The sequence below is a fragment of the Carya illinoinensis genome, chromosome 14 (assembly GCF_018687715.1).
Source record: "Carya illinoinensis cultivar Pawnee chromosome 14, C.illinoinensisPawnee_v1, whole genome shotgun sequence".
In the NCBI taxonomy this organism is placed as follows: domain Eukaryota; kingdom Viridiplantae; phylum Streptophyta; class Magnoliopsida; order Fagales; family Juglandaceae; genus Carya; species Carya illinoinensis.
Window position 1 is genome coordinate 19,687,822 of NC_056765.1, and position 72,089 is coordinate 19,759,910.

The 72,089-nt window shown below is 35.1% G+C and overlaps 3 protein-coding genes across 4 annotated transcripts; 1 reads left to right on the forward strand and 2 right to left on the reverse strand.

The window, feature by feature from the left end:
• Nucleotides 1–14,447: 14,447 nt before the first annotated feature.
• LOC122295205 (L-ascorbate oxidase-like) lies at nt 14,448–19,401 on the reverse strand. 2 transcript variants are annotated; one of them, XM_043104322.1, is made up of 5 exons: nt 18,965–19,401; nt 18,738–18,830; nt 18,461–18,634; nt 17,786–17,980; nt 14,448–15,680 (listed from the first exon to the last, which is right to left on the reverse strand). In XM_043104322.1, the coding sequence occupies exons 1-5, from the start codon at nt 19,268–19,270 to the stop codon at nt 14,724–14,726; spliced, it is 1,725 nt and encodes a 574-aa protein (XP_042960256.1). In that variant the 5' UTR covers nt 19,271–19,401; the 3' UTR covers nt 14,448–14,723. The 2 variants fall into 2 exon arrangements, with proteins under 2 accessions (XP_042960256.1, XP_042960255.1); XM_043104321.1 differs by having other exon boundaries at nt 18,461–18,673.
• Nucleotides 19,402–28,163: 8,762 nt separating this feature from the next.
• Nucleotides 28,164–29,123, reverse strand: LOC122293677. Its single transcript, XM_043102191.1, has one exon. It carries the CDS (start codon nt 29,121–29,123, stop codon nt 28,164–28,166), a length of 960 nt encoding a protein of 319 aa, XP_042958125.1.
• Nucleotides 29,124–31,201: 2,078 nt separating this feature from the next.
• On the forward strand, nt 31,202–31,699 carry LOC122295206 (60S ribosomal protein L14-1-like). Its single transcript, XM_043104323.1, has 2 exons — nt 31,202–31,447; nt 31,502–31,699. Exons 1-2 carry the CDS (start codon nt 31,217–31,219, stop codon nt 31,598–31,600), a joined length of 330 nt encoding a protein of 109 aa, XP_042960257.1. The 5' UTR covers nt 31,202–31,216; the 3' UTR covers nt 31,601–31,699.
• The last annotated feature ends 40,390 nt before the right edge of the window (nt 31,700–72,089 follow it).

Consider the following 72,089-nt stretch of genomic DNA (forward strand, 5'->3'; position numbering starts at 1 on the left):
TTGGCGGAGAGGCTAGTGGCGGTGCTTCCTCTTCTTCTACCAATGCCCAGGCTGAAGCCATCGCCAAGATGGCTAGCCGTCTAAAGAACTGGCTTCCTAAGGTACCGTCATCATGTGACTTGCTTTCCTTCTTTGTGTGCTTACTTGAAGCTCTAACTTGAGTGTTGTTTTTTTTTTATTTGTTTTAGGGCATTAATGACCTAGGGGAGTGGATTATGGTGGATCAGGCCAGCCTAGAAGAGGAGGTTCGAGAATGGCAAAGGCTGTGCTATATTGCCAAGCTTGCCTTCGAGAAATATCGGGTAGATAGGACGGAGCTGGAAGTCTTGGTTGAGAAGAAGGAGTTGGAGATACTATTGGAGCAGTCAAAGGGCTACTCCCACTCCTAACATGGCGACTTGGAGATTCTTAAGAATGAAGTCTTTGAGCTTCGCGATGTTGCATGCTGTGCCCAAGAGGTGAAGACCAGGGATGACTTTGCCTTAAGGCTTCTTCAATTAGAGAGGGATTATGTGAAGTCCCAGCTTTCTGATGCTCGGAAGGACATTGAGTCCAAAACATCCATTCTCAATGCTGAGCTTCTCGCCTGTTTTAAGGAGTTAGACTCGACCCACGAAAAGCTAACTTGTTCACAGGAATGAATCAGGGGCTGGCATAAGAGTTGATGGTCACTGTGAAGAAGACTTCCCTTACAACCCTCGACCTTTCTGAGGCACAGGGGGCTTTGTTAGAACTCTAGAAGCTCCACCAATAGTACAAGGACAGCCACAAAAACTCAAATGAGGAGCTCAGGAAGTTAAATGTGGCCTTCCTCGCCAAGGACCAACAGTTGACCAAAAAAAGGAATGAGCTAGCTATTACTCAGGTGGAGATTGTATGCATGCGCAGCCAGTTAGCCCTTGCCCCTGCCACTAGGGATTGTGCCTTTGCTTACGGTTATGGTGCTGGCATCTTAAGGCTTAGGTCCCGCCTTTTGACTAATCCCTTGTACTAACCTCATGACTCTGGATTGGGGTTTATTTTTTCTTGAGGCAGCTACCTGCTGTTGAGTTGACACATTTGGGTAGGATGAGATGCCTGATGCTTTTGCAAGCGTCCTTCCGCTATGGCCTCCTGCCGGACATGACGCCCCCTAACTTCTTAATTCCTCACTTTTGTACCTTTTGTACTTTTGCTTATAGAAGCCTTGTATCTTTTGCACCTTTTGTACTTTTTCTTATAGAATCCTTGTATCTCTTTCTTTTTACATGATGCTTCTTGTAATAATAACATTCGGTTTACTTTAAAGCTTGTGATGACAAATGTTTGTTGGCTTTCTACTGCTTGTCTTTGGCCTTTGGCCTTTTGTTTTACTTGCGCCCCTTTTAGCTGCTAAGGGTTGTCATAGGTGTTCAAGGGTCTCATGGTCTAACAACCTTCACACCGCTTTTCATGGCACTGTAAGCTGCTAAGGCTTGTCATAAGTGTTTGAGGGTGGCGTGGTCTAATGACCCCCGCGTCCCTTTTTATGGTACCGCAAGTTGCTAACGCTTGTCATAGATGTTTAAGGGTGGCGTGAACTAATGACCTCTGCGCCCATTTTCGTAGCAATGTAAGCTGCTAAGGCTTGCCATAGGTGTTTAAGGGTGGCGTGGTCTAATGACCTCTGTGCCCCTTTTTATGGCACTGTAAGCTGCTAAGGCTTGTCATATGTGTTTAAGAGTGGTGTGGTTTAATGCTCAGTGCCTCTTTTCATGGCACCGCAAGTTGCTAAGACTTGTCATGGGTGTTTAAGGGTGGCGTGGTCTAATGACCTCTGTGCCCCTTTTTATTCTGTCCTCGCTAGGTTTTGTACAAATGCCCATCTTGGGTGTACTTATTTTTACTAGGAAATAACTAACGAAATAGAGTGACCGGATTTAAGTAGTAATAAACGGATGCAAATGTTACCATAAACATGAATGTAAATGTAATGATGTCAACATGAAATAAATGTAAATGCTACTGATAAAATTTCCTTAAGTACTCTACATTCCATGGGTGTGACAGTTCCTTGCCCTAGCTGTCTTTCAAGCGGTATAACCTAGGTTAGTTGTTTGCTACCACCAAGTAGGGCCCTTCCCATTGGGGCCCCATTTTCCCTTCATCTTGGGTAGTCACCCAACTTTTCTTCAAGACCAGATCTCCTACCTTAATAGTCTTGGGCCTTACTCTTTTGTTGAAGTACTGCTTGGCCTTTGCTTTTTCTTGCAACATTCTGGCTTCCTTTATTTTTCTTTCTTCCTCTAATAAACGAGGTAATCCTCCATCTTCTTGTCATTTTGGGTGGCCAAGAATTAGCTCGTTCGGTAACCTGGGATCCCTACTTCAATTGGGGGAACCGCCTCACATCCATATGCCAATGTAAATTGGGATTCCCTTGTTGGAGTCTTTACTGATGTTCTATACACCCAAAGTACTCCTAGTAGCTCGTCTGCCCACTCTGCCTTTTTCTCTAGGACCCTCTTCTCCAGGATTGAGAGTAATGCCTTATTTGTTGCTTCTGCTTCCCTGTTCGCTTGTGGGTGGCCTGGTGAGGAGTACTTCACCTTGATTTTTAACTCCGCACACCATTCTCTATAATGGTTGGAGTCAAACTAGTGTCCATTGTCTGTCACTATTCTTTGTGAGATTTCAAATCTCCAAATAATGTTTTTCCATAAAAACCTTGTCACGGTCTCCAATGGCTCTACCTTTGCCCACTTCATGAAGTAATCTACGATGACAATTATGAACTTTACACCACCTCTCCCTGGCGGGAAAGGTCCAACCCGATCCAAGTCCCATGGTGCTGTTACGGATGTTAACTCCTCTAGGGGAGCGTGTGGTATTGGTGCATATGTCTAGCACTTGATGCATTTTCTAGTGAATTCTTAAGCATCTCTTAATGCGTTGGGCCAACTGTATCTTGCCCTTACTGCTTTCTTGGCTAAGATCCTTTCACCGAAATGGTTTTCGCATATTTTCTCGTGTATTTCTGCTAAGATATACCGTGCCTCTTGTGGGGAAATACATCGCAATAACAGGGTTGAAAAACCCCTTTTATAAAGGACTCCATCGATAAGCATGAATCTTGCCACTTTTCTCCTTATCCTCCCACCTCCTTCTTTCTCTTGGGTAAATTTCCCTTATCTAGATACTCGATCACACTGTTCACCCATTCTAGGATACTGGAGCCTAGGAAGCCCACTTCTTTCCCAATGGCTGGGACCTCGATGATTCTTCTTTCAACTTGCCATAAGAGAGGCGTCTCCTCCATTCCTGATGCTGTACGTGCCAACTTGTCCGCTACTTCTTTATTTGCCCTTGGTATCTGAGATATATTGAAATAAGAGAAAAGATCACGTGCCTCCCAGACTCATGCTAAGTATTTCTTCAACTTTTTCCCCTTTGTAGCGTATAGGCCAAACACTTGATTTACCACTACCTGTGAATCCAATTTTGCCTCTATCTTAGTTGCCCCTATCTCGATGGCTATAGAAAGCCTTGCCACGAGTGCTTCATATTTGGCTTCATTGTTGGTTACTTTGAATGTTCACATTTCCATATAGTGTCGTTCTTTACAATCGGGGCTCGGCAAATGTATTCCCAAGCCCTCACCCGCCTGGCAAGATGAGCTATCTATGAAGAGTACCTATGGCTTTCCCATTTGGACTACTATGTCTTCTTGGGGAAAACTTGAGGACTCTGCCACAAAATCTGTCAGTGCCTGTCCCTTTACTCTCTTCCTTGGCATGTATTCTATATCGAGCTCACTTAGCTCGATCGACTACTCTACCAACCTTCCTGTGCTATCAAGTTTTCTTAAGGTTTTTGCTAATAGGCTTTCTATGAGCACCTTTACTATGTGGGCCTGAAAGTATGGGCAGAGTTTTTTGGCCGTAGTTACCGAAGTGAAGGCTAACATCTCGATTCGGGGGTACCTCACTTCTGCTCCTCTTAGAGCCTAACTTATATAATACACATGAATCTAGGTGGTCCCCTCCTCCTTTACTAGGACAGCAGACACCATGTGTGGGGAAACTGCTAAGAATGTCGCCTTTCTCTGGTTGCTTTAGGAGTGGCGGGCTAGCCAGGTATTGCTTCAACTTTTTGAAAGCTTCATCACACTCTTCATTCCAGGGGTGCATTTTGCACAGTACTCGGAGGAAAGGGAGGCATTTGTCTGTTGACCTAGCTATGAATCTACTCAAAGTTGCTGTGACGCTCCTAACTCCCATGCACGGACATGTGGAGATCGAGACGTCCGGATAATAACAATACGGGTTGCATCCCATCGACACGTGCCAAGTGTGTGTACATGCAAAATGTGTACAACAAAAACCAATGCAGTGGAATAAGTTAAGTTGATCAACTAAGTACCAGAGTTGTTTATATACAATTTCGCTTAAACAAAAGCGTATAAAAAATAATATTACAATTTTCCAACAAAACATAATATAAACCAAATATATAATTCAAAAGTGGGATAACAATTCCCATTATACAAGCAAATGCCACCAATCACTCCTCCAGCGGAGCCGCCTCCTCAGGCTCAGCATCTTTATCATCTGTATCAAAATCTATGGTACCACGGAATGGTACCGCATGTAAGTAATAATCCAAACAACTTACGAGATAAAATATATAGTTGCAACCAACAAACATGTATGCATATGATGGATTATGCATTAGACCCAAAAATCATCATTTCCCAAAAATGAATATTTCCATCACACACTAAAAACCAGTCCAATAAAACATGGCCCAACATAAAAATCCACCATTTTCCCAGAAAATTTTCCACTTAATTCCTTTAATCAAATTTCTCCATTTTCCCAGAAAATGACCCACATAGAAAATCTACAATTTTTTCAGAAAATGGTCTACATAAATCCAATTTATCAAAACCTATCATTTCCTAGAAAATGGCCCAAATATCCAATTTTACAATACGCACCATGATCTCTCATAGAGATCATCTGCACATTCTAGCTCTCATCATCACATCGTAGGTAATGACCACACATGTGACTTAATAACGAGCGATATCCAGCTCTACGCCCAGCACGTACCTTGACCAGGCATCCTTTAGCCCCCGCCAGTAGAGGGTCATGGAATCGGCACGACAACATTACCGTATCGTCCAAGCTTGTTGTCGCCCAGCAACAACTCAGTGGCATCACTCAGTATATTCTACTCCCGAGTGACCAGAGGAGTTCCACTGAGATAATACCCCATCTCGGCTTAGGGTTGTGATACACACACACACTAGAAAATTCTTTTTCACATGAAAACCCAGTTTTCAAATATCCACATGAACATGCGTACACTTATGATGCAATGTATGAAATGAAACAATTATCCAACAGCTAACAAATTCCAACATCAACCAATCATACAAACAACTCTGTTCTCCAATCCAACTAATCCCCAACTTCTTTGACTCAGTCCAGTACAACCAACCAATTCACAGTAAATAAGAGTTAGCACAAAAATATAATTAAATCTCAAAAGTTCTTTGAAAAAATACTTACAGCACTATAATATAATTTTCGGAGGATCACGGAGGTGCAAGAGGTGGCGGCAAAGTAACGTCACAGTGCAAAATGCACTATGACTGTGGGTCTTATAATACCAAAATTTTAACAGATATAAATGAAGACTAGGGAAGGCTAGGGTAGGGCTTAGGGGTGTTGGTGAAGCCAAATGTAGCAGTGGTTGGCCGTGAGTGGCAGCGTAGAGGGCGGTTGAAAGTCAAAGAGGCCAAATCGGAAAGTGAAATAGCTAGGCTTCATTGGTGGAGGATCGGGGCTGGGAAAGGGTGATTTGGGTTGTTGGAGGGCCGGTGATAAAGTCGTGAAAGAATGGCGGCCAATGGTGGAGTGACGGCGGTGCTGGAGCACAAAGAAGCCGTGCGTGGGGGCTAATGGCAGCACAGTTGGGGCTGAGAACAGAGGGGGAAGGTCGTCGGCCTGGGGGGAAGCTAATGGGAGGGGTGGTGCTGGTCATGGGCGGCACAGGGTGGAGGAGAAGAAAACGGAGGGAGAGAGAGAGAGGGCTGGGTCGCACGCAGGAGGAAAGAGGAGCAGAAATAAGAGGAAAAGAGAAAAGAAAAGGAAAGGAAAAAGGAAAGAGAGAAAAAGGAAAAAGTGAGGGAAAGAAATGAGTTCCAATTCTCACAACTTGGGTCACAAAACTGATTCAACAAAAATAATTTTAAAATAGTAAATTGAATAAATTAATTTAAATGCAGTAACTAGCTAAGATAAAATAATTAATAAAAACCAACAACACAATAATTTAAAATCCAAAAATAAACTGATTTGAATTAAAGAGCAATTTAAACACCAAAAAATAATTAATATTAAGAAAACACATCAAAATAAATTTCACAACTTAAAAGTCATAAAATAAATCAAACTAAAATCTAATAAATTTAAAATAAGAGAACCAATTTTTAAATCAATTAAAATACTCATTCAATAAAAATACACTAAAATATGGGGTGTCACAGCAGCTACTCTACCCGACAGTCGTTGAGTATCGTTAAGGTTTTTTGGCGGCTTCATGTTGAGTATGGTCTCTATCTTTTCTAGAGAGGATTCAATTTCCTCTCTCAGATACAATAAATCCCAAGAACATTCTTGACTCTACCCTGAAGCACATTTTGCAGGATTCAACCTCATTTTTTAATGGCGTAAAATCTTAAATGCCACTCGTAGGTCGTCAAGATGTTTGGTAGGTTCCTTACTATTTACTAGTAGGTCATCTACATATACCTCTATGGACTTCCTAATTTGTTCCTTAAACATGCAGTTAACCAACCTTTGGTAGGTTGCTTCCGCATTCTTCAATCTGAATGACATAACCTGGTGGCAATAGAATCCACGATTTGTTATGAACGATGTCTTCTCTTCATCTGCTGTGTGCATTCATATATGATTGTAGCCTGAATAGGTGTCTATGAAGCTTAGCATACGGTGTCCTACCGTTGTATTCATAATAACGTCTATGTGTGGTAAAGGGAAACTAAAGCCAAAATCAAGTCTATAGATTGAGAATCTAGATTCGTTGAGAACTCGTTTCAAGAACCTAGATTATATTAAAATCTAGACTCATTGAAGAACCTGGATTACAAGGAGGAACGCCACAAAAGTTGTGATTTGCCTTTGATAAGTTCAAAAGTTCAATCAAGAATAAGAGGAGTAAACTCAACTCACCAATAAAAATTCAATATTCTCTAACCTCCTCAAATGAGGCTACAAGTGGTTTAAATAAACAATCACTAAAAACTCTAGTGAATAGTGTCACGGGTACTGTAACGTGAACAATATCGTGCTACAGTAACTTCTAAAACCCTAGATCAAATAAAATAACAACTTTTCAAATATGCCCTTGGCCAAAATACAAGACCTTCCCAAAATCCTAGTTTATAAGAAATAAGACATGTGGGCTAAGTATCATTGAGCCCACTTATTTTAAACTAATAATAAAAAATCCTTTAAACAAATTGAAAGCCTTAACAATTGAAAAACACAGAGAAGTGAGTTTTTATGCTAGGGCGGGTTTTAATACTAACGAACTTAATGAATCTTTGCCTAGTGTTGTTATCTCTTTGTTGCAGGGATATAAGATCGTGTTGCCTAACGATGTTCTTTGTGGATTGTCACTTATTAGAGGAATAAATCATCAAATTGATTGTGTGACAGCATTGGAGAATTGACAATATTACCTTTGGCCAAAAGAATTTATCCTACATACCAAACATAAGTCCTTGATACACTTGAAAGGACAATGTAAGCTTAATAGAATGCATGCCTAGTGAGACGAATGTAATGAGACTTTTCCTCATGTTATCAAATACACACATGGTAATGAAAATTTTGTGGTTGTTGCAATATCAAGAAGGTATGTCCTTGTTTTCATTTTGGCTGTAAAGTTATTGAGATTTGAATATGATAAGAAATTGCATGCAAGTGATGATGGAGTATGTGAGAAAGCATCATTTGGTAAGTTCTATAGACTAGATTGGTACTTATTTAGAGAGAATAGACTTTTTGTGCCCAATAGTTCTATGCGTGAGTGCTTGTGCTTGGAGTACATAGAGGTGTTTTGATTGGACATTTTGGTGTAAAGAGGACCTTAAAAGTGTTGCATGAACATTGGTGGGAGTATTTTTTTCCCATTCATTAAGTTTGCATATAGTTGGAGTGGTCACTTTGGAGTAAAGAAGATTTTAGGCGTATTGCATGAACACTTTTGGAAGTACGGTTTGCCATTCATTAAGGTCGTATATAATTAGAGTGGTCATTTTGGTGTAAGAAATATTTTAGATGTGTTTCAAGGATGCTTGTTGGAGTATTATCTTTCTTTCATTGACTTGTTGCATGAACGTTTGCGGGAATATCGTTTGCCATTGTTAGAGTTTGCATGTAATAGGATCATGCATACTACCATTTTTTTACTCTCATCTTGAAATTGTATATTGTTTTAATCCAATTACTCCTTCATCATTGATATTTTGTCTTGTTGATGACATGATTGGCTTGGATAGACCTTTTCACATTCTTGAGAAAATTAATAATAATTCATATCAAGTGGATCTTCTAGGTAAGTATCATATTTCTGTTACTTTTAATGTTTATGATATTTTTTCCTTTGATCCAGGTGGAGATTTTAGGTCGAATCCTTTTGAGGAGAGGGGGAATGATGGGCCCCAAGGCAGACCAAGTCTCAAGGATCAATTATAAGATCAAGAGTCAAGAAGATCAAGGAAGCAATACAAGGATTGATGTAATCCACTTAGGATGAATCTAGGAAGAGCCCAACACTCAAGATTGGCTTGAAGAAAGGATAACCATTTTTGATCCACTTGATATAAGCTGTGAAAGACTACTGAATTTTCATTATGAGTTGAGTTTACTCCTCTTGTTTTTGGTTGAATTTTTAAACTTATCAAAGGTAAATCACAACATTTGTGGTGTTCCTTCTTGTAATCCAGGTTCTTAAGAGGGGTTCTTCAACGGGTCTAGATTTTAATATAATCTAGGTCTTGAAACGGGCTCTCATCGTGTCTAGATACTTCATCAATTGACTTGATTTTGGCTTTCTTGAGTTTGTTTTTTCCAATATTGTTGTTTGATCTCAAAGCGAGTCGATTGGAGTTGACATCATTTGGTATTTAGAGTAAGGTTTCTAATCAGGTCTGATTCTATCTTTTAATTTTTGCATTACTTATCAGAAAAAAAAGGGGTTGCCAAAATTCTTAGGGTTTTTGTGTGGCTGCCAAAATTCTATATTTTTCTTTCTAGAGCTGGCTGAATTACTCATAATCCTAGTTTTATTTTTATTTTTATTTTTATTTTTATTTTTGTGTTGGCTGAAATTTCATCTTGTTAAGGCTGCCGAAAATTTCATCATCTAGGGTTTGATTGATTCTCTTCTATTTTCTTGTCAATTTTTATGTGTTTGAATTCAATTGTTTGATTGTTATAATTAAATATTTCTGTTTGTGATTGAATTGGTAAGAAAAGAAGAGAAAAGAAAAGAAAGGAAAAGAAAAGGACAGGAAAGAAAGGAAAAGAAAAGAAAGGAAAAGAAAATTTAAAAAAAAAATCGAAAAAAAAGAAAAAAATTGATTGTGCCTTATCATCAAAGGGGCTGAATATATATATCATTATAGTTGGTATCTTGTCTTGTGATTACTCTTTCCCTCGTATATTTTTGAGTCTCGTGTCATTTTATTCCTTCATTGTTTCTTGAACCTAGTTACTAGCTAGAATAAAATAAGGTTGTATTGCCTTGATTGAGTTCAATTTAGTTTTTAGAAAACTTGAGTGGGAAAATTCATGAGGTAAAAGGTAAGAAAGTGTAAGATCATTATCAGGAAAAAGTCAATTAAGAGTGAAATACAAATGGAGTGCCATTATTCGAGTGTAAACATGTAAGGGAGCGTGTGATGTCTTTTTTTCACTAACATTGTTATTTGTGCAGAGCATACGATATTTCATAAAAATGACTCATCACCAAAGGAGATAGTAGATAACTCATTTTTTGTGTTGCAGTTCATGTAACAAATATTTGAACGGTTGAATTTGGCTTTGGGAGAAGTGAGGGATATGATGGATCAACGAGGTGCATCTATTAAAAATATGCAACCTGGAAGAGATAGGAGACGTGAGCCGTATTGAACATGAGTATAAGAATGAGGAGTATGGTGAGTCTCTTGTTGTTAGGCGTGCTCTCAATACACAAATTAAAATAGACGTTATGGAGCAGCAGGAGAAAGAATATTTTTCATATTAGATGCCACATCAACAACATGGTATGTAGTATGATCATTGATGGAGGTAAAACATTATTGAATTTTAATTGTGAGTTGAGTTTACTCCTCTTGTTTTTTATTGAACATTTGAACTTATCAAATGTAAATCACAACTTTTGTGGCGTTCCTCATTTGTAATTTGGGTTCTTAAGACAAGTTCCTCCTTTATAATTTGGATTCTTCAACGAGTCTAGATTTTACTATAATCTAGGTTCTTGTAACGAGTTCTCAACGGGTCTAGATTCTGCATCTATAGACTTGAGTTTGACTTTGAGACCCAACAACAATATTGGAAAAACTTACCTAATAAAGCCAAAATCAAGTCAACGGATGGAAGAATCAAGACCCATTGAGCCAGCCCTTTACAAAAATACCCTAAGTGAACAGTTTGGTGCTACATTACCATGAATAGTGCGTTATCCTTGAAACCCTAGTTCAAGATTTCCCAACATACCCTTATGTCATTCTCATAATAAACCCAATTATTCTAAACTAATAAAATAAGTCTTTTAAATGAATTAACTAAGTTGAAAAAGCCTTCAAGTCAAGTTGCTCTATTTCTCTCTTCCTTAACTTGTATCAAATTGATCAAAATTGGTTCTTCTTCTGTCAAGCCCATCTTAAGTGTTGGACTCTTGCTAGCTTCAACCCAACTGGATTACACCAATCCTTGCATTGCTTCCTTGATCTTCTTGACTCTTAATCTTGTAATTGATCCTTAAGACTTGGTCCGCCTTAGGGCCTATCACTGTTGTTTGGGAAAGCTTTATTCAAGTTGGTGAAGTCCACGCACATTCTTCATTTTCCATTTGCCTTTTCCACTAAAACAACGTTAGATAGCCATTTTGGATAATTTCTTGATGAATCCAGTAGCAAGTAGTTGCTTTTCTTCTTCATTAATGGCATCATACTTTTCCACGTTGAATGACCTTCTTTTCTGGTGCACTGTCTTATGCGCAGGATCCATGCATAAGCGATGTTCTATGATATATATTGTTATCTATGCCTTGCATCTCCTTATGAATCCATGCAAACACATCCCTATGCTCTATTAATAGCTTTTTTAGGGCTTCTCTGTTATTTGGGAGGACTTGGGTCCCAACAAGTGTGGTAGTACTGGGGCGGTCTGAGTATAGTGTCACAAGTTCTAGTGGTTCGTTGGCTTTGGCTTGTTGTAGATTTTGCTCATCCCTGACCTCCACGCCTTTTTCTAAGGTCACCGCCAAGGGATGTGACAGGGGTGGTACTGGTGCTTCACTTCTTTTGGTAATGACACAAACTTTGCTTTGGTTGCTCTTCAACTCTTGTACATAACATTCTCGTGCTAGAGCTTGTTTGCCTCTTGACTCCCCCACCCTGCCATCTGTCAGGAACTTCATCTTGAGGTGGTTTGTGGACGTTACTGCCTTGAGATGGTTGAGTGTTGGTCTTTCCAATATAGCATTATAGGAGAATGGAGCTTTTACCACCAAGAAGTCAGTCATGGTGGTGGCTATTCATGTACCAATCCTAGCGGTTACTGGGAGGGTGATAGCCCCGATGGGCTGTATTGTATCTCCAGAGAAACCCTTTAGTGGCATTGGGGAGAGTCTTAGTTTATTGACATTGATTCCCATTCTAATGAAAGCCTCCCAGAATAGTATATTTTTCGAGCTTCTGTTGTCAATTAGTATCTGCCTGGTCATATAGTTAGCTATTACATGGGTAATCACCAAAGCATCGTCGTGCAGATACAACACTCCTTCCCAATCCTCCTACTCGAATGATATTAACATCTGGTAATTAAGTTTTTGGTGCCCTATCTGTCACATATATCTCCTCATATCTCTCTCTTCGTGCATGCACCTTTCGGCTAGATGTGGACACGCCTCCTCTAGCTAAGCCCTAGGCTATTGTTTAGATTTCTCCTATGGGCGTCCTATTTCTATCACCTTTTGGGGGTGCCCTGTCACTATTGTCTTGGCAGCTATCAGCTTGGTGTTGACGTCGTCGCTTAGGACTACTGCTCCTTTTGGTACTATGCCCGGATTCTTAGCGTCTTCTGGGTCTTGAGTGTTTTGCAACCATTCATCCCAACTCTCCAATTCCCGCTAGTTCGGTTACTCTCTTCTTTATGGTTGTGCATTCTTCAGTCCAATGCGATCCTGTCTAGTGGTACTTGCAGTAGCGACTGCCTGTCTTAAGTTGATGTTGTTCCTTACTGTCTTTCTCTTCTTCCCGCACACTTAAATTGCTATGCATCAATCTGGGATTGTGTTTTGGCCGTCTTTCTTTCCTTCTTTCTTATCGATTCAATCCAGGCTTCTTGTCAACCTACCCACTTCTCCATTCGACCTTGTTGTCCTCCTTTTGAGGATCCACCAACGCTTGTAGTGTATCTTCAGCATTAACAAAATCACTCGCCCTATCCATGAACTTCCTGAGGGTGAAAGGAGTCTTCCTGGCCAGCTTTGCCATGAAGGGACTTTGTGGCCATATTCCACCTAGGAGGGCAGCAAGAGTAATCTTCTTATCTTGGCAGTCTATTGTTAACCTTTCTTTGTTGAAGTGGGTAAGGTAGGTCTTCAGGTTTTCATCCTCCTTCTGTTTGACTGTTAGCAGGTAGGCAGCTGGGCGTCGACGCCTCCTATTGGGCATAAACTGGGTGATGAACTGTTTAGCCAACTCTTTGAAACTGTTTATTGACCTTGGCCTGAGGGTCCCGAACCACCCTCTTGTTGTCCCCCTTAGGGTCAAACGAAAAACTCGACATGTAATCTCCCATAGAAAACCATAGAGTGTGATGTGGGCTTTAAAGTTCTTCAAATGGTTCTCTGGATCTTTGGACCCATCATACATGTCTATTTGAGTTACCTTGAACTTTGACAAGAGCGGCATGACCATAATCTATTGGCTATATGGCAGATCAGTTTGGTTTAGCAAGCATTCCACCAAGGAGGATCCCCCCATCTTCCTTCCCATTTCCTCATACTTTCCCTCTAGACTTTTTAACTCATCATGCATCTTTTTCTTCTCTGCCGTTCCTAGGCTTGAGTCTGTATTGCATTGCGCTTCCCCCTCACCTTGCTCACTGTGACCAGGTATTGTGGTGTAGTTAGATTGAGCATTCTTTCGTCGCAAGTCATCGTTTTCTTTCTTCAAAATCTCCATGGCCTCCAACGCATTCTTTAGCTTTTCTTCAGTTGTTGCTAGTCGTGCTTCCATGGCTATTGGCAATGTATCCATATCTCGGTTTGCTAGAGAACGGGTTACGATCAGCATGTTAGAACCACGTTGGTCTGTAATGAGAAACCAGATAAATGTCCCACAGATGATTCCACTGTTAAGGACATGTCCCACCACCTTGAACGTAGCCATTCACTTGTACAATGTAAGAAAACTCCAGCGTGATACGCCTAAAAACATTTCGATGCTTAAGTTAGTCAAGTGTACTATCCAAATAATTTAGAATTTAGAGATAGATTATCTTTAGGATTACCTAGTATATATAGATTTCCAGTTAAACTAGATTAACACTATATGAGATTACCTCAACGTGATGCCTACCTTGCACAGTGTTTATCCTTTTAGATTATCTCTAAGTAATTGAATTAATCACGTATATGCATGAAACTTATTCCTTCCCAAGTAAGGCAGCGTGTAGCATGTAGATCTTTTCTGGGCTTGGACTCTTTAATTTAGGTTGGTCAATAGAGAACCTTTTCCATTGGGCCTAAACACCAAATGGGCCCTCCAACCTATATTAATCTATGAGTAACATATAACTCAAAGAAAGAAAGAAAGATTTGAGCAATTTACAGTACTGTACGCAGATGTATTTGGATTTTTGTTCAATTTTAAATAGCTAAGAGCTTTAAATGATGATGATTTGGCGAAAAGTTGTTTGGCTCTTGAACATTTTCTAATATTGATGGTCTTTCTTTTTTCTTTTTTCTATGTTTTTTTTTTTTTTGTTTGAAATGATCACCTATATTGATGGTCTTGATTATTATACAAATAGGAGATAATACTCCCTTAATTGAGATACTAAGTTATAAAAAAATTTGGATTGTATTCCAAATTATTATATTTATTATATAATATTATTAACAATACCAATAACATTTGTTTTTACATAAAGAAGTGTTTTCAAAACTAAATTGATAAAATCTTATTTATGATAAACCAATATATGGCAATACAAGGAAAATTACCGATCGCGATCGAACATTGATATGGGATCGAATAACTTACTGCATAAGAAAGATCAGAACAAAGATAATAATAATAAAAAAAAAAGTTTCAAAAAAGGAAACGAAAAAAGAACAACGATGATAACATGGATTCATCTCTTTTTGTTTTTGTTTTTGTTTTTTTTTGGGGGAGAGGAGGTTCTTGGACCATCTCTCCTAAGGTGGAATTAGCCTCTGTTCTTGTCCAAAAATTTCGCAGTTAGACCACAGGTAAGAGCCTCATTAGGTATGCTTTTCACATGATGAACACCTTCGGCAAAGACCACGCCCATACCCATATGCAAATGAGGCTCGATGTGGCAATGGAAGGCCCACACTCCTGGATTATCTGCCACATACCTTAAAGCTGTCCATCCATATGGGAATATGACTGCAGTATTCCTCAAAGGCGGATTTTTGAAGTTGAGTTTCTTCTCGTCCTTGGCCGAGAACTTCCCTTCTCCATATCCCAACACCCAAAAATCATGACCATGCAAGTGCCAAGGGTGTATTTCGCTAACATTATTGCTTAGCGAATTGGCATTTTGAAGTATCACATCTACCGTAGAATTCAAGCCAAACATGTAAACCCCACTGCCAATAGTTGAGTTAGGGTTGATCGGAGGTCTCATCACGTCATAGTTGTCGGGGAAGTTCTCCGGTGGACTCTTTTGATCGAAAGCATTTTGTAGACCATATTTTATGGACCCCAGATAAGGAGTGGGTGGTAATGCCAAAGAGACATTATTGATAGCCCACTTGGTAAATCCATCAATTTTATTTTGGGTGTTGAGGAGGGTGATCCGACGGTCGTAACTTGTCGGAGGTTTTGGGGACCCCATGAGAGCAAAGATACTGTTAGAGAACGTCTTGCTATGGTTATAATCATCCCATCGAGGAGTCACGGGAGGTGGAGAAGTGGGGAACTTTGACACAGAAGTTGGTTGGTAATTTAGGATGCTAAGGCCAGGAGGGGTGGCTGGAAGCCTTCCTCTTACACCTATAGAAAGCCAGTAGTTCTTGGAAGGATCTTGATCCGTAGTTATTAGGACTGAGTAGCTTTCACCAGAGTATATGTCCAAGTCATTGACCGCAAATGGTTGTAGATAATTCCCATCAGCTTCTACCACTACCATTTTGTGATTCTGAAGAATACAAACACGTAAAGACAGTGTGTTTAGATTAACAAAAGTACATGAAGGAGATACAAGAATTAGTTATCATGCATCAAGTATAAAAGAACACAAATAAGCTTCCCCAATATCCTTCTGGCCTTGGAAAGATTCGTGCTTTCCTGTTTAACTAATGGTGGTTTGCATGTTCCTTTCACACGAAAGGATCCGGCAATGAACAAGTCATGATAAAGCAGGCATGTTCAGATGGCAGCATGCCTCGTTGTTTCAGTAAAATTTTCAGGAAAAAGGGAAAATAAATCAGGAAAAAGGGAAAGAAAAACTAATAATCAAAAGGTTACTATTCTATTATTACTCTTTTACTTCTTATTATTTTTTTAATTTTAATTTTTAGAAAGTTCTTTTTATTTAATGGTTAGGTATGTTAAAAAAATATTTAAAAAAAGGTTAAAAATTTTAAATACAGTGTAAAATATTAATAAATAAGTTATAAAAGGGCAGTAAGATATCGTTACCCAAAAAGGGCAAATAAAGAGAAGAAAGATTGTTTAAGTGTACCGTTTACAGTAAAATAATATTTATTTAATAATTAAAGAAAAAAATTTTAATGTATTAATATATATTTTTTTAAAAATATTTAAATATATTAAAAACTACAAAAAAATAAAAATTTAAAATTAAACTAGCGGTAAAGTTGAGTGGTGATGGTAGAGTGGCACCACTCTTAGAACAAAACCTACCTTCTAACTTCCCAGGAGAAAAAAAGGGTGGTGCTTCAACGTAGGAAGGTCACCAGAAGAGTTACCGAATATGTATTATTTTTTTTTTCAATTTTTTTAAAAAATTCATTAAATATATATATTTTTTAAAAGCAAGGGTCAAAAATTTGTTAAAAAAATATGTACTTAACTATTAAGTAAAATAATAAAAATAAATAAAACTCAATCGATGGCCCCTATATATATATGGTGACCACCTTTTTATGTGAGAGAGAAAAAAAAAACTTATTTTTTCCATCTATTATATTTTTTCCAAAATTTTTCTCATCTAATTAATCATGGAAAAAATAAGTTTTAATTTAGAAAAAATATAATAGATGAAAAAAAACTCTTCTCATCTAATTTAAAAAAATTAAAATAATTAGATGAGAAGAGTTCCGATCATTTATGAAAACAAAATACCTAATTAGATGAGAAAAATTTTGTTTTCATAAATATTTGGAACTCTTCTCATCTAATTATTTTACTTATTTTAAATTTTTAAATAAAAATAATATTAAAAAAATAATATTTTAATAATATAATATTTTTATTCATCTTTCACCTCAAATTATCTTATCTAAACTTACAGTAAAAAAAAAAAAAATCTCCCGAATATAGTCAAAATAACTAATCAATGGTATAATTAGAATCATATTAAAATATTATAAAGAATAAAAGCTTCTAATTATTAAATAATATAAAATCTTATACACTACCTATCTTTATCATTTATCGAAACGAGGAATTATACTTTCCGTGCTTAAGTAGCCACAGTAACTATTTGAGAAATACTATATAGTCCTTTGTTATTATCTCAGAAAAATAATTAAAATATTATAACTAAAATAATGATAAATAAAGTTTTCTTGATAAGGAAACTATATATATATTGGAGAATGATTATCTTCCTATCAATTATTCCCCGACTCAAACCATGTTGTACGTTGTGGATCGAATCTTAAGAACAAGATTGATGGTTAAAGTATATATGTTATGGTTACATATTCTTTTGTTCCGGCAAGTACTTGTGATGAGCCTATTTTGAATGGGACAATTAATGAAAGGTCTATATTCAGCGTGTGTTGTTACATCAGTCTATATATCTACAAAATGTTGTGGTGCTGTAGAGCGAATCGAAGATTTTCTCCTTAAAACAAGAAAGAAAGTTTCAAGAAAGAAAATGCCCGGCCCGATCAGAAAGTTTTAATCCTTTTCTTTTTGCTTTCTTTTTTTTCAACTTTAAAAAATTAAAGAAAATACTAATAGTTAAAAGTAGACCATGATGTGCGACGTAGCATGCACGATCCAGTAAAAAGTAATGCATGTTTGGTATTTGGAATAGATTATATTACATACCCCAATGGCCAGGTTGAGTGAAGCAAGTGCCGTGGAGCTGGCAACCCTCAGCCTGTAAGTCTTATTGGGACGCACACGTAGGATCTGAGGTGCGCATTGTTCGTTTCCCCTTAATTTGCACTGGCTGGAGTTGGTATTACTATATTGGGCTGCCAGGGAACAGTTGTACTGTCCTCTTCCGTTGATCAGCAAGCTCTGGGAAGCATCCAATGTAAAAAGTGAAAATCCACGCAAGAGACCAGTCGACGGGAAAAGAACCAAACGCACGCACACACAACGGAAAGGATTGTACTTTACTTCTGGATGGAGATTACTTTACACCATGATGATAAAATATTTATTAAAAGTGACATGATTAACAGATATAAATAGTTTAAACTTCACGTTCATGTCTATCTTTCGCAGTATCCGATCCAAATTATTATTAATTTTTATAATTTTTTAATCATTTATTTCCTGTTCTTTTGTTGTGTCGTGAACTGAGTGCCTCTAGCAGGAAATGATCGATCACCAACATCGTTATTACTGGTTTTTATTTTTTTGTCATCCTCTTTGGATGTAGGGTTTGGAAATTTTATTTTTCCCCTTTATCTCTTATGCGCATGTCTTGTTCACGGCAATCTTTTTTAATTGGATTTGAAGGAATTGCAGTAGGAATAAAAACCCAATAGGTACCTGAGGTTCACCGATCCAACGAAATGGGTTGGAGGAGAGGCCAACCTCTTGCTCATGAACACTTTTGTGCCACCAGTCGCTCAACAATAGGTTGAACTCACCATCATAATGGAAGGGCTCTTTCTCTCCTTCTGCAACGTCCACTATCAGAGACCCATACAACCCTGCCGATCTCTGCATGCCCAAGTGGCCATGGTAAAAGTATGTTCCTGGCTGCACAGTTTTTCAAAACCTTGTAACTCTTCCACAGAGAGAGAGAGAGAGAGTGAGAGTTTACCCTATCAACTTTGAACCTATAATGAAACGTCTCCCCACAGTTGATAGCACACTGCGAAATAAAAGCAGTTCCATCTGCCCAAGGTGTGCCCAACTGAAAAATAAGAGCATACACTCAGATCAATACAACACATATATAACTTCAACACAGATGTCAAGGGGAGAGAGAGAGAGAGAGAGAGAGAGAGAGAGAGAGAGAGAGAGAGAGAGAGAGAGAGAGAGAGAGACCTGTCGGATTCCATGCCAGTGAATGACAACTCCCTCAGTAGGGAGCTTGTTAGTGAGTTCAACAACAACAGTGTCTCCTGCTTTTGCTCGGATGGTCGGGCCGGGAAACTGGCCATTGATCCCCATTACGACATTCTCGATGCAATCTGGAGACCAATACATATACTCTACTTCCCATTTAAAATGCCTGGTCTTGGCACCTGAAGATAATCGAATAAATGGTAACAAAATGCACCAAATAACGAGAGCCCTAAGAGTAAGACCCCTTGAGATTGGGCGAACCACGGAACCATCTGTTGGCACCATGTTCTCCTAAACAGGACAGAGGAAAGTGTAAAAAAGAGGGCCAAGAAAACCTTTAAAGAAATGTGAAGGCTATATTTGGCTATGAAGTAGAACTGTGTTGGGGTGTTGGGTAGTGAAGGCTTTATATATAATGGTGAGGGAACTATTATCAATTTACAGAGCAGTGAAAGAGCTAAAAAAGCTGCTTCCCCGAATCCCCTTTAAAAAAAAAAATTAAAAATATAAATAAAAAAAGAAAAAGAAAAAGAATAATTAAAGGAAAACTTCCATCTCAAACATCTTGGATTCGATGGACTGCAATTTGGAACAACGGTACGATTGGTATTGGCTTTATTCCATTCTTCGATCACTCACTCGCGTGTGACAATATATAATTATAATGATCCTCAAGTACACAATTAGATCATAAAGCAAGCAAGAGAGAGGCCGAAGAACAATAAAAAATTTCCAATTAAGATTAGAAATAATATCTATATCATTATTGGATCAAGTGGGTTATATTATGACTCAATTATTGTATTTATTAAGAATACAATCACTACAACAGAAGTTGTCTTTTGGGATGAATATTTTTGTCCTAAAAGATAGTAATTTCGTCCTAAAATATATTTTAAGATGAAAAAATATGGTCCCAAGGTCATTCCAACAGCAGTGTCTCAAAAGATATTTTATCTTTTGGAACGAAAATCATAATTTTGTCTCAAAATATATCTTTTGGGATGAATTGTTGGAATACCGTTGGAACACATTTGAACGGGAACTTTTTTTGCCACGATTGAAGTTTGTCTTAGAATATCGTTTGAACGGTTATAATTTTCTATTCAAACGATGCATTCACGAGTGTTCGATTGATTGCAAATTACATTCAAACAACAAAATATAGATTTCCGTTCGAACGGTGCATGGAGAGATCGAATGGTCACTACAACAAATATGGCTTTTAGTGACAGATTATAAATAGTGACGGTTTCCAAACTGTGACTAAAACGTATTTACTGTGACAGTTTGTGATTGTCACTAAATGTTGGGCAAGAATTTCAAAACGTTCGGACGTTTCACATAATACGTTCGCACGTCACAGTAACGTTCGAATGTTATGTATATCACTACAAGAAATTGCTCCATTTCCAGCGGGTACAGTAGCCTGAAAAAACACCGGTTTTCGCCGGTATTGTTTATTACCCGCTATTTATAGTCGCCACCGAATAGCCGCTATTAAAGAGCCAAGTAAAACATTTTCCGGCTACTTTTATAATAGCCAGAAATACATATTATTTCCGACAATAATAATAGCCGCAAATAAATAAAATGTTGTCGCAATAACTTTTGCCAATATCCATCATAAATAGCCAAAAATACTTTCCGGCTATATTTTTTAGCTGGAAATACTTATTAGCGTCAAAATTTTTTAAGCCGCAAATAGATAGTGGCTAGTTTTTAGTCGCCCAATTATTTTCCGGCTATATATTTTTAGCCGGAAATTTATATTTGCAGCTACATTTATAGCCGGAAATAGTGCTGGATTGGTTCTAACAATTTTATTACCGGCTATATATTTTAGCCGGAAAAAAGTATTTGCAACTACTTTTGTAGCCGGAAATAGTGAAACTTTGCTGTTATTTAATTTATTCCGGCGAAATATTGTCGCTGAAAATGTTTGGAAGCAGTCCCTGTTTAATTTGTACATTCATACGTTGTTTTTCCCTGAATACTTGCGTGTTAATAAACAAAGCAAGTTAATAAGTTAAAAAATACTATATATAGAGAAATTCATTTTTGCTTGAAACATCATTCATATAACCTCAAAGTACATATGTAAAGCTTAACCATTGCACTGCCATTGTTTTAAGTTTTACATAAAACCATCCAACATATCACAATGTAACAAAAATTTACAAGTGAAAGTAATTCTATATGGGTTTAGCTAGCTGTTCCATCAATCTTTGACAGCTTATGAAATGTTTTTGCGCCATTTCTTGATATCTTGGTTCAATCCTGTGAGAAACAAGAACAAAAAATAAGTCATGAGCTTTTAGAGATGTCATCAAACACAAGCTAGCTAGCATGCACAACCAAATAGAATGCAAAATGCAATAAATCAAAGTATTCAACAATGTTGTTACTTTCAAATGTACATGTTTTCTATACCAACTATGTGAAGAATTTTCTAATCAGATTTTTTAACGATGTAGCAATAAATTTCCCCATGCATAGTTTTTATAAAAAGAAATGTAACATAGAATGCAGTATATTCTGCTACCTAATTGATTTCAATCATCACATATGTATCACAAGATAATCATGGGTCTCAAAAACGTTAAGTTCCAAATCAAATAGATAGTCATACTGAGTTATTTAATTGGATCTTCGGATCAAGAATCATTATTCAGCTCATAGCATCCCTGAGATAACATGGGATTTAAAAGGTTGGATGCTTCATGTGTTCTTTACTGATTGGTGGTTGCTAGTGCAAGTTTGGCTTGTCTCCTTTTGCATCAAGTGGACATTGAACAAGCCTTTCTAAAAACGTGGGAAGACTTGGTCTAAGTTGCATCATCAGTTATGTTTTATATGTTGCAACTATTTGATGCTTCTGACTCGGACAAGAGAATGATTAAAAGCAAAGAAAAGCAAGCAGAAGACTACACTCCTAAGTTTGAAGTATTTGTTGGTCAACGGCCACATTTAATATCAACATTAATTATAATCAAAAGACAACCTATTCAACATTTTCACTTGATTTAACCCATATATACAATGAAGACAGCTGGGAATAATTTAGCTGATTTCTAATCTGAAAATGAACATAAATTATTTAATCATCGCATGACTAAAATGGAAAAGTTGGATGGAGGCCAGCTTGTGTTTGAACCGATTCAGAAGTCAGGAAAAATTTGGATGGTGACTGGTTATTAATCAGCTATATTCTGATATTAGCCGGAAATTAATTCTTAAATACTCATTCAAATTGCAGTGGTTAGCTTGTTGTTGTTCGGAACTAACACCCACACATATAAGTAAAACTATATCTAATCCTGTGTAGGGAGACACCATTCTTTATCACCAGAAACTCTGTATGCAAAGCAATCACTTCTCACCTATAGCATCCATCAGTTCTAGAAACTTTACCAACAAAACAGAAAAATAAATCTTGGCCAATTAAGCATCTAGCTCTCTTTCAACCAATTAGTGAATGCACGAACAAGTCAATCTTCATAAATCATAGTCAACTACGTACTTACTTTACTCTAATAAATAGGATATATGTTCCCCTATAAGTAAAGAGGAGTGAGAGAGGGAGAGAAACCTTGGGCTGCCTTTTTTAAATATGCACTTCCTCCTTTTAGAGAAAGTCACCTGCCATGCTGTGGTGTTGTCGATCCTCTTCATCTGAATTTTCTTACTCGTCATTTTCCTGGAAACCATCGTTCGACGCTTCATTGATAAAACCAAATAGTCAGTCTATAATACTAATTGACAGAATTTTTAAGCTCTTAACAAGGAAAATTTCATCAAAGAGATACTAAGTGATACAAAAAAAGGAAGAGATACGAAATATGCCTCATATATACTTCATAGGTTTCCAGATGGTTTAGGAGAAATCAAAACTGCAGTAGCACCAAAGAGGGATGATTTTCTTTCTTAAACTATTCAATCGATGTCAATCATAACATGCAAATAAGTATGCAATGCTAATCGTTAAGAATTCAAATCAGACCATAAAAAAGCCTATGGGTGTAGGACATTACTTACCTTGTTGTAGTAGTTTGACCTGACATCCAATGACCAATAACTTCCAAAATGTAGCGGTTGGTGGCAACAGAAATGTACAATGGCATAAGCTACAAAATATCCACAAAACCTAACCTTACACTACCTACCCCACACCATTAGACCCTAAACAAAAGATTAACTAAGTAGGAGGCATTTTGTGAAAACTATATTACTTTCACCTTCATCTCCTTATCAAAATTCACAAAAAATGGTTCATGGCCAAATATTAACTATGCAGGTCCCTGAGTCTCTCTATGAGACTCTCCCTGCGTCTGCCGCTCTGACTCATATCTCTCCATGAACTTGTCGTATTCAACTTGTCTCTCTATTAGCATCATGACATTCGCTCGTAAGTCATCAAGCTGACCCTTATAATCTGAAGCAGCTTTCTCAAACCTTTCTGCACGTTCAGTTAATTTCGCTATTTGGGCATCAGCTGCTTCTCTAGATGACTCCGGGATAACCATCTCGCTAAGCCCCCTTACATACCCTGATCTTTGGCCCAAAAATTCCTTAAAGATTGTTGCTGCAGCCTCATTAGTCCTCTTCTCCGGCTCCAGCTCTGACATCTTTGCTGCCATCTCCAGCTATTAACCATTGGAAAATCACAAACTTGGTAATAAGTTGGTTGTATTTAGACAACACCATATAATAATGAAAGCAATTGAACCCATATTAATTTAGCTAGCACTTTAACACTCACATATTTCTCTTCAGCAATGGGAGTCACAAATTTGTTCTTTTTCTTTGACCACCTCACTTCTTTAAAAAAATCTACCAAATTCTCCTCATTCCCAGACTGCCAATACAAGCAAATTAAATTCATTAGACACTTAAACTATATCACACTAAGTTGTCATTGATATGCATCTTGCATGTCGACCTTAATTGACTTACCCTCATCTCCATTAGGCGTACAAATGACCTTCGTCCAGCCGTGTGATTGTTTTCTTGCTTATCTCTATTACCTTTATTTCATTCAGACATTCGCTGCACTCACACGAGACATGAGGGTGCTTAAAAAAGTATGCAGTCAAAGCAACGTTAATTCAATATTTGACTTCCAACTTACCTTATACTCCTCGCTTGCATATCGAGCGCATAACTTCACCCAGGTGGTTGGTGTCACCAACGGTGGCACATTCGCGAGTGCTTGTTCATTACTCTCGTATTTCTTGTAGGTTTTATGTAAATCATACCGAATATGATTAAACCGCTTCCGAAGTGTCTTCATAACCGTATCACGGTGATTCTTCTTGGTCCAATCGAGGATGAAGTCAGCCTAGGGACAAACAACAAACATATTAATTATAGAGAATGCTACGAGTTGAATATAAGCAACCTTGGGATTTCAACTACTCTATTTGAAAACGTATGAAATTCCAAATCAAGTTAACCTGAACACGTGTTACCAATTCTTCCTTCTCATTAGCTGGAACGGCATGACAGCTAGGATGACTCAAGTCCATATGGTGCTTAACCAACCATGTAACCCTTGTAGTAAAAATTGTAGCATTTTCACAACAAGGTGCAGTCTCACCATCCTTAATTCTCAAGGGTATCTTTCCATGCTTTCGTAACTTCTCAAACTCTGTGCTTTTTGCTGCTTCTCGGCCACGCTTCTGGCTTGGTGGTACTAATGTTTTCAATTGACATGTTAGCATCATATAGATCGTGTAACAATCAAATTAAGCAACCACTAACATACTATGTAAAACAACACCTCAGAAAATTAGAAATATACCATCCGGGTTTGCACTTTGTGAATCAACTACTGGCATGTCATTGGGTTCTGTGCTTGGGACGCAATCAGGCGGCTCAGTTGAGTCATCTGAGCTTGATAATGCATCATTTTGGGCAGTAATGGCAGGAATCGGTACTGTATCTTGAACTTCATCATTTCTTTGAGATCTACCTCGGCCTCGGCCACCCCTCACTCCACGTGATCGACCTCTACCTCTTTTAACGATCGGCATATCCAAGGCGAAGGCAACCAATAGATGTTCCCTGCAATCACACTAAGTATATACAATTATACCAATAAACTTTGCCAAATTCTGGGCATAAAGGGGTGTGGCGATTCCTCAGTTGTTGCTTGAGCTTAATATACCAATAAACTTTGTCAAATTCTTGAAAAATAACAAACTAATATATTGTCAAAAACAACACACAAAATTTTACCAAAGTGATAAAAGTCTTCTATGCAACAGAAATACATAAAGGGTGCTCACACATCCATTCAATAGAACATCAATACAATAAGATATTGTCACGCTGCAATCAACCTGGTTATTTCCTGCATTAGATAAGAAACGATGGAAAAGACGAGATATTAATTAGTGGCGAAATGAGGATCAATAAAAAGTAAACAAAATGGGTTATGTGGAATCATGAGGTTATTACCAGTACACAATTCGCTAGTTCATCTCATCCTCCGTTGAGATACTATCTTCTTCTATGCTACCCTCTAGTTCGGCGCTGTGATCTGAATTGTCTTCGCTGGTATCGTCATTGATAAAAGCTTGCTCAAAGTGGTCCCGATTAGATCTTTGCATTACCAATGTGTCAACATCAACCTGCTCCGGTTCAACATTCGGCCTGTGCATGTCTGTTTGCAGTGGGATGTCATCAGCATGGACACTCACGTAAGCATCACCAGAATTATCCTCTTGGTATGCATCAACGTCACTAGAATCAGATTCATCATCTTCAATAAGGGATGATAGTGGAAGGTCATAGACATTTCTATGTATGACCTTTTGGACTACATACCATTCCCCACGGATGCTGCGATTTTTTAGGTAAAATACCTGTGATGCTTGGGACGCCAAAACAAATGGGTCGTCCTTATAAGCTGTCCGTGACATATTCACACTAGTAATATGTGGTTCCATACGTATCCCTCGTTTGGAATCAGATATGTCAAACCATTCATATTTGAATAAGTAAACACGACGCCAACCCATGTAGCGGAATTCCAAAATGTCTATTAGTCTACCAAAGAACTCAAGTTTTTCAGATCCTGGTTGCTCACTAATGACCATGACACCGGAGTTTTGGGTGCGACGATGTTCTTCCCGTTTTTTTGTGTGAAATCTTATACCATTGGTTATGCAACCAGAATAGGACGCACCCCAAGGGTCAGGACCACATGCTAAAGCATATAGATCATCCGAAACTTCACAGGGATTATCAGCACGCCTAGCTTGAATCTATCACAAGTTCAAATAAGGAATTAAATAAAGTATAAACAATACATGTTCTCGCATTAAACAAACATATGTGGCCAAAGGAAATAAGGCTGAACTTCCAAATGAGTTTGCATACTTGTGACTTGAACCAGTCTGGAAATTTTGCAGCATGCATACTATCGGCATTATTGGGATACTCTTCACTCACTTGCATGTAGTGCTCACTAGACAAAAGCCCATGTAACGGTTAATAAGTATATGTAGGGGATGCAACATAAATTAGGATATTGAGAATGGGAAGTTACTAAGTTGGTAACTAGTTTGGTTACTTACTTTAGGTATTCTCCAATCTCTGTGCAGTTATTAAGAACATACCATTTGGCTTTTATGAAAGCATCATTGTCTAATTGGTGACGTGATGCAAAACCCATGGGTCGCACCTTCTGTGAAAAAACATCAAGTCCCTCTCGTACACCCTTTTCTCCTTCGTCGACGTTACGCTCAGGAGGATTGAATCTAGTTTCAACATCATGGAGGTACATGGAACAAAAATTCAAGCATTCAACATGGATATAGGCCTCAACTATTGAACCTTCCGGGTAGGCTTTATTCTTAACATATCTCTTGAATTTTCCGAGATATCTCTCGAAAGGATACATCCACCTATATTGAACTGGCCCTGCAAGTAGGGCCTCACGTGGCAAGTGATATGCTAAGTGCACCATTATGTCGAAAAAGGTAGGCGGAAAAATCATCTCAAGCTTGCAAAGAATAACGACGATATCAGCTTGAAGCCGCTCTAAGACTTCCTTCTTACATGTTCTAGCACACAATTCTTTGAAGAAAGTGCTTAGCTCGAAAAGTGCCAATCGTACATCTTGGCGTAAGTATCCAGAAATTGCAACAGGAAGTAATCTTTGCATGAAAATATGGCAATCATGACTTTTCATCCCTGAGATTTTGCAGTCACTTACACTAACACATCTGGCAATGTTTGAAGCGAAGCCATCCGGAAATTTCACACCGTGCAACCAATTAGAAAAACCAGTCCGCTCAGCTCCATACAACGTATAACATGCTTGTGGCATACTAATGCGTTGTCCATCCTGAATAAGGTGTAACTCCTCCCTTATATTGAGAGTGGAAAGGTCACGACGTGCATTAGGATGATCTTTAGTTTTGCCAGAGATATTCATCAAAGTTCCCAAGATGTTGTCACATATGTTCTTCTCAATGTGCATTACATCTAGATTATGTCTAATCTTTATAGTCGACCAATATGGCAATTGAAAGAAGATACTTTTCTTGGTCCAATTGAACTCCTCTGTGGTACGCTTTCTTTTCTTTATGGCTTTGCCAAAATTTGCATCAGGAATACTTTGAAGTTGAATGAGTATATCTTCTCCTGAATACATTGTAGGTGGGTCATGATGCTCTGCACTGCCATTAAAAATAGTCTTTTTCTTTCTCCAGATGTGGCCCGGTGGCAAGAATCGGCGATGACCCATGTAACAATGCTTTCGGTTATATGGCAACCACATCGAATCTGTTTCTTCCTTGCACGATGGACATGCCATCTTCCCCTTAGTACTCCACCCGGAGAGGTTTCCATAAGCAGGGAAGTCGTTGATTGTCCATAGCAATGCTGCATGCAATCTGAAAGTCTCTTTGGTCTTTGCATCGTATGTATCAACACCATTATCCCATAGATCAATCAATTCATCTATCAAAGGCTGAAGATAAACATCGATTTCATTTCCTGGTGATCTTGGTCCAGGAATCAAGAGTGAAGTGATAAAAAATGGATCCTTCATGCACAACCACGGAGGTAAGTTGTAAGGGACAAGAATCACTGGCCATACGCTATAAGGCTTAGCCAAATTATTAAATGGGTTGAAACCATCGCTAGCTAAACCAAGCCTGACATTTCAGGCATCTTCTGCGAACCAAGCATGCTCTTGATCAAATGTCGTCCACACCTCAGAGTCAGCAGGATGACTTAGAATATCTTGCTGAATGACACGCTGATCCTTGTGCCACCGCATATCAACTGATGTTTTTTGTGACATAAACAATCTCTGCAACCTTGGCTTCAACGGAAAATGTCTTAAAACCTTTTGAGGAATTCGTCTCTTCTTAGTGTTGCTGAACTTCCACCTTGAAAGTTTACATTTCGGGCACTCATCTTTATCCACATTTTCCCTCCAATAAAGTATGCAGTCATTCGGACAAACATGTATCTTGGTGTAAGTAAAGCCCAACCCTTTTTCCAAGTTACGTGATTCTTGATATGAATTTGGCAAAAGGGCATTGGGAAAAGCTGACTTCAACAAGTGTAAAAGCATGTCGAACGACTTTACACTCCAACCACCAAGTGTTTTAATGTGCAGCAACTTGACAGTGAATGATAGTTTAGAATACTTTGTACAACCTTCATAAAGAGGATGCCGGGAATCAGCCAACAGCTGGTCGAAAGTCCGATCAGAAAAGGTATCGACCGATGTGGAACTCGTAGCATGGAATGAATCACTTATGGGAACATCAGGAAATCCCCCAGCCCGAATATCTCGTAACATAACATCAACGTCATCAATGAAGTCATCCTCTTCATCAAGATCATGTACATTATCATCATCATCACTTATGATCAAATCTTCTTGTTCACCATGAAAAATCCATGTCGTGTAATTCTTGTCAATACCTTTAATAAACAAGTGTCGCTCTACCTGGGTTATTGGTAGGAAGTAATTATTTGAACATCTGACACATGGGCAACGAATTTCCTCACCCTCAGCTAAAGTTTGGGCCAAGGTAAGGAACTCCTTCACTCCTTTAGCATATTCCATAGATCCAAATCTATCAGTGATTTGCATCCAACTCTTGTCCATCTAGAAATAAGTAGAGGTGCAAGAGTTGTTTAATAAGGAATGACCACATGCACAATGCCACGTAAATCATAGGTTAAGTCAGTTGGTAAGATCAATAAAAAAAAAAAAAACGTGGGAAGAGGAAAAAGTGGGATAGATAAAAATAGAACAATATACTTGTACTGCATTCTCTTGATCTAAAGATTTCTCCTACAAATTATTTGGAATCAGCCAACGGGGTGATTCTTTTTTGTGACTGTTGGATTCTGATCACAGTAAACTCCATTTCAAAAAAATCCAACATGGCACGTAGTATTGTTGAAACATATTACTGAGAAAGGGAAAGTTGAATATTAATCTGAATATATAGTAAGTTGGTCCATGTGCATAATCAGAACAAAATCAAGAGTGTATTAAAGGAGAACAAAATCAAGTGTATAATCAGGGATATAAGAAATGGAAGATGTTTGAAGAGACTAAAGACTTCCACAAGCAGGAAAAAAACAAAAGGATCTGAACCAAATGCAAAAATAATATCTAGATAAAAGGATTAAAAGCTAAACACATTTTTAAACACTAGGTTGAAAAAGTATATATAAAGCTCAATTATATAAAGCTACTCACCCCACCAATGTCGATGAGTACTAAAAACAGGACACCCAAAGTAATTCAGCCTTTTGACCTACTGCATGGTTAAAAGCCTAGCTACACAGGAACAAGTAGCTATCTATCAGCTATTAATAATTACGAGAGAAGTCTAATTAATTAATCATACTTCTTCTCATTTCTTGTCTCATATTCTTAACATATATTCCTGATCAGTTTTTGCATATACGAAGTTGGAAACAACCGAGATAGATCATAGCCAAGTATTCTTGCAAATTTTGTTATAGAGGCATTTATATATATATATATATATATAAATATTGTCCTAGCACGCTTACCTTGGATTAATACAAGTACTTAATTGGTCTAACACATATTTTAGAATATTATTATTATGATAGTTTACGTGCAGGTAGCTTCTGAAACTTGAAAGATTTAGTACTTGTACGTATAGAACTCTTCAACCTATTTGAACATATAATTTCTAATTTATATTTACTTGGGATTTGAAATATTTAATTAATCGCTTGAAATAAGGAATGTTATCCCTTGATCATCAAGCGGCCACTGTGTAAATTTGCTAGAAAGTTAGTCAAATATGTACATATATAGCCAAAATTAGTTTCAAACAAGGATGCATGCAGTACTACTTACGTGTGTCATAATTAAACTATCTATAGTTAGTTAGTTATTTATAGATATAACAGATTATGATAGAACTAATTATGAAGTTCATTGTGAAGAGGAACTAATTATGATAGAAGAAGCACCTCAAAAAGTGTATTTTCCAGTATGGACAATGTTAGGATGTTCTCTAAATATGCCCCTCAACCCCATCTGATCTAGTGTATTTTCATAAGTTAATATGAACAAATATGCACACAAATTCACTAGTTTGTACTCTCCCAAACCAGGCCAACTGGACGAATCGGCATAGTTTGCAACTTTGCACTGTTTGGGCAAGCATGTTGTACACTTTGACAAACAAAAACATATATATATATATATATATAGATTAATACAGAAGTTATTTTCGACAAGTATTGGTAGATTATTGTAGGTCTGTCCAGTTTTTTTTTTTTTTGTTCACATCTTCCTTTGTACCTTGACTAGAAAATAATAGTACCAATTCGTCGTGTTTGTATATCTATATTTGAAGTAGCATGCTTCCAGTTTCCGAACTCTACAAGTTATATTATTAGTCTATAGGACTAAATTCATGCTACTTTGAATTTAAGTTTTTATTATCATTAATTATATTAATTGATGACACATATTTTAAATAGAACCAGCATAAACATGAGGATCCAAGGATTAGAGTATGTGTAGAATTAAAAATATTCACAGATCCTTTATCATTGAATAAGCCAAAAGCCAAAATCACGAGAGGTACATTTCAAGAGATCAATGGGTGTCATTTTGGCCTTCTAGTCAACTTCAGCACCACATTTAATTAATTCCTTCCATGGGTTTTATCAGAGGGCTTTTTGCTTTCCCTGCTGGTTGAAATGATCGGGAGGGTCGCCCTCGTCAACTACGACGAAGACTATGGCAAACTCGTTGTTCTCGTCGATGTCATCGACCAGAACCGAGCTCTCGTGGATGCCCCTGATATGGAAAGATCCCAAATGAATTTCAAGAGGCTCTCTCTCATTGACCTTAAAATTGACATTAAGAGGGTTCCTAAGAAGAAGGAATTGCTTGATGCTATGGAGAAAGCTGATGTTAAGAAGAAGTGGGAGAATAGTTCCTGGGGCAGACAGTTAATTGTTCAAAAGAGAAGGGCTTCTCTAACTGACTTTGATAGGTTCAAACTTATGTTGGCAAAGATTAAGAGGGCTGGACTGGTAAGGCAAGAGCTCGCAAAACTGAAAAAGGAGAATGCTTCCTAAGCATAGTTTTTATATCTATTTCCCAATTTTGTTTTGAATTTTCTGCTGTTGTATGTTTGGATGGTGAGATTGTTTCAATGAAATCAGAGTTTTAGAGCAGCTTGAGTTTTTATATATTTCCGACAAGACTTAATTGATAGTCAGTTTTATTGGTAGACCTTTTCTTATCTGGATGTTCATGTTACTCAATATTTTAATCTAAGTGTTGGTATTCATCATCTTTTCTTTAAAAAAAAAACAAAAAAAAAAAAAACTTACACATGCAGTCTTTTTTTCTTCTTCCTGTGAGTGTAATCACCAATAATTGCACAGGTGATCAGTGTGAAAGCCCTTGGAACTTCACTAAAGTTAACTTTCGAGGGAAAGAATCTGTTAATATATCCAGAGACATGGTTTTTCATGTTGGCTGTGGCTACATGTGTCATCACTCAGATGAATTACCTCAATAAGGTTGGTATGGAATGGTGTTGTCAGTGTTTAATTCAAGCTAGCATAATTTTAAGTTTTGAATCTATGGAATTCCTGGCACATTACATATTCGATAAAAGTTACCCTTTTTATTGCATTGATTTATTTTTTATTTTTCCTTTCTTGCTCTTTTTCCCTCCATGTTTGCTACTTATTCAACCAATGAAAAGCCTTCTAGAACATGTGCATACTTGTCGACCTTAATTTTGATATGCCTCTTGATATGTGGTCTTGCCAAATTTTTGTGAGCAATATATAGTCCACAATCTTTAGTTTTTCTTCCTACATTAATTAGGTACAGTTGACTGCCTTGGATCTTCCAAAGTGATCGGATGGCTTAGGCTTGCTCCAATGAATCTAGGGATATTGAAACAACCTAAAAAGTATGCCAGAATCTGATGTGTGGTGTTACTAATATTCCCTTTCCTGTGAAGTTATTCGTGGGAGAAGTATGTGGGATATACCCGTATCTGACAACTTTGTTTGCAGGTTCTAAGCATTAATAAAAATGGTATCTATTTTGATGGATATAAGGCAATGATACATGGTAGTTGCAATTATTGCCCCATGGTAATCAACTATCACCATGCAAACTTAAATCAAGTTTCTAGTTCCAATTTTCTGTGTCTAGCTTTCCATCACTTCACAAGAGAGAAAATTAAGTTTTGTCCTGTAACTATCCAAGGAAAGCTCAAGTCACATATGAATTTATAATTCAAAAGAACTAATCAATGTGAGCATTGGAGTCCCTTAAAATGATTATAAACTGCAAAACTTATCACTCACAAACAATGTGGATCCCATTTACCACTCCTTTTTTTCATTATAAATCAAAGTATTATTTTTTTCAAACTTTTACCTCCCTGAAATGGCAGCAACAATTACAGAGTTTTTGTATATGCATTTACGTGTATTTGTAGGAATGAAACACCATAGTTGCAGGAAAGGGTGATTTAACAAGGTGCAAGAAAGTGATGATCATAGCGATGACTTCAATGACATGCAAATATTTTCCAGTTAACCATCATATATTGTTCTTAAAGTTGATATAACAGTAAAACTACTAAGATCAACATTTCCTTATACTCATTTATAGGAATATTGTTTCTCAAAAATTATGTTATCGACCCCCGAATACTTGAGCGATTTTTGACACTAAAAATTGTCTTTTTCAGCACCATTAATCGTCACAAATAATCATTAAAATTGTTACAATTAGTATTCTCAACGATTTCTACAGCACCAAACGCATTGTTTACTCACTTATAAGCTAAACTAGCAAAAGCCAAAAATAGCTGGAAATAACTATCACTTGAGCGATTTTTGATCCGTAACAAAATACTGCCAACCACAGGAAAGAAATCAACTTTTTCGTTTGGATTGTTTCTGAAAATTTTCTACAAAAACATGAGGCTTTATAAGAGGAATTAGAACTTTGAAGGAGATAAAAGTTTGCTGAAATGTGTGGGGTTATCATGTTGGCTAAAATGTGTGGAAAACTTTACTGCAATTGATGTTTTCCTGTAGAGGAATAAGCAGCAGTCACGGGCGTCCGGGCGGCCTATATCAAAGAGGAATTATCTAAGGGTCTTCGGGCAGTTTTAACCTTTTTTTCTAATGATGAGTTTCTATGGGACCATACTCGAAAAATTTGTTTTTTATCATCTCATCATCCAAAAGTGTAAATCACGAGAGGTACATTTTAAAATCAAAGACCACAACGTAAAATAACTAAACTAGATACATCTATCAACCCCAAAATTACAAGCGAAACGACCGATTGTTTTCGTTCAGAAACGAATCATTTACAGAGAGAGACAGAGAGAGATAGAGAGCGAGAGAGAGTGATGGAGCATAAAAGAAACTCACCGGCGAGAAGATGACGGTGAGACGACGGCTCGAAGACGGTGGCGAGAAGACGACGCCGCTACCAAGAACCAAAACCCCCGTGTAGAGAGAGAGAGAGAGAGAGAGAGAGAGAGAGAGAGAGAGAGAGAGAGAGAGAGAGAGAGAGAGAGAGAGAGAGAGAGAGAGAGAGAGAGAGAGAGAGAAAGAGAGGGAAAATGTTTGAATCGTGGGAAAATAATAGGCGTGAGGGCTAAAGTGCAGAAAATCTATTAAGTCGCCTTAATAAGATAAAAAGTCGCTGTAACAAATTGATAATAACGGCGGACACTTTGTTATGACAATATTGCTTTATAGAATGGGTTTTTTTCAGCTATATTTTTTCTGGCTCAAAAAAACAGCCGGAAATGAGTGCTTTTTGCGGCTACTTTAATAATTGACACAAAAATTTTACCAAAGTTTAAAAATGGGCTTTTTGCGACTATAATTCTATTGCTGGAAATAAAAATAGCCGCAAATAGCCCTTTTTCTTGTAGTGTATATTTACGTGCGAACGTAAAAAAATTAGCGTGAACGTTCGAACGTTTTAACTAATTACGTGCGAACGTTAATGTGATAAAGTTCGAACGTTATATGTTAAATTACATAAATTAACCATAATATATATTTTTTTAATAGTAAGGTTGGGTAACGTTATATTAAAAAAAATTAAGAGTAGAAATTAAGCTACACAATACATACATTAAATATTTGTGTCCATTACATATGTCAAAAATAAAAAATAAAATATGATAAATTTTTACAAATCACTTTCAGAACTGCTGGTTTACAAAAGATCGAAACTCCTCAGTCTATGTCTCAACCTTATTGTTTAGCACATCTATATAATGTGCAAGATGTGCGACAGCTTGATCTATATGTGCAATCTGTCTATCGATCTGTCGGTCTATATGAGTCTTCATATCTGTCATCCTTGTATCAACCCAAGCAGGTCGCACATCCCCAGCAGATGTAACTCCCGGCTGCTGACTAGTACTCACCGACGGGAGAGCAACATCGGCCCCAAACTCAGTCGGGGGAACAAGATCTAGCGTAGGACCAGACTGACGTCGAGTTGAGCCTCTCCCCTGTCCAATGCTCCGGCGGTGTGTGGTTATGTCGATGGGGCTCATCTGGTTTATCACCATCTCCTCCGCCTGGAGTGGCACTCCCCGAGCTAGTAATAAGCGGCTGATGATGACTCCGTACAGGAGATTATCCGTGGTAACGATGCTGGCCTCGTAACGGATCCGCTCAAATATAACAAGGGGCAAGTCAATGGGCTCACCACGTGCCAAGCCAATTAGGAACTGTGCACGAGCCCGACTGAATGTGCTCTTATGTGCCACCGGGTCTACATTTGTTGCAACAAAAATGTGCAACATGCGAAAGAAAGGCAGCAGCTGATTCTGGCTGAAGGAGTTCGGCCTATCGAGCTTTGTGCGGTCCGTGCCAGTGAAGATGTAGAAATCCTGGTCCTGCTCATCGTCACCAACCTCAGCAGCAATAGGATCGCCCTCGGGTCGATCTTCTTCATGATTGGGCATAAACTCAACAGGGCCCGAAGATGAAGTAGAAGCGGTTGGATCTGCCTCAAATATGCCCGGGGAAAATGCAGCTGCTATGTCACCAGCCTGAGCAGCTGTCGACTCAGGTAGTATACGCAGAATCTGGAGTAAGTCGGCGAGAACATCCGCCGAGAACTAAAACTATACACCGCGTACACTGAGAGTATGGGATGATGCATCGTTAGGCATGGTGGCCATCCCAATGTAAAACTCTCGAACCATTGTGGGGTAAATCTTTCCCCTCAATGTGCATATGGGGCCCCAGCCTCTGGTGACGAAGACGTCTCTTAGCGTCTTCTGCTCCCAGCTGAGCTCATCAAACTCATTAATGAGGATTTCTCATTCCCCCATAACAGTTCGTGCCCCCAGTCGAGCAATGTCCGGATTGCCTCCATCCCTCCCTCGCTTCCTTGTCGTCATATACTGAGCCATATCCTGAAAATTAAAAAAAATATAAGTTATAACATTTTAAAAAAAAGATTATAATCACAAATACATACGTATTATGACATATATGGATTATACAGAAAATTAAAATATCATCCTTATAAATTTACATAATTTTGCCAGTAAAACTTTTAAATAATTTCACTTTTTCAATATATAAAATAATAATAATAAAAAGAAACAATATAAAAATATTTTAATAGGAAACGTTCGAACGTTATTGAAAGTACGTTCACACGTTAAAATAGGTGCGAATTTACAAAGATGATACGTTCGGACGTTTTTATCGAACGTTTCATTACGTTCGATAAAAACGTCCGAATGAGTTCATTACGTCCGAACGTATTATATAAACGTTCGGACGTAATGAATTTGAACCGTCATATGTTCGGATGTTCTTACTAGCCGAAGAAGACCAACGGTTTACGTTTGAACGTTTTATCCAACGTGTGAGGACGTTGTGTCGTGATGTCCGAACGTTACGACATGGAATCGCTGAGTCGACTCAGCCATTACCGAAAGTTTCGAAACGCATGTTTCGAAGCCACAAACAACCAAAATAAGCATTTATATACAGTGGGGAATGTTTTTACGGTCCTATTTTATCAATTTACTGCGAATGGTGGCCGGAAATACAAGTTTTATAACCGGCCTACGGTGGGTTTCGAATTTTTGAAACCCACCGATTAAAAGCAAGGAAATAGAAGAGGGAGAGGGCACATTACCTTTTAATGATGGTTGCGGTGGCGGATGGAGACGGTTGCGGTGGCGTGCGTGGCGGAGAGGAAGAGAGAGTTTGAGTTTTATAACCGGTTTCGTACAAGTTATGGCCTGGAAACCGTCGTGCCTGGCCTTATATACAGTTAACGTTTGAACGTTAATTAATTAACGTTCGGATGTTAACTGCACATGCGAACGTTATGTAGATTATGTTCGGACTTAGAATCATACGTGCGAACGTATAACTTGTACGTTCGGACGTTGTGTTAACATGCGAATGTATAACATATAAGTTCGGACGTTAATCAAAACGTCCGAACGTTTTAGTTATAACATTCGAACGTTTTTATACTATATATTATATTATATATATTATATAATATATATTATATTACCTATATATTACTATATAATATGATATATTATATAATATATATTATATATTATATAATGTATAATATTATATACGTATAATATACGTATATTATATAGTATATAGTGTATATAGCATATACAGTATATAGTATATTACACTATATACTATATAGTATATTACACTATATAGTGTTATATAGTATGTAGTGTTAATACGTATATAGTGTTATATACGTATTATTGAAACCTATATTATATAGTATATAGTATTATAGTATATATTATATTATATACGTATATTATATACGTATTATATACTATATATAGATATAATATATATACGTATGTTATTATATATTATATTATATATACTATATATTATATAATATCTAGTGTATACTTATATAATAATTATATAATATTATTGTATATATTATTGTAATAATATTAATATATATATATATTTAATACTATTTAATATGTTAATATATATAGTATATATTATATAGTAGTATATAGAGTTATTTATATATCCAATACTATAGTTAATATACTATAGTATCTATATAATAACTATAGTATGTACTATATAGTAATATATAGTATATAATATATATATTCCTTGATAAATATCATGTCCAAGAAATCTAATCTTGTCTTGGAATAATTTGACTTTAGATGATGAAACTACTAATCCATTTTGTTTAATGATTTGAACAAAGGTATTTAAATGTTTCCAATGTTGTTCAATTGATGAAGAGAATATTAATACATCATCTATATAAACTATAGAAAAATGGGTAAAAGGTGTAAATATTTCGTTCAACTCAATTCAACCCCCTCATCATATGATTTTATGGAAATAGTAAATAGATTTCAATCAGAAAAACAAAATATTACTTTAAAAGATTTACATCAAGAAATTAATGAAATAAAGAAAGAAATTAGAAATTTGAAAGCTTCTAATACCAAACTTGAAGTTTCTAATGAACAATTATTACAAGAAATTATACTATTAAAAATAGATAAAAATAATGACACTCATAAAAAAGAACAAGGAGAAAGCTCAGTAAAAATTACAAAAGAAGAATCAGATAATTTTATAAACATACTTAATAAAATGAATTTTCAAAAATGGTATACTGAAGTAACTATTTCCATTAATGAAGAATTCTCTTTTTCTGCAATAGCCTTATTAGATACAGGTGCAGATTTAAACTGCATACAAGAAGGAATAATACCCTCTAAATATTTTGAAAAAACAAAAGAGACATTATCTCAAGCTAATGGAGCAAAATTAAATATAAATTATAAATTATCAAATGCGTTTCATGTCAAATTTTGAAAATATAGTAGCAGCATAAAGTCGGGATAATAAATCTTTTTTATTAGGAATAGGGTATCTAATCCATTGTAAAACTTTATTTAAAGGCTTATAATTTATAACTAATCTAGGAACACCTCTTTCTAATTCTGCTTGTTTTTGTACATAAAAAGCAGCACAGCTCCATGGTGATTTGCTCTTTCTAATAAGTCCTTTAGTTAATAGATCATTAATTTCTTGTTTACAGAATTCTAATAATTCTTTATTCATTTGAATGGGTCTGGCCTTAGTAGGAATATTCTTTTCAGAAAATTCTTTTTCATAAGGTAATTCGACTATATGTTGTTTTCTACTCCAAAAAGCATTAGGTAAATTAGAGCATACTTCGTTTTCAATTATATTTTTGAAATTATTAATTTTTTGGATTAATGATCCTCCTTATTTCGATTACTACGATTATCAACAAGCATGGAACAAAACATTCTTACGACAGAATAAGAATTTGCGCCATTCCTGGTTTCTCCATTTTGATAAATTACAGGAAATTAAGACTCTACCGCGATGGTTCCTATTATGGTGGGATCAATTTGGACCAGAATCTCTCATTCTTCCTCCACCTCTCCAGGAGAGTCTTCAGGCTTTCACATTACAGAATGATTGTCCACCTTCATTATCACACTGTTCACCACTTCTCCTTTTCTTTCTTAAAACAAAATTAAATTGGATCATGAAGTGGGAATATGTCATCAAACCTCATCCTTCTCTCAAAAATATTATGTTCTTGGCCCGCCAAGTCTCTGTAAAATGGTGGGAAAAGTATAATTATGATCATGTTGTAAAAATGTTCTCAAAAATTACCAAGGCTCCTGAGGTTCTTGTTCAGAGAAGCAGATTCCAAGCTCAATTAGCAACAATTACCAATAAAAAAGACTTGAAAAAATTAGCAGAAGCAATGTCACAAGTATCAGACAGTGATGAAGAAGAAGACCATCAAGTCAGATTATCTCCAGCACAGCAGACAACATCATCGCCACTACAGCAGGCCTCTCCATCCCAACAGGCCTCTCATTCTCATAACAACTCACCATATTATCCCTCACAGATGATGGATTCTCAAGATCCGTATGAATTGGAACTGGCAAATTATGACCCTCAGATTATGTAATTCCAAAAGATTATCGTCCTTTTCTTCCATTATCAGAACACTGTTTAAGATGCTCGTCACTGTTCAAGATGCCCGTCAGTCAAGAATCATCCAGCTGTCTAGTTACTGTTTAGCCGCCCATGTTTAATAAATGTAGCCGCCTATTTACTGTGTATGAGTCACTGTACATGTCAGTAATATTATTGTAAGGTACTGTTTTGGAGTCTATAAATAGGCAGTTTGTAAGTGAGGAAAGGCATTCAGAAATTCTCATCTGAAGCCAATCCTAGTCCCTCGTCACTCTCAAAACTTCTCTCTTGTAAACTCCTTTCCATGTCTCCTGCCTTTCAAACTTCTGAGAATTAATCTCCTTGTAAGTATTATGTTTTCAATAAAATTGAGTTTATCTTATTTTGATCTTTACTTTTATTCATGCCTTTACTTCCTGCACTTCATTTATTTGTTTATTATTATATATTCTATAATCTATGAGAATTAGAATCTCCTTTAATATGCTCAATATCAAAATCAAAAATACTTAAAATAGCTTGCCATCTTGCAAAAATTTGTTTAGCAGCCAAGTTTTTAACATCTTTTACTAAAACTTCCTTGGCTGATTTGCAATCAATTCTAAGTAAAAACTTTTGATTCAAAAGATCATCTTGAAATTTAGAAATGCATAATACAATAGCTAAAATTTCTTTTTTAATAGTACTGTAATTCTTTTGAGCAGGATTCCAGCATCCGAGACATTATCTCAAGCTAATGGAGCAAAATTAAATATAAATTATAAATTATCAAATGCGCATATATGTAATAATGGAATTTGCTTTAAAACAACATTCATTCTAGTAAAAAATATCAACACCAAAGTAATATTAGGAAACCCATTTCTTGCTTTACTTTACCCTTTCTCTGTAACAGAAGAAGGAATTTCTACTAAAATATTAGGAAAAGAAATTCAATTTAAATTTTTATTCCCTCTAGTCTCAAGAGAGATTAATTCCTTAAAAGAAGCATCATTGACTAAAGAAATTAATTTTTTAACAAAAGTCAAAATCAAAAGAAAAGAAAAACAAATAAATTTCTTAAAACAAGAATTAAAATACAAAAGAATTGAAGAACAATTAAAAGATCCTTTATTATATACTATATTATATACAAGTAGTATATATAACATAGTACTAGTAGTATATTATATCTGTAATATATTTACTATATAATATATTATACTATATTATATAGTTATTATATATAGATAACATACTATATAATACTTATACTATATTATAGACTATAATATAGATAATATATTATATAATACTTATACTATATTATCTAATAACTATATTACTTTAATATAGTTATTAGATATACCATATTAAAGTATACTATACTAGGATAATATACAATTTTTCCTATATAATATATTATAATATACTTGTTATAACTATAATATATAATATACTTATTAGATTATAGTTATAATATAATATATATTTTATATTATTAGTTAATATAAAGTTATAATATGTATAGTACGTTCTTATATAATACTTATGTTATATATATTATAATTGGTACAAATTATATATTAATTAATATTGTATAATTTATAATTTAATATATAAATATATTATGAGGAATATACTAAATTCTAATATGTAAATAATAATATTTACGTTCGAACCTTCGTGCGAAACGTTCGGACGTTATAATAAATTCAAAGGGAAATTTCCCGCTTAAACCAAATTTGCACAGTACGTTCTAACGTACTATATAAACGTTCGAATGTTATTGACGAATACGTAGGATGGAGAATCATACGTGCGAATGTACTGTATAATTGCTGGGCGGGATAATTATATGTTCGAACGTTACTACTTAAACGTTTGCAGGTAAAATGAAACGTTCGAACGTTCATTAATGAATGTCCGAACGTTAATTGCATAACAAGCAGAAAATAAAACTTTCACGCACAGGAAAGTAGATTCATTTCTGCTTTCCTCCGTGCGTGTTAGAGTGAGAGACAGAGAGAGTTTTAGAGAGAGGGAGCTGGGAAGTGGAAAGGTTTGGAGAGACAAAGAGAGTTTTAGAGAGAGGAAGAGAAGAAGTGGAGGGTTATAGTGAGAGAGAGTTTGCAAAGGTATAGTTTTAAGCATTAAGGTAAATAATATTTCTCATTTTTTATTTGTAATTTACATGATAATTATCAATGTTTTGTTTCATATATATTTAACTAACTAGTATTGTGTATTTTTTGAAGGATCATTTGTTGTGAATTGTTGAAAAGTTGTGATTTTTGAAGAAGAATTTAGTTAAAGCACAAGGTATATATACTAAACTCTATTGTTACATTTTATTGTGGATTTAATTTGTGATATAAATTGTGTTGTTTGGATGAATTAAAAAGAAAAATTATTGTTATTGAATATGTTTATTCTTAATGTGATAATGTTTTAGTATAGTGTATGTTTTTGAATAATAATTATTTGTAAATTTATGTGTCTATTTTAGCAATTTGTTGTGATAAAAGAATATATATATAACAATTTCGATAAAAAATAAATAGTGTGATTATTTGTGTAAAAATAAAAATAAATAGTATATAATTTATAATAACGATAATTATAAATTATAATATTACAATTAAAACTATTATCTATATAATTAGTTAAATAACTAATATAATAAATTATCATATATTACTAAGTGTCAATTATAAGGCATAACTATATAGTATATATAAAAATTTGTATTACTAAAATTATAATATAAATAAGTATTATAAAATAATAATTCGTAAAAATCTAGAGACGCGTTTGCAGGACCAATAAAGAGACCAAGAGGAAAGAATCCGTAGTGAGGTCCAAGAGCAAGTGCAGCGGGAGATGATGCTGCAAATGGAACGTGTTATGTCATTGCAACATAATCGTGCTGGGCGAGGAAAGAAAAAGAAATGAATTTTATTTCTGTATTACATTTTTAACATCTAATTTGAAAACAGTTTCAAACAATATTGGTTGTGAAATATGTACTGTAATATGAAACAATTGGTTTGTTTATTAAGTGGATGAGTTTAGCATTTCTGATATGTACGTTCGAATGTAAATAAAATACGTTTCAACAGTATTACACGTTCGAAAATACGTTCGAACGTAACCATACAAAATAGGAACAAAACGTTCGAACGTTTAAACCCAAGTTAAAAAACATTCGAATGTCAAAAAAGTTTAACGTTACAAAAATCCGAACGTACACTTTACGTTCGAACTCTACTCTCTTAACATTCGAATTAACGTCTAAATGTTATGATACAAACGTTTGGACATTATTTCCTTTTCGTTGGATTCGTGATTCGAACGTAACGTTCGCACGTATAAACGTTCGAACGTTTACATTATAAGTCCGAACTATAATCAACAAACGGTACCTTTTCTTGTTCTGATGTCAGCTCGTCTTTTTTACGTTCGAACGTATAATTTTAAGTTCGAACGTTATATTCTGTGACAGATTCTAACCGTCACAGAAAATAATATGTTCGAACATTATTTCAAATGGCACATCCCCAACCGTCACTAAAAATATTTTTAGTGACGCTTGTACAGTAAACTGTCACCAAATGTAATCCGTGACGCACATTACGTGACAGTGGTGGTGATGGTCAGAAACCGTCACCAAATATATTTCGTGACCTTTTTTCCATTTCTTGTGACAGTTTCATCTGTCACTAAAACCTATTTTTGTTGTAGTGGGTACAACAGTTCGAACGATATGAAATTGTAACACCCGGGTCCAATGCCAAGCTGTTTTTAATTTTTTTTTATTATTATTTATGTGTGCGAAAGGGCCATTTGAGTTTTCAAATATCTTTTTAAAATATAGACTACGGGTCTAAAATATCTCTTTTGGTAAATTAAGATGTTATTTGGCTTTGTTATTTCAGTTAAAAATCTTTTATAGGCCGAGATATTTTTTTGAACAAGTTGGTTTATTTTTTTTAGAGATCGAGGCGAGGCTCAAAATTCGAGAAAAAAGCCCTATTAATTTCTTAAGCTAGCTACCCAAAGTTTAAGACCAAATATTTGATATGGGCCTACCTGATCGCTCCAAAGGCCCAAACCTTGCACCAAAACCCAACCCCTTGAGAAGCAACGTCCAGACTCCACACCTTGCACGTCTCTCATGCATGTTTTCTGTCCTCTATAAATATACGTATTTTTTTTCCTCTTCTGCGAGAATAGATTTGACGTAGCCTATAATTTTTTTTTTTTTTTTTTTTTACCCAGCCCACACGATTACGCCAACCATTGCCCAGCCAACGCAAAACCACAGCACCCCACCTCTACCTTAGGGTAGCCTCTGCCATGCTCCACCACGAGAAACTAGCACTGCATCTGAGCCCAGCTCGAGACTCATCTTGCTGTCGTTCCGTGGTGTTGCTTCCTTAGAAACCAACTCCCATGCCACCACTCTATCTTAGGAAAGCCACCCCAAGGTCGCTGGCCCCTAACCACTATAACCCAACCGTATACCACGTGGAACTATCGTTAGCCATCATCGAAAGGCCCCTGTTTTTGGCTTCTCAAAATAGGGCACTTATTCCCCCACCGAAGGCACTGCAAACCACCACTATCGTGAGTCCACTTGTCGGAAACCACCACATAGCCTTGTGGAAGACCCTTTGTTTTTGCTTCCCAAAACAGAGCATGGCCATCTCCCTCGGTAAGTTCCTAGCCACTCATCGTAAGCCTTTGTCTCTTCCTCTCACATTCTCATGTTTTTCTCTCATTAACCCTATCTTCTCTCTCTCTCTCTCTCTCTCTCTCTCTCTCTCTCTCTCTCTCTCTCTCTCTCTCTCTCTCATGCTCAATCGCCTAGAGTTTTCACCACTAGGGTTTTGACTTGACCACCCAGTGTCTCGCTTGGTCACCTTTGCTACCTTGGTGTAAGCCTCTTCAAACTGCTGCCGCCCAGCTTTTTCTCTCTTGATGTTTTTGCATGTTATAATATTTGTTTTGTTCTAAAAGCCTTCGTAAGCCTAGTGTTTGCTAAGGGTGGATCTTTTCCCTTATTACCCCTAGTTAGTGAACTTGGCAAATTTAGAGTTTCTGATTATTTTCTTTTGGGCTTAATTATTATTATTATTTTTAGTACTATTATTATTATTATTATTATTATTATTATTATTATTATTATTATTATTATTATTATTATTATTATTATTATTATTTTCTATTGATTTCAGTTAACTCTTTTATTTTGTACTTGGACTGTAATTATTTTTGGGTCGGGTAATATTTTTATTTTAACGACTTTTCATTTTTTTAAATTGGTTGGATTTTGATTTTTTTTTTAAATAAACCTTGTGAATAAGTGAGAATTAGGTTAAGTGAATAATAAGTTGACATCGATGATTTTGGGAAGTGATGATATTTTTGGATTACAAGAGTTGTAGATTATTTTTTTTTAAGGAAAAATAAATTACTTAGTATTTTAGGTTTAAGCTTTGTTATATGTGTTTGATTGGAAATTTATGGGAGTACGTGACTATTTTATAGGTGACGATTGATTATTCATTCAGTATTGTTGTGGAAAATTCAGAGAAGCTGAAAAGTCTATGTAAGCGGGGTTCTTTTACTAGAATTTGCATAAAAGGAAAATGAAATGTGGTTGACTTTTAAAATATGCTTCTTATGGTTTTTGAAAAGAAATATAAAAAATAACCTCAATTATTTGTTTTAGCATTACTCATGAACTCTGTAAAAAAAAAAAGGAAAGTATTTTTGTCATGACTGGTGTAGACATAAACTTATTTTTTGGCATTTTGTTTCTAAACTATGCAAAATAGAGCAAATATGAAATTTTGTGCATAAATTATATATTTTTGTTCTGATTCTTTTCTTTCTGAAGATGTTCTAAACTCTGATATGATATGATGTGATTTCTAAATGGCATGATATTCTGAATTTGGGATGTGGTTTGTGGATGGTAATATGTTTGACCTACCACAGGTGCTAATTGTGGCTTCTGTTTGGGTTGGTACCAACTGTTCTATTTCTGGTATACCCACTTCGGAAATAAAGTGATTTTCTGGTAGTCTTTCCTGTGTGCACACTCAGGGCTTCGAGAATAATAAGGGAAAGATTCACATTCTATTTCTGCTTGACTAGCTACCGAGGTTTGCACAACCCTACCACGAGGGTTAAACTTGGCCTCTAATGTGATATGATGTTCTGGTATGATGGCGGTTAGTTATGCCATGCCAAAGGAACTTTGAATAAGAATATTTTCTAAAACTTTCGCTATGATATTTTTGATAACATATTCTAATTCTACATTTTGAAAGTAAAAATATTTTGTTTTGCATTTTGAACTCTGTAAATACTCATGTTTGCACACTAGTATATGTTCTTTGCTTATTGAGTTGTTGATAATTTACTCCTTATTTTCATAACATTTTTCAAATGATGTTGAATAGTTCAGATAAGGATCAAGATTTTGGAGCATGGGTGAGATGATTATTTAAGCATAGTGGATTACTCATAGAAGATTTTCGAGGATTGTTAGATTTTATAAAGAGATTTTATAGTATTATGATGATTTTATATTTTGGAGTTTGTAAATATCTTGATGAAATATGAGTTTTAATTTACAGGAAGTAATTCTCTGACCCCTGCAGGATTGGGGCATTATAGAAGTAATGGGTCAAACAATACAAAAGTAAATTGGATTAAATTATGCCATATCAATTTTTGAATTATTTAATAATTGGTGTTCGAATGGTTTTCGGTGTTTGAACAGTTATAGTCGTTCGAACGGTTTTCATCATTTGAAAGGTGGATATTTTATTTAAACCCAATAATAAAAAACCAAATTGACATTCATAATATTTGAAAGAATATATTACAAATTGTTCAATACTCACAAAAGTAATATATTAAGTGCGAACAAAAAAAAAAAAAAATAGCACTACTATTCTTCTTACAGAAATAGATTCCAAAATCTATATGTATAATGTAAATCAATTGCTTGGAGGCTTAAACTGTTACATAAGCTTTTTGCATTTGAAGTTGCACCTCTCTCTTAAACTCTTCTTGTTGTTTCATGCACATCTCCATGTGACACCCCAACTCCGACATATGAACACGTGGAAATTGAGGTATCAGGATGATGACAACACGGGTTATACACCCCAACGGGTCATACACCCCAACAACAAGTGCTAAGTGTGTGCACATGCAACACGTGTAAGACAAAAGATGCAGTGGATAAGTTAAGTCAATCAACTAAGTACTAGAATTTGTTTAAATACAAGTTTGTTTAAATACAAGAGTTTTAAAAGTACTACAATTCTCCGATAAAAGCATAAATAAACCAAAATACAATAACTAACAGCGGGACATAAATCCCATCCTTTAGGGGAGCCGCATCCTCAGGCTCTGCATCAAAATCTATGGTACCAAGAAACAATACCGCAGGTAAATAATAATCCAAACAGCCCACAAGATAAAAATACATTCATGCAACAACAATATGCATACGTATGGTGACAAATGCATGAGACCCAAAAGTCACCATTTCCCAAAATGAGTAATTTTCCATGCACACCAAAATCCCATTTGGCCCCCAACATTTCCATTAAAACATCCGCAATTTTTCCAGAAAATGGCCTAACATAAATTTCACAATTTTTCCATAAAATGGTATACATAAATCCATTATCAAAACTCGCCATTTTCCTAAAAAATGGCCCACATATATCATTTAACCAAATCTCGTCATTTTTCTAGAAAATGGCGCATTATCTATTTTACCGTATGCACATGATCTCCCATAGGGATCATTTGCACACTTTGGCTCTGTTCGCCACACCGCAGGTAACGAACACGCATATGACTTTGTAAAGAGCGATACCCAGTTTCGCACCCAGCGCATTAGTAGCCAAGCATCCTCTACCCCTGCCAGGAGAGGGCCATGGAGTCGGTATGTGAGTGTTACCATCCCGTCTGATCCCGTTGTCACCTATTGATGATGCAGGGGATGTCACTTAGTACATTCCGCCTCCGAGTGATCAGAGGAGCTCCATCGAGATAATACCCCATCTCAGCTTGGGGTCGTGATACACACACACCCAGAAATCCATCCATACATGAAAACCCAGTTTTTCTTTTACAAACATGAATATGTGTGCACTTATGCCATGCATGACAAGATAAAAATATCCAAAAAAGAACTAATCACAACCTGAACCAATCACACAAACAACTCCGTACTCCAACCCAACTAACCCCTAACTGCTCAGACTCAGTCCAGCACAACTAACCAAATCACAAAGTATTGTTAATGCAAAGGTTATTCAGAAAATACTTACGGTGCAAAATATAATTTTTGGAGGATCATAGAGGTGCTAGAAGTGGCGGCATAGCCACGCAACAATGCAAACAAGACAAGGGTCGTGGGTCTTAAAAACCCAACTTTTGAATGGGGACCAACGAAGACTTGGGATGGCTAGAGAAGCTTAGAGGTGTTAGTGAAGCTAGTGGTGGTGGTGGTTGGCCGTGGGCGGTGGTTGGAGGCCAAAATTCTCAAATCAAAAATGGAGATGGTGGGGCTTCAAAGGTGGCGGATCGGGGATTGAGGAAGGGTTGGTTAGGTAGCTAGGAGGCCATTAGTACAGTAGTGAAGAAGTGGTGGCCAACAGCGGCGCGCAAGCTCAAGAACCGTGAGGCTTAGTGGGAGCAAATGCCAGTGAGTTAGGGGCTGAGATTGGTGGAGGATGTTGGCCGGCAGGAGGGGAAACTATGGTGGCGATGGTGGTGCCAAAGGGTGGCGCACGACGGAGCAGAAAAAGGCACACCCATTCGGGCTACACATGGCGAGCGGGGAGAGAGAGAGAGAGAGAGTGCATGAGGAAGGAAGGTTGGTTCTGGTGGGGTGTTGGTTGCCAGCGTGAGGTGAGGATGGTGAGGTGGGTGGTGACAACTAGCAGCACATGGTGGCTAGGCTGGCTAGAGAGAAATGCACGAGGAGAAATGAGAAGGGGCTGGTCATGCATGGGCTAGGATGCAGGGGAGGAAAAAAAAGGAAGGAAAAAAGAAAGAAGGAAAAAAAAAAAAAAAAAAAAAAAAGAGAGAAAAAGTGAAAAAGAAAAAAAGGAAAAAGAAAAAGGAAGGGAACAAAATGAGATCCAGCCTTTTCAACTCAAGGTCTCAAAACTGATCCAATGAAAATAAATTTTAAAATAGCTAGTTAAATAAAATAATTTAAACACACTGACTTAATAAAATAAAATAATAAAATCCACAATAGAGTAATTTAAAATAAAGAGCATAATAAAATAAATAAAAGTCAAATAAAAACACTAATCCTCAATATTAATAAAATAAAATAATTAAAGGCCAATAATAAAATAATTCAAGCTAGAGAGTAATTTAAATGCAAAATAATGATTAATATCAAGAAAGTACATTATTTAAATATCACAACTTAAAAATCATAAAACAATACAATGAGAAACACATTTAATTTAAAATAAGAGAACTACTAATTATAATAATTTAAATAATCCTTTAAGAAAAATACACGTAAATATGGGGTATCACACTCCATGTCTCATTGTTTCGCCAATTATATCATTCATATCAAAGTAAACAAACTGCTATAGAAAGATTATAAGATTATAAGAAATAAAAAGTATAAGATATCACCTAAGTATTCTAGCTTTATAAAAAAAAGAAAAAAAGAAAAAAGAAAAAGTAAAACTTCACTGATACAGATTTTTAACAACGATAACTCATATAAAAGAAAATGAAGTATATTGAGAGTCTTGTATTGGTAAGCCATGGAAATCTATTGGTCAGCCCATTCATGCCAAGAAGGTTTTAAGGGTGGTTTCGGTGGTGTTTCTCCAAGATCTTGATATACTTATTTCTCTTTTATCTTAGGAAATCTTTGTTTAAAAATCATGCCTCAATGAATTCTTTATTCAAATCTGATACACCTAGTACTAATAGTACTAGTATACCTATAGAATTTGATAACATAAATCAAGAAGATTATAGCATAATAGATATAGAAAGAAATTTATAACATTGGACAATTCTTAATGTACCTAAAAACCAAATTTACAAATAATCAACTTTCTCTTCTAAATTATCATTTCTTACTAATTATACTATTAAAACTGTACAGAAAACTATTTGTTTAAACAATGATTATGAATCATTATAATTATTAATAAAAGAAGCCATTAAACATCATAAAGAACATAAATATTTCTTTATACATATTGGATTAGTACAAGTATTTGTAAAGCCACTCACCAGAAGCGGATTAAATGCATCTGTATTACTCTATCTAAGAGACGAAAGACATTATAATTTTCATGATTCATTATTTGGTATGGTAAAATCTAGTTTATTCCAAAATCTAATTTATTTAAATTGTTATTCTAATTATTCACTTTCATTATTCGATACTAATATACTACATGTTTTAACATTAAATATTAAAACAAATAATTATCATATGATGAGAGGATCACACCCATTAACTTTAGTATATAGGATTCATTATAAATTGATGAAAACAATATTAGAGACACAAAGCTCTTATTTCCAGTCCAAAGGGCTACACATTATTATTACAATCTAGTATACCAAATTCTAGCATACAGATCCCTAATCAGATCCATTGGAATGAAATTATTGTTCCTAATGAATGAAAATTAGAAAATATTATTCCATTACCAAATATAGAAAATAATTCTAAAAATGATTTGGATTATATAGACCAAAAGCAGAACGGAACAGTCTAAATAGCTTTTCAACCTTTTAGAAGATCAGTATCCCATTATTCATCTCCAGCACCCTCTAGTTATCACATACCAAGATCTACTCTCACCTCAATATCTAGAACTAGATCTCAGAATTTAGATATTCAAATCCGGTGAGTTATTTATGGAAATATTATAGATACACTAATATATAATGTTAATCATTCTGATACAGCATCCATATCTCATAACCCTCAACAAATTAAAGAACCTTCATCTCTGACATATTCACAAGTAGTTGGAGATGATGCTTAGATATATACCATGAGTAAAGAAGAATTTAATATTAACAAAGAATATATTAAACAAGATCATATGAGAGGAGAAAATAAACAAAAAAGATTAAAATTTTTCTCAACTTCCACACAAATAGAAAGAGATTATATTCAAACAAAATATTACGAGTACTTGGAAAGTATACAGATTAATATACTTTTCTTTACATCGTTTGAAATCTATAAATCAAACCAATTATCAACCTTATATAGAACAAATAATCAATGGATTAAGGAAGATAATCAAATTATATATGAAGAATATCCCCATTTTGAAGCAATTATGTATAATAAAAGAAATACTCAAGTATTAGCTTCTCCAATAAAAAAATATAATTCAATACAAGAAAGTAAAAATCCTTATGATATTATTCAACAAAATAATTATACTAATACATCTTTAAAAACTATGAATAAAAAATTAGAGAGCATTGAAACCCAAATAAATCCTGTTAGACAAACTACTAAAGAAACAAAAGAAACTCATTTGTTCATTCCCCATGAAACCCCTTCTCATCTAACACCTAGTTTTTCTAAGGTCAAAGATCAATTATTAGAATAAATCTCTAACAACTTAGAAAAATTGAATATTTTAAATACTGCATCTACTTTAGAACAATCTCATATTCATGTATTAAATAAAATAGATTCACCTGATTTATCTGATTCTGAAATTAGTAATATTAAAAACCAATTTAAAGACTTACAAATAAATAAAATCAAAGGAGATCATATGAATAATTTCTCTTCTAGGGATTCTAATCATAATATCTCTATTACTCGTAATTGTTATCTAAGGTCTACCCCTCCAGATATGCAATTTGAAGAAAGAGAACATATAATAAGATTTGCTTTTGCACCAGATGTATTATATGAATGAAATATTGACGGATTATCTGAATATGAAATATTAAATCATTTCCAAGAAATGGTTATGGTAGTTAATGTTTATAAATCACATAAGAAAACAAATCACCAAGTAGCTCATATTATTATTACAGGATTCACTGGTCAATTAAAAGGCTGGTGGGATCATTATCTTACACAAGCACAAAGATATTCAATATTAACCCAAGTGGAACATGATGAAAATATGCAAATGATTAAAACAGAAGATGGTCTACCATTAGAAGATACTGTTAACACTTTAATATTTATATTAACTAAAGATTTTGTTAGAGATCCTATTCAATTTAAAGAAAGAACCAGTGACTTATTAATTAATCTAAGATGTCCTCAATTATCTGATTTTTGATAGTATAAAGATGTATTTCTAACTAAAGTTATGATTATAAATGATTGTCAACAACCATACTAGAAGGAAAAGTTTATAGCCGGACTTCTATATTATTTCGCCCAAAAGGTATGACAATCATTGATAAAATCATATGATACTATTGATTTTATTAATCTTATATATGGTGATATAATAACTACAATCAATAGAACTGGTTTAATTATATATAATGATATACGATTAAAAAATCAAATGAAAAAAAAAAAAAACAAATTTGCTAAAAAAGAATTAGGTACCTTTTGTGAACAGTTTAGTTACAATCTATTATTGGCTCCATCTAGAAGATACAAAAAAGTAAAAAAGAATTTTAAAAATGATCCTAAAAGACAAAAATATAAAAAACTTTATAAGAAGACTACAAAAGAAAAACAAATATTTAATAAACCAGTATAACCTACAAAAAAGTATAATAAAAGTAAAAAATAGGTTGTCTGTTATAAATGTGGAAGAGTTGGACATTATACATCAAATTGTAAGGTTAAAAAATAAATTAATGAATTAGATGTATCTGAAACACTAAAAGAAAAAATATTAAATATTTTTATAGTACATTCAAGTGAAGAAGAAGAAATCTATCAATTAAAAGAATAAAATTTATCGGAACAATCTTCTGACAGTGAATCAAAAGAAGATGAAGTACAAATTTGTAACTGTGTTGATAAGAATAGTTGTATTTGTAATAAAACCATTAACGTATTATCAACTCATGAAAAAATTATACTAGAATTGATTGATAAAATCAATAATCCACAAGAAAGAAAAAAATATTTAAAAAAATTAAAAGATACTTTTACCAATCAAAACACTTTAGTAATTACCCCAACACCTTCATTATATAACTTCTCATAAATCATTGACAGATTTAAATCGGAAAAACAAAAAATTACATTGCAAAATTTACATCAAGAAATTAATGAAATAAAATAAGAGATTAGAAATTTGAAAGCATCTAATACTAAGCTTGAAGTTTCAAATGAATAATTAATACAAGAAATTATCTTATATATTAAAAATTGATAAAGATGTTAATCCTCCTAAAAAAGAATAAGGAGAAAGCTCAAAAATAGTTATTAAAGAAGAATCAAACGATTTCATTACTATCCTTAATAAAATAAATTTTAGAAAATAGTACACTGAAGTAAGTATTTCCATTAACAGAGAATTTTCTTTTACAACAATTGCTTTATTAGACACATGAGTAGATTTAAACTGTACACAAGAAAGAATAATATCTTCTAAATATTTTGAGAAATCAAAAGAGACTCTCTCAAGCTAATGGAGTAAAATTAAATATAAATTATAAATTATCTAGTGCACATATATGTAATAATGACATTTGTTTTAAAATAACATTTATTTTAGAAAAAATATCAACACTAGAGTAATATTAGGAAACGCTTTCCTTGCCTTGCAACCCTTTCTCTGTAACAGAGGAAGAAATTTCTACAAAAATATTAGAAAAAGAAATTCAAATTCAATTTCTATTTTCCCCATTTTCAAAAGAAATTAATGCTTTAAAAGAAGTTTCATTTTATAAATAAAAATAAAATTAAAAGGAAAGAAAAACAGATAAATTTAATTAAAAGAATAATTAAAATATAAAATGACTGAAGAAGAATTAAAATATCTATTATTAATTTAAAAAATTAATAATTTTAAAATTATAATTGAAAAAGCAGTATGTTCTAATTTATCCAATGCTTTTTGGAGTAAAAAACAAACATATAATTGAATTACCGTATGAAAAAGATTTTTCAGAAAAGAATATTCCTACCAAAGCTAGACCAATCCAAATGAATAATGAATTATTAGAATTTTACAAAAAAGAAATTAACGAATTACTATTAAAAGGATTAATTAGAAAATGTAAATCACCATAGAGTTGTGCTGCCTTTTATATCCAAAAATAGGCAGAAGTAGAAAGATGAGTACCTCAATAAGTCATTAATTATAAACCATTAAATAAAATATTATAATGGATTAGATATCCTATTCATAATAAAAAAGACTTATTATCCCAACTCTATGATGCTACTATATTATCAAAATTTAACATGAAATGTAGATTTTGACAAATCCAAATTGCTGAAAAAGATGGATATAAAACAGTATTTATGATCCCATTTGGAAATTATGAATTGAATATTATGCCATTTGGATTAAAAAAATTCTCCTAGTGAGTTTCAAAATATTATGAATGAAATATTTACTCATTTTACTCAATTCTCAATTATTTATATAGATGATGTATTAATTTTCTCTTCATCTATTGAACAATATTAGAAACATTTAAATACTTTTGTCCAAATTATTAAAAAAAATAGGTTAATTGTTTCGTCATCTAAAGTCAAACTATTTCAAAATAAAATTAGATTTCTTGGTCATGATATTTATCAGGGAACTATTACTCCAATTACAGTAGCAATAGAATTTGTTGATAAATTCCCCGATGAAATAAAAGATAAACATCAATTACAAAGATTTCTAGAAAGTCTAAATTATGTTGCAAATTTTTATCAATCTCTTAGATCATTATGTAAACCATTATTCAAAAATTAAAAAAGAATCCACCTCCATGGACAGAAAAGCATACAAATTTGAATAGACAGATAGAAGCCTTCAAACATGTTTTTTTGTTCCTGCCTTACTTTTATTCAACTAACCCGCCAAAATTTTCATTCAAACCATTAAATGACGTTCGAATGATAACTTTAAACATCCAAATTAACTGTTCGAATGGTTACTCAAATTCCCCCTATAATTTTGTAACTTAACTCGTCAATTTAACGTTCGACGGTTTCAAATAATCATTCAAAGGTTAACTTTATTTTGGATTGAACGGTTACATACCCGTTCAAATGATATTCTAAATAGGGACAAATATGGACGTCCCAATATATTCCGTTTGAACGAAAAATGATATATTCAAATGGATAAAGACATCTGTCAACTTCTTGGCATGAAATCTGATTTTTGTTCCTAAAAAGCATATTTTAGGACAATTTTCATGTTGTCCCAAAAAATATTCATCCCAAAAGCCAAAAGTTATTGCTGTGTTTCATGTTTGAACATTTATATAAAACATTCGAACCATCTATGGTATCAATATTTGGGGGGATATTTGAAAGAGTATCATTTTTATTCGAACACATATCGATCACTCCTATTTGAATAGAAATAGCGTTACCATATGATGTTTGAACACTTGAGGAATACATTTGAATCATATATGGTCTTAACATTTGAACGCATATGATCCTTATTGAATATACATTCGAGTAAGGAACATATTATTTGAAAATTTTCGAACAATTACAATACATTCAGACCATATACCATCTCAACATTCTAATGCATATCACTCTTATTCAAACGGGCATGCATTCAATATTCAAAGTACCTATCATTCCTTTGAATGTTTGTCAATCGATTCAAATGTGACAGAAAGTGTTCAAATACTAGCTTCATATCGTAACTGTTTGAACTTGTTTCTAAGCTCGAATGCGAGTTGGACTTTGAACAATATTTACGGACAAAATACTTTCATCTCAAAATTTATTACCCATTCGAATGGACTTTGAACGGGTTGGAAAAATTCCATGCAAAATATACTCTTTTGGACTAAATCCTTTTTTCGCCTCCAAATATCTTTTGGGACATACCTTTAGAGACGAAATTGCAACGAAAACTTTTCAATCTTTTGGGATGAAAATCGCACATTTTGGAACAATATTCTTTGTCCCAAAATGTGGGTTTTGTTTAAGTAGGAATTTATAATTGAACTATATGCATATGGATGTTTCCATAGATCAATTAAACGGCCTCATTTATTATTTAAAAAACTATAGCGATAGTGGATTTGCATCTGCTTTGGATTCCTGTAAAAGAATTTCCTATGAAATGGAAATAGATCCTGTATTAATCCATGAGAAACATATAACTCAAAGAAAGAAAGATTTGAGCAATTTACAGTGTATGAAGATTTATTTGGATTTTTATTCAATTTTAAATAGCTAAGAGCTTTAAATGATGACGATTTGGAGAATAGCTTTCACTAGAGTATATGTCCAAGTCATTGACCGCAAATGGTTGAAGATAATTCCCGTCAGCTTCTACCACCACCATTTTGTGATTCTGAAGAATAAAAACACGTAAAGACAGAGTATAGATAAACAAAGAGAAAAGCTTCAAACCGGCTAGGGTGTAAAGTAGAAGTTTACACCATCCAATAAAAAAATAACACGTAAGCTTTTCATTTTGTTTATCGTGGATAGGACTGTACAATATTACCCTCTGTTCTGTCTCCTTCCCCAAAATCCTCCCGCAATCCTCTCGTTTTTTTTTTTTTGTTTTTTTGTTTTTTTGGGGTTACCTTTTCCTTTCATCTCCAGCCCATAATTCATGTCTGTAAAATCTTAAATTATCGATGCTTATCAATGAAGTCAAGCTCCATTATTCAGAAATAATGGATTGCTAGGCGACATGGGTCCCGTGAATATCAGTCAAAATGAACACTCACTTATTTTTCTTAACCTGTTTTTAGTTCACATCTTTTTTAATATATATGATTGATTAAAGGGTGAGCTTCCTCATTTCAGCCTGAGGAGAGCGAGAGAGATAGAGGGGGGCCTAGAATCAGGGTCGAAAATCAGACATTGAGGAGAGAGAGAGAGAGAGAGAGAGAAAAGGGGGGGTTAAAGAAGATACAGAGGGGAGGGGAGAAACAGAAATCGGGAGAGGGGAGAAAGAAACACTGCAACTACTTTTATTTTTTCTCTGCAACCAATTTTATTTTACACTTCTTAAAACACATACGTGTTAATCTATAATTGGATGGTGTAAAATTGTATTTTTCACCTCATCCGGCTCCCAGGCGCTCCCATAAACAAAAGGACACGAAGGAGATACAACAATAAGCTATGATGCATAAGTAGAAAAAAACACAAATATGCTTCCCCATCATTCTGGGGTTTTAAGACTTAGGTCTTGGTTGAATTCAAAAATACTATCAACTAATCTTATTTTATTTTATTTAATTATTATAATTTTTTTTAATATTTAAATAAAATATAATAAAAAATTTAAACTTTTTAAATTCTACAATAAAAATAATATTTTATTTAATTTTTTTTTACGGACAGAGCCTTGTGTTTAACCAATGGTTTTTTGCATATTCCTTTCACACGAAAGGATCCGGCGATGAACAAGTCATGATAAAGCCGGCATCTGCAGATGGCAGCATGCCTCATTGTTTCAGTAAAATTTTCAGAGTCGTACAATGGGAGAAGTATTCAACATGTCACATCTGCCAAGGCCCAAGGACAATAGGTCATGATCGAGAGCTCCCCGTGTTAAATTGAAAAAGGGTAGAAAAAAGGGACACGTAAAGGAAGAAACATCGTACGGGTCTTGTGAAAAGTTACAGCTTTGGCTTCTGGACTTTTCGCTTTAGCGGCAAACCCTAGCTTTTGTGCTTCCCCCGCTTCCCCACCTCCCCCCCCCCCCCCAAAAAAACCTAATCCAATTTGCGAATGCATGGGTGTCCAGCGGGAATGGTGGAAGAGAGTAGTACTCAATGAGTATTTTTATTCAATATTTTTCGAATCAAATCATCTCCTCTCAATCTAAACTAGCTTAAAGTGACAAGATTTCGTACCCATTTCACATGCATTCTGCCACCAATACCACGCTCTTTTACAAAGATCATCTGCCTGGACAAAGAAAAAAAAAATCCAATGACTTGATTTCTATTGAGAGTGCTATGCATCCGTAGCTGTTTTGATGCACACTACACATATTTTTTTTATTTCTTTTAAATGTCAGACGCCTCTCTTTCATATGCTCTCTCTTATCTACGGTTCGGTTTGGCAAACAAAAATTTTCATCTCAAACTCAAAATTTTCATCTCATCATTACAACTTTCTCAAATTTTCATACAAAATATAATAAATTATTTAACTTTTTCAAATCCTAAAACAATAATAATATTAAAATATAATATTTTAATATTTTATCTTAAATTCAAAATTTTCATCTCACTTATCAAGCAGAACCTACGTCTTTCTCATCAAGCTCTCTGACTTCTTAGGGCTTTCTCTTTGACCTCTCTCTCTTTCTTCGACCTCTCTCACCTCAAGATCTTTCTTTGACCTCTCTCTCTCATCAGCTCTCTCTCCCCACAAGCTCTCTCTCCTCAAGATCTCCCTCTAACCTCTCTCTCTCTCATCAAGCTCTCTCTCTTATCAAGCTCTCTCTCTTATCAAGCTCTCTCTCTTATCAAGCTCTCCTCATCAAACTTTATTTCTCATCAAATCCCTCTCTCTCTCTCCGACCTCTCTCTTTCTCTCTCCTCAAGTGTTCTCTCTCAACAAGCTCTCACTCTTTGACTCTCCTCGACATCTCTCACTTCTCTCTCTTCAGGTGCTCTCTCTCACATCAAACTGTCGGTTTCAATGATGAGGAAAAAATTCAAACGGTAAAATTGGTTGACACGTAAGGTGTGGAGTGTGTGATTTACTACAGTGGCTGATAAGAATATTTTTTCTTTATGTTTTGAATAATTCTTCTCATCAACCATTATTCACTATCCACACCCTACATTTTATGAAAAGCACTCCCACATCCCATGAAAAGTTATAAGTGTAGAGTGTGTGATGTGAATAGTGGTTGATTTGTAGAATTTCTCTTATGTTTTACTCACAAAATAAACTCAACTATCTCTAAGCTTTGTTCCCACATTGGGGATATATACTTCTAATTGGGTGTACATTAAAATTATCATTACCAATTTATAAAGCAATTTTTTTCTTATAATTCTCTTTCTATAACCACTAATGGAAGGTCTAAGTCACATGACCTATATTTCAAAATGACTAATTAATGATATAATTAGAATCCCATTAAAATATTATAAAGAGTAAAAACTTCTAATTCTTAAATAATATAGGATCTTATACACTGCCTATCTTTATCATTTATTGGAATGAGGTATTATACTTTTCGTACTAATTAAGTAGCCACTGTAACTATTTCAGAAATATTAGTATAGTCCCTTTGTTATTATCTCAGAAAAATAGTTAAATGATATAAACCTATTTGTATGACCATATTTACCCATCAATTAAGACCATATAGCCATCAATTAAGACCAATCTTTAGCCATTAATTAAGACCATTGAGCCATCAGTTAAGACCTATCTTTAGCATTCAATTAAGACTCAAGCTATACCTATTCCTTTGTATTCTTATATATATGGGCATCATTTACTTGTATATGATCAAGTTTTGCATTTGAATAACAACTCTTTCTCTTGTAATATCCTCTCTCTCTTACAATATCATTTCTCTTTTTGTTTCATAACACGTTATCAGCACGAAGACTCTGACGATTTTGAAGCTAATAGTCTTCTACTTCAAGTAAGTTTTTCAATATATTTTTGTAGTTTCCAAAATGAATATGAAATGTTACATTACTTATTATTACTTGATGAAACTCTATGTTTATTCCCTTGATTTTGTGAATGTATTTCTTATTTATAATATAAACGTACTTATGTTCCTGATTTATATACGTAGAAAATGTCAAACCTTACAAAATTAGAATTCGTTGTTCTTGATATTTCTGGAAAAAATTATTTATCTTGGATTCTTGATGCTGAGATCTATCTGGATGCGATGAACCTGAGAGATACAATTAAAGAAGGAAATCAAGGGTCCCTGCAAGACCGTGCTAAGACAATGATTTTCATTCGGCACCATCTTCATAAAGAATTAAAAACTGAATATCTTATGGTGAAAGATTTCTTTTTTTATGAGCACCAAAAAACTGTAATCCTCCCAAAAGCTCGTCATAATTGGATGCACCTGAGGTTGTAAGACTTTAAGAGTATTAGTGAGTACAACTCTGCACTCTTTAAAATTAGCTCACTATTGAAATTATGTGCTGAAAAACTCATTGATGATGACTTGTTAGAGAAGACATATACTACTTTTATGCATTGAATGTGCTCTAGCAGCAGCAGTATCGAGAGCGAAAGTTCAAAAATATTCTGAACTTATATCTTGTCTTCTAGTGGCTGAGCAAAATAATGAGCTTTTGTTAAGAAATCATCAGTCACGTCCTATTGGTTCTATATCATTCTTTAAAGTAAATTGTACTAGATTTACACCATTCCTAGAAGCGAATGGTGCATCTTTTCAAAGAAATTGAGAGCGTGGACGTGGTAAGAAAAACTATAGAAGTGGAGGTCCTAGAAGTGACCACACTAAAAGGGATAATAATAGATATATACCGTACCACCAGAAGTGGTTCAACTCAGAGAAGGGTAAATGTCCTCAAAACAAATTTTTAAAGAAAGATGAAGATGGATGCCATAGATGTTGTATGATTGGACATTGGTCTCGTACTTGTCATATAGCTAAGCACTTGGTTGACTTCTACCAAACTTCTATAAAAGATAAAACAAAAAAGTTTGAAATAAATTTTGCTGAACCATCAGATGCTTTAGTTTCTATAGCTGGAGAAGATATTACAAGTCTTGATGTTTCTAATTTTTTTGAGGATTCTAGTAGTAGAGTTGATTATTTGATTGGTGATGGAAGTGTTCCTTTTTAATTAATATATTTTAGTGGTAGAGTTGATCATTTGATTGGTGATGGAAGTGTTCCTTTTTAATTAATATATTTTCTTTATCTTATTGTAAAATGTTTTTTATATTTTGTAATTTTTTGTAGTAATGAAAGTTTTATATATTTTATAGAATCATAGGTCTTACTGATGAACTTTTTTATCTCTGAGATGAATAATAGAGATGTATGTCTGGCTGATAGTGCTACAACTTATACAATTTTTAAGGATAAAAAATAGTTTCAAAATCTAATGCTGAGTAAATCCTACGTTCATACCATATCTGGTTTATCGAATTTAATTGAAGGTTTCGGAAGAGCTTATATTGTGTTGCTTAATGTCATCAAATTTTGTATTGATGATACTCTATTTTCTTCATTATCAAGAAGAAATTTATTGAATTTTAAAAATATACTTTGTAATGTTTGTCATATTGAAACCACCAACGAAAATAATAAAGAGAATATTCTCATTAATAAAATAATTTCGAACCAGAAGCTTGTATTAGAAAAACTGTCTGCTCTCTCATCTGGATTGTATTATAAAGAAATGAGAACAATTGAATCACATGTGGTAATACACCAGCAGTGCATTGATCCCAAATATTTATGACTTAGCATGATTGCCTTGGACATTCGGGATCAATAATGATAAGACGAATAATTGATAATTCGTATGGGCATCCCTTAAAGAATCAGAAGATTATCTTACCTAATGAATATCCATGCTCTGCATGTTCTCAGGGTAAATTGATTATCAAACCATCTATCTCAAATGTTGTTTTTGAATTTTCATCATTTTTACAAAGAATTCATGGGGATATATGTGGCTTATTCAATCATCAAGTGGACCGTTTAGATACTTTATGGTTTTAATTGATACATCAAGTCGATGGTCACATGTTTGTCTACTTTCGATTAGAAATATTGCATTTGCTAAATTTCTTGCCCAAATAATTAAAGTACGAACACAATTCCCTTACTATCTAATTAAAACTATTCGATTGGATAATACAGGTAAATTTATATCTCAAACTTTTGATAACTATTATATGTCAATAGGAATAAATATTGAACATCCAGTTGTCCACACACACACTCAAAATGGTTTAGCTGAATCATTAATTAAAAAACTTCAGCTAATCGCTAGACCTTTACTTATGAAATCAAAACTTCCTATTTCTGCCTGGGGACATGCTATACTTCATGCATCATCGTTAGTTCGAGTTAGGCCATCAGTATATCACAAATCTTCTCCATTATAGCTTGTATTTGGTCAACAACCAAATATTTCTCGTCTTCGTATTTTTGGATGTACGGTATATATTCTAATTGCACCCCCACAACGTACAAAGATGGGTCCTCAATATAGATTTGAGATATATATTGGGTTTGATTCTCCATCTATTATTATATACCTTGAGTCTCTTATAGGGGATATGTTTAAGGCACATTTTGAGGATTGTTAATTTGACAAATCCATTTTTCCAACATTGGGTAATAAAAAGTCGGTGCCTGAAGTACGACAGAAAATTACTTGGGAAAATAAAACTCTTTTTCAATTTAATTATTGTACAAATAAATGTAACTAGAGGTTCAAAAGATTATTCATTTGCAAAGTGTTACAAATCAAGTATCAGATGTATTTACTGACACTAAAGGTGTGGTAAAATCATATATTCCTGCTATTAATGTTTCAGCAAAGAACAAGTTGCCAAAATAGTAATAGGTGAGTTAAAGATATGCTTGAAGCATGGATGACCTATTAGTATAAAGGACAAAATTCCTCATAAGAGAAAAATATAAAATGAATTTGGTACTTCTGAAGAGTCCATATCCATAACACAGACCATAAGAGTAATTGATGCTCATGAAAAGACTAAATCTCCTGAAAAAGAATCTCCTAAAGAAGTATTTAATGAAATGTCTTCCCTTGAAGAAGACAAGTACCTGAAAATAATGAGATCTCGATACATTTCATGAGCACTGGAGAATTTTGCATAGAAATAAAACTGTTGTCGAGAACATATTTTCATATAAAATGGCCATTGATATTACCAGAAGTAATGAAGAAATTGAGCCAATAACTATCGAAGAAAGTCGAGGTATAAATGACTGGCCAAAATGGAAATAAGCTATTGAAACTGAATTAAACTCACTAGTAAAGCGAGAGGTCTTTGGACCAATTGTACAAACACCAAAGAGTGTAATGCTTGTTGGATATGAATGAGTATTTATATATAAGCGTAATGAGAGCAATGAAATTGTGCGATATAAAGCACGACTTATTGCACAAGGTTTCCTGCAGAAACTAGGAATTGATTATGTGGAAACATACTCTCATACTATGGATGCAATCACAATCAGATTTTTGATTAGTTTGGTAGTTACAAAAAGATTGGATATGCAGTTGATGGATGTGGTCACTGTATATTTATATGGATCATTGAATTATGACATATATATGAAAATCACTAAGAGATATAAAATGCCTAAAGCTTCTAATCTGAGTACATCTAGAAATATGTATTCTATTAAATTTCAAAGATCTTTATATGGGTTTAAAGCAATCCGAACGCATGTGGTATAAACGCCTTAGTAAATATCTATTGAGAAAAGGATTTGAGAATAATCTAATATACCCATGTGTTTTTATTAATAAATTAGACTCCAGATTTATTATCATTGCGGTTTATGTTGATGATCTAAATCTTGTTGGAACTCTTGAAGAGATCAAAAGAACTGTTACATATTTAAAGAATGAACTTAAAATGAAAGATCTTGGCAAAACGAAATTTTGTCTCGTCCTGCAGCTTGAGCATTTACAAAATGGAATTCTCATTCATCAGTCAAATTATACAGAGAAAGTTTTAAGCACTTTTGCATGGATAAAACTCATCCCCTGAGTACTCCAATAATTGTTCGATCATTTGATGTGCAGAAAGATCTATTTCATCTTTGTGAAGACGATGAAGAAATTCTTGGTTCTAAAATACCTTATTTCAGTGCAATTGGAGCCCTGATGTATCTTGTAAATTGCAGTCGGCCTGATATTGCATTTTCAGTTAATTTACTTGCAAGATATAGTTCCGCACCAACTTGAAGATATTGGAATGGCATTACACATGTCCTTTAATATCGCCGAGGTACAGTTGATATGAGATTATTTTATCAATATGGATCAAGTCCACAATTAGTTGGATATGAGGATGCAAGTTATCTTTCAGATCCACACAGAGGTAGATCTCAAACTGGATAAAAATGGATATGTATTTACTTATGAAAATTCTGCTATATCATGAAGATCTGTCAAGCAAACACTATCTGCTACCTCTTCAAATCACTTAGAGATTATTGCAATTCATGAGGCAAGTGGAGAATGTATTTGACTAAGATTAGTGATTCAACATATTCAAGAAAAGTGTGGTCTTCCAGTGATTGATGATAGTCTAACAATTTTATACGAAGATAATGCTGCTTGTATTACTCAAATTAGATGAGGATATATCAAAAGTGATAGAACCAAACATATTTCACCTAAATTCTTTTATACCCATGAATTTCAGGAGAAATGTGAAATTAATGTCAAGTAGATACGGTCAAGTGATAATCTGACAGATTTATTCACTAAAGCATTACCAACTGCAACATTTAAGAAGATTGTGCAGAACATTAGAATGCGAAGAGTTGAAGACCTATTATCATGCACTTTTTAGGGTGAGTAAATGTCTTGAAAACTTATGCTGATTGTACTCTTTTTCCTTTGCTAAGGTTTTATCCCACTGGATTTTCCTTTGCAAGGTTTTAATGAGGCAATCTTAAAGCACTTGACAGTATACATGAATATTGTACTTTTTTTCTTTCGCCATTGGTTTTTTTTCATTGGGTTTTTCTTTAGCAAAGTTTTAACGAAGCATATTCTTTATGTATGATCATCCAAATGGGGAGTATTGTAAACCTATTTGTATGACCATCTTTAGTCATCAATTAAGACCATTTAGTCATCAATTAAGACCAATCTTTAGCCATTAATTAAAACGATTGAGCCATCAATTAAGACCTATCTTTAGCCATAAATTAAGACTTAAGCTATATCTTCTCCTTGGTACTCCTATATATATGGGTATCATTCACTTGTATATGATCAAGTTTTGTATTTGAATAACAACTTTTTCTCTTGCAATATCCTCTCTCTCTTGTAATATTATTTATCTTTTTTGTTTCATAACATTAAAATATTATAACTAAAATAATGATAAATAAAGTTTTCTTGACATAAGGAAACTATATATATATTGGAGAATGATTATCTTCCTATCGAATTTTCCCCGACTCAAACCATGTTGTACGTTGTGGATTGAATCTCAAGAACAAGATTGATGGTGAAAGTATATATATTATATATGGTTACATATTCTTTTATTCCGGCAAGTACTTGTGATGAGCCGATTTTGAATGCGACAATGAAAGGTCTATATTCAGCGTGTGTTGTTACATCAGCCTATCTACAAAATGTTGTGGTGCTGTAGAGCGAATCGAAGGTTTTCTCCTTAAAACAAGAAAGAAAGTTTCAAGAATGCCCCGATCAGAAAGTGATGCGTGAGAGCCAAGTAGTAGATCAATATCCTTTTTAGCTTTAAAACATTTTAATCCTTTTTCTTTTTGCTTTTTTTTTTTCCAACTTTAAAAAAGTAAAGAACAATTTAAAAATAATGGCAAATACAGATAGATCATTTAGATTCATGTGCAAGATATGTGTACTTATTTTTATAAAAATAAAAAAAGGGAAAACTATCATGAAAGTATAATGAAAGTAATTTTCCTTTTTTTTTTTTTTTTAAACAAGTGCCTATGGGTATATTTAGATAATGAGGTGATCTCAAAATATCTATAAATAATAGTAAAAAAGTAATAAAATATTAAATAATAGTGAATAATAATAAAAAGTAAGTAAAAAATAAAAATAATTATTAAATATATTATGCCCAAACACAACCTAGCAATTCTATTGTAGAACTGCATAAAATTTTCTTTTTTTTTTTAAAAAAAAATACTAACGGTTAAAAGTAGACCATGATCATGTGTGACGTAGCATGCATGGTCCAGTAAAAGTAATGCATGATTGCCATTGGGAATAGATTATATTACATACCCCAATGGCCAGGTTGAATGAAGCAAGTGCTGTGGAGCTGGCCGCAACCCTCAGCCTGTAAGTCTTACTGGGACGCACATGTAGGATCTGAGGTGCGCATTGTTCGTTTCCCCTTAATTTGCACTGGCTGGAGGTGGTGTCGCTATATTGGGCTGCGAGGGAACAGTTGTACTGTCCTCTTCCGTTGATCAGCAAGCTCTGGGAAGCATCCAATGTAAAAAAGTGAAAACCCACGCAAGAGACCACTCGACGCGAAAAGAACCAAACGCATGCACACAGAACAGAAAGAATTGTACTTTACTTTTGGATGGAGATTGCTTTACATCTTGATGATCACATATTTATTACAATTGACATGATTAACAGATATAAATAGTTTAAACTTCACGTTCATGTGTCTATCTTTTGCAGGATATAAACTTCACATTTATTTCCTGTTCTTGTGTTGTGTTGTGGACTGAGTGCCTATAGCAGGAAATGATTGATCACGAACCCCGTTATTAGTGTTTTTTTTTTTCTTGTCATCCTCTTTGGATGTAGGGTTTGGAAATTTTATTTTTCCCCTTTATCTCTAATGTTCATGTCTTGTTCTCGGCAATCTTTTTTAATTGGATTTGAAAGAATTGCAATAGGTGTTGGAGCTTGCAGAATCATATAGAAGCTCTAGAGTTAAAGTCTAAATTAAGAAGCTAAAGAGAAACAAAAGGCTTGCATGTAATTGGTAGTTAAATTAGTTATCCAATCATGAATATTAGTGGTCCAGATGGCAAGTTGTAAATAGTCCTTGTGTCTATTTAAATGATTTGATTGTATAGCACTGCAATTCAATTTCGTACAATAATAAGAAGCACTGATTTTCTTCTTCTCTGATCTCTGTTTTCAAAATCGCTATATACAATTTTCTATACATTTTACATGGTATCATTGTGTATAATTCATTTTCCACTGTCCTCTTAAGTTCTTTCTTCAATCTTTCTATTTCTTTATCACTTCTATGGTGGATTCTGACTCTTCTATACATTCTGAGTCTTCTGCGCATTCTGCTTATATGGCGAATGCTGATAATTCTTCAAGAAACCCATCAGATGATTCTTCAAGTTCTTATTACTTGCATCCATCTGATAATCCTGGAGTACTCTTGGTTTCCGAGATCTTTACTGGTGAAAATTATATTGCATGGAGTAGATCCATCTCCATAGCTCTTACAGTAAAGAACAAGATTGTATTCATAGATGGTACTCTGCCTCAATCCAATCTTGATGACTCTCGAACTCAAACTACTTGGTTGAGAGCAAACAATCTTGTTCTATCTTAGCTAATGAATTCTATAGTCAAAGAAATTCGTGGGAGTCTACTATATTTCACAATTGCATACGACATTTGGGAAGAACTCAAGACAAGGTATCTTTGAAGTGATGGTCCAAGAGTCTTTACTCTAGGAAAGTCTCTTAGTTCAATTTCTCAAGGCTCAAGATCAATTACTGAGTACTTTAATGAATTCAAGACCCTTTGGGATGAATTCATCAGTTACAGGCCAATTCTAAGTTTGTTATGGTGCTAAAGGGAGCTACAGCATGGGAGAGGGAATAAGATGGAAACTTGAAGTTTGGAAGAGAGATATTGAAGAAGGTTAGGGTAAGTGTGAAATTGAAGTGATTTGGGTGTGTTCCACTTCAGATGTTGAAACGATGTGCAGGGAGATAAGGAGCTGGCGACATCGTTCTCAATTGAAACATGTTATTGCTTTAGATAGAATAAAGATAAAACGCTGTAGTTTAACTAAGCTTGTAAATGTTGTGTTTTAACAGCTGGAATTAGGGACTTATATGTCTTTTTGCTTGTATTCTATTAGGGTCACGCATATATGGAGGGGAATGGAAACATGGGAAGGTATCTAATGTTTGTGCTGCTTTTGGTAATCTTCTTGGAGGTTTTGGATTCCTCGAAAATCCAATTATCATAAATGGAAACACTGCAGCTTCCATTGTCATCTTCTACCTGTGCTTACGTTCCTTTTCCCTACTCTATTATTGATTTACTTTGTTATACCAGTAAATTCATAACAAGTGGTATCATTAGAGCCAACGTTCCTCAATATTCTGTAACCTCTAGCCAACCCAGAAATTCCTTTACAGCTCATTTTTATTTACACTTTCCATCTACCAGACCACATTTACAACCCAAAAATTCATCCAACAAATTACTATATGTCTGACAACACTAGATCCAAAATGGATAATAAGGAGTCCAAGCAACGCAAGGCTGAAGACCAAGAGAATGCCATCGCCCGTTTGATAGAGAGGATGGATCAAATGTCTGAAATGTTGCACACAATATGGGAGCACCAACAACAGCATACTCCTGAAACCAGATTTGAACGAGATCATGAGAACAATGATAACCGAAGAGCAATGATAAGGGGAGTCAAATTAGAATTTCCTCAATTTGATGGGACTGACCCAATGGGTTGGTTTTTTAAGGCAAACCATTATTTCGACTTTCTTCAAACACCACCAGCACAAAAGCTATTGATGGCATCATATCACATGCAAGGAGAGGCACTTATCTGGTACAAAGGAGCTTGGGAAAGTAGCTAGTTCACAAGCTGAGAGACTCTCTCTCGCATTATTCTCATATGGTTTGGTCATTCCACTTATGTTGATCCAATGGAAACCTTGGCAAAGCTCAAGTAGACCTCCACTGTAGCAGCATACCAAACATAGTTTGAATCACAATGTAATAGGATCAATGGCCTGACAGATGCCCACAAGTTAAGCTGTTTTGTTAGTGGCTTGAAAGATGAGGTCAGACTTCTCTTAAAAATGTTTAACCCTACAAATTTAATTGGTGTGTTTGGACTAGCAAAAATTCAAGAGGAGTATCTTATTAGTGCTAGAAGGGTACTAAAATCAGGAGGGGATTGAAGCATCCTTCCTACAGTTAACAAGCCATCAGGTGGGGATCCATTCATTGAAGGAAGTAGTAAGTGGACCAAACCCTTCCAACCTACTAAGAGGGTTTTCTCAATGGAATGGGATGAAAAACGGAAAAAAGGGTCTATGTTATCATTGTGATAAGAAATGGCATGACGGCCACATTTGTAAGAAAACCAAGATCTATCTATTGCAAGGGTGTGAGGATGTAGAGGAAGAAAACTGTAAGGAGGTCAAAGAAGAAGAGAAATTGGAACTTGACAGTGTGTTAACCACTAAAGGGGAAGGAAATCCTGAGATTTCCTTGAATGCCATTGCGGGAACTCCTAGTCCTAGTATGATGCAAGTTAAGGGAACAATCCACGGCGAACTAGTGGTAATTTTAGTGAACTCGAGCAGCTCTCACAGTTTCCTAAATAGTAGCACGAAAGGCCAAGTTGACTACCAACCAGTCCACAAGGTTGGCGGTGCGGGTAGCAAATGGAGCTATTATTCAAAGTGAAGGCCACTGTGACTCGGTGCCTCTAAAAATGCAAGGTATTCAGTTCTTCCCACCTCTTTATATTCTTGAGTTGGGTGGTTGTGATGTTGTGTTGGGTGTTAATTGGTTAGGGACCTTGGGTCCCATTGTATGGGATTTTTTGAAATTATCTACGCAATTTAACCATGGGGGTCATAAGGTGGAGCTTAGAGGATTGGAACCCAACCAATCTCTATTGAGGAAAGTAGTAAATCCATGTTGTCTTCGATGTCTAAGGGAAGGGGTTTTTGCTTCAAATCCAAATGGAATCAAGGGAAGAAAATGTAGCTGTGCAGAATACTGAAGTTAATGAACTGTTGAGGTAGTTCAAAGGGGTGTTTGAGGAGCCCAAAGGGCTGCCTCTGATGAGGGACCATGACCATAAGATTGTGTTGAAGAAGGGTACACCACCTATCGCCAATCAACCCTACCATTATCCTTATTACCAGAAAACTGAGATAGAGAAGATAATGTTAGAGTTGCTGAAAATTGGATTGATTCGACCCAGTTCTAGCCCTTTTTCTTCACCCGTTTTACTAGTCCGTAAGTCTGATGGGAGTTGGCGCATGTGCGTGGATTATTGTGCACTCAATCAACACACAATAAAAGATAAATTTCCCATCCCAATTATAGATGCGCTGTTGGATGAGTTGTGTGGGGCAAGGGTGTTTTCGAAACTAGACCTACGTTCTGGATATCATCAGATTAGGATGGTTCCCGAGAACATTGAGAAAACAGCGTTTAGAACTCACGAAGGGCATTACGAGTTCTTAGTTATGCCCTTCAGGCTTACCAATGCTCTGTTGACCTTTCAAGGTCTTATGAATCAGGTATTCAAACAATACTTAAGAAAATTTGTGCTAGTGTTCTTCGATGACATTTCGGTGTATAGTAGAAGCTAGAATGAACACTTACAACACCTACAATAGGTATTGGAAGTGCTACAGCAACACCAACTCTATGCTAAATTATCCAAATGTAGTTTTGGAGTCAATGAGGTTGATTATTTGGGTCATATCATTTCATCTGAGGGGGTAAGGGCTAATCCAAATAAAATTCAATCGATGCTTGATTGGCCAACACCAAAGAATACTAAGGCTTTGAGAGGTTTCTTGGGCCTAACAGGATACTATCGAAAATTCATTAAGGGTTATGGAGTACTTGTAGCCCCATTAACTAGTTTGCTCAAGAAAAATAATTTTGGTTGGAATTTAGATGCTGAACAGGCTTTTCAGAGACTGAAAGAAGTAGTTACTCAACCCCCGGTATTGCGGCTCCCAGATTTTACCCTTCCTTTTACCATTGAGTGCGATGCTAGTGGCACAGGAATTGGAGCTGTTTTAATGCAGTCTGGAGAGCCTATATGTTTCCTAAGCAAGGTATTGAAAGGGAGAGCTCTTCTCCTCTCCACCTATGAGAGGGAATTATTGGCCTTGGTGACAGCTGTTCAAAAGTGGAGACCCTATTTATTGGGGCAGTCTTTTATAGTCAAAATAGATCAGCAAGAGCTGAAATTTTTATTGGAACAAAGGGTGGGCACCAAAGCACAACAAAAATAGCTCACTAAGTTGATGGGGTATGAATTTAAAATTGAGTACAAAAGGGGAAAAGAGAATAGAGTGGCTGATGCTCTTTCTCAAAAGGAGGGAAATGATGATGCTGTAAAAGCAATCTTTACTCAGATTTCATTGCCAAAACTAGAATGGGTGGAGGAATTGAAACTGATTTACCAGACATCCCAAGAATTCACATATACTCTTGCCAAAGCTAAAGCTCAACAGGAGATTCCTAAGGGGATTTCTATCATGCAAGGCCTACTGTTAAAGAAAGGGAGGTTGATGTTGGTACCGGGAACACCTTTTATTAAAAGAGTTCTTCATGATATTCATACTGAACTGATGGCGGGACACACTGGGTACTTGAAAACTTACCAACATGCAAAAAGGGATTTTTACTGGTCCGGTATGAAAACAGACATTAAGAAATGGGTGAGGGAATGTGAAGTGTGTCAGATAGTTAAGTACGAGAATGTCCTTCCCACGGGACTGCTCCAACCATTACCCATTCCAGAGCAAGCTTGGATAGAAATCTCTATGGACTTCATAGAGGGTTTGCCCAAATCAAAAGGGGCCTCAGTGATTCTGGTTGTTGTTGATAGATTCACTAAATATGGTCACTTCATGACCCTCTTACACCTCTATACAGCCCGAGATGTAGCCCAGGTTTTTATGGATGCAGTTTTTAAACTACATGGATTGCCTAAAATCACTGTGTCTGACCGTGATCTTGTCTTTCTAAGCTCGTTTTGGAAGGGATTATTTGAATTGTAGGGAATGACACTGAACTTCAGCACAACCTACCACCCTCAGAGTGATAGCCAAACTAAAGCCTTGGACAAGAATTTGGAAGGGTATCTGATGTGCTACACGGGACAAAAGCCAAGGGATCAGGTGCAGTGGCCAACTTTAGCCGAGTGGTGCTACAACATGAGTTATCACAGCTCAACAAAGCTGTCACCTTTTGAAGCTTTGTATAGGTACCCTCCCCCAAAACTCATTTCTTACATAACAGGGATCTCAAACAACAATGTAGTGGACAAAATCTTAGGGGACAGGACAAAAATGTTGGAACTTTTGAAGCACAATCTAAAGGCATCTCAAAACAGAATGAAAATGTTTGCAGACAAGAGAAGAACTAAGAGAGACTTCAAGGTAAGAGATTGGGTTTACCTATGTCTTCAGCCTTACCGACAGAAGACAGTTGTCGTGCACTACAACTTGAAGTTGGCTCCTTGTTTTTATGGTCCTTTTCAAGTGATCCAACGAATGGGATCAGTAGCGTTCCGATTGGAGCTTCCATCCACATGCAAGATCCACCCCGTATTCCATGTGTCCTATTTGAAGAAAAAAGTCGTTGAAAA

Bases quoted from the DNA above. Each gene is read 5' to 3' on its own strand.
- LOC122295205 (XM_043104321.1), bottom strand. From the start codon at position 19,270: ATGGTGCCAACAGATGGTTCCGTGGTTCGCCCAATCTCAAGGGGTCTT. The intron at 18,831-18,964 runs GTCTCTCTCTCT...CTTATTTTTCAG, and splicing joins ACTGGCATGGAATCCGACAG to TTGGGCACACCTTGGGCAGA. The intron at 18,674-18,737 runs GTAAACTCTCAC...AAAACTGTGCAG, and splicing joins ATAGGTTCAAAGTTGATAGG to CCAGGAACATACTTTTACCA.
- LOC122295206 (XM_043104323.1), top strand. From the start codon at position 31,217: ATGATCGGGAGGGTCGCCCTCGTCAACTACGACGAAGACTATGGCAAA. The intron at 31,448-31,501 runs GAGAATAGTTCC...AGGGCTTCTCTA, and splicing joins CTGATGTTAAGAAGAAGTGG to ACTGACTTTGATAGGTTCAA.
- LOC122293677 (XM_043102191.1), bottom strand. From the start codon at position 29,123: ATGGACAAGAGTTGGATGCAAATCACTGATAGATTTGGATCTATGGAA.